Source organism: Camponotus vicinus, unplaced genomic scaffold (genome assembly GCF_025532165.1).
Source record: "Camponotus vicinus isolate PSW18456_S1 unplaced genomic scaffold, iyCamVici1.0 SCAF_12, whole genome shotgun sequence".
NCBI classification, from domain to species: Eukaryota; Metazoa; Arthropoda; class Insecta; order Hymenoptera; family Formicidae; genus Camponotus; species Camponotus vicinus.
In genome coordinates this window covers 6832274-6904362 of record NW_028141948.1, presented here as the reverse complement: position 1 = coordinate 6904362, position 72089 = coordinate 6832274, and the positions used below count along the sequence as shown (strand labels likewise).

General features: G+C 38.9%; 3 protein-coding genes and 3 pseudogenes across 3 annotated transcripts; 2 read left to right on the top strand and 4 right to left on the bottom strand.

Moving 5' to 3' along the window:
• Window positions 1-20778: 20778 nt before the first annotated feature.
• Window positions 20779-21535, bottom strand: LOC145963413 (uncharacterized; annotated as a pseudogene).
• Window positions 21536-38708: 17173 nt separating this feature from the next.
• On the top strand, window positions 38709-44327 carry LOC145963166 (uncharacterized; annotated as a pseudogene).
• A 2095-nt stretch (window positions 44328-46422) lies between these two features.
• On the top strand, window positions 46423-46956 carry LOC145963414 (uncharacterized). Its single transcript, XM_083085331.1, has one exon. The coding sequence runs from the start codon at window positions 46435-46437 to the stop codon at window positions 46954-46956; it is 522 nt and encodes a 173-aa protein (XP_082941457.1). The 5' UTR covers window positions 46423-46434.
• Window positions 46957-51300: 4344 nt separating this feature from the next.
• Window positions 51301-51950, bottom strand: LOC145963464 (uncharacterized). The gene has a single exon (XM_083085437.1). The coding sequence runs from the start codon at window positions 51874-51876 to the stop codon at window positions 51301-51303; it is 576 nt and encodes a 191-aa protein (XP_082941563.1). The 5' UTR covers window positions 51877-51950.
• Window positions 51951-53943: 1993 nt separating this feature from the next.
• Window positions 53944-56106, bottom strand: LOC145963165 (uncharacterized; annotated as a pseudogene).
• A 3065-nt stretch (window positions 56107-59171) lies between these two features.
• Window positions 59172-59849, bottom strand: LOC145963163 (uncharacterized). The gene has a single exon (XM_083084854.1). The coding sequence runs from the start codon at window positions 59847-59849 to the stop codon at window positions 59172-59174; it is 678 nt and encodes a 225-aa protein (XP_082940980.1).
• Between the last annotated feature and the right edge of the window lie 12240 nt (window positions 59850-72089).

The following is a 72089-nucleotide window of genomic DNA, read 5'->3' as shown; positions in this document are numbered from 1 at the left end:
TATACGCCATATTATTTATAGAATACTCGATAATTTTGAATACGCGATAATTTTGTTAATTATAAAAAAATGGATACGGTAAAAAATAACACGACAACGAGAACGTACAAAAAGAAGACCAGTGTTGCTGTAAAAAATGTAAGTAGACTTTTATTAATATAATATTCCCTTAATACTAATTAGAATAAGGCCCTACGCACAATAGGAAAAATATTAAATATTAAATTTATAGAACGAGAGAAAGAGAAAAGAACTCTTCTCTTCTTTTTTTCTCTTTCTATAAATTTAATATTAAATATTTTTCCTATTGTGCGCAAGGGCCTTATATTCCCAGCAAACTAAGTAATAATAGTAACAATATTAATGTTATAATTTGTCACTTCACAATATAACACTGGAAAGTAATATGCCTTCTATATATAACAGTTACATTGTTGATTGGGAAAAAACATTGATGTTACTATTATTACTTTATGTTTGCTGGACTTCTACTTATGAACTTTACATTTATGTACACACGATAACAAAAATGGCTTAACATTTGCATTTTTCATATGCGCATAAATTCATTAAGACATTCCTGTTATTTTGTGTACATATGTATCGCACTTGTGGATATATATTGCACATACATATCCACAAGTACAGAAAGAAAAATTATTAATTTGTATTTTTTAAAATAGGATGCCACCAATATGATGCCAGAAGAAAACCTAACATTGGCCATGGAGAACAACTTACTTAAGGCTGAGCTGGCAGAGTTACAAAATCAACTAAAAACTAACAACGAAGAAGAAAATAATTTACTAAAGGCTGAGCTGGCAGAGTTACAACGCAAACTTCAATTAGCAACTAATAATGAAAAGGAAAAGCAAAAAGAAAAAGAAAAGGAGGAAGAAAAAGAAAAGGAGACCGAAAAAGGAAAGCAGAAAGAAAAAGAAAAGGAGAAAAAAAAAGAGGAAGAAAATAATAATTTTCAATGTAAGTATAAAAGAAACAATAAAATATAATAAATATAAAAATAAATGAAAATAAATATAAATGTAAATATATATATATTTTTATAATTTTTGTTACAGCAAAATATAAACCTCGCTGGCACCGAGCGGGAAGGAAACGCGGAGGTGGCCGCGGAGGTAGCCGTGGAGGTAGCCGTGGAGGCCGTACAATTTATATAAAAATGTAACAGTAAGTAAATAAAATATTAAAAATATTTATAAGCAAATATTAATTAGAAAGATCAATTATTACAATTTTAATTATTTTTTTATTTTACAGTTATCAAGAAAAGAGGGACGAAGAGGAAAGAAAGAAGACTTAATTACATTACATATATATACAGTGGTTTATTTTACAGCAGCCAATATATTCATTCCGAATAGCACATTCTCCCAATCAGCAAATAAATTTTTTGTCTGTTTTTCAATTTTCTCGTTATCTGTTTTCAACATTAATTTCAATTCTTGTTCTTCTGTTGCATACTCACGATCCAAAGTAGTCCAATATTCTGTTAATTTTGCTGTAACATTCATACATAACATAATATAAGTATCATTAAAAATGAAATAACATTTATAATATATATTTTCAATAAAAATTATTTCTTGTTATTGTATTCTATTACTACATTTCTATTCTATCATCTTATGAATATAAGTAACGTAGATGAATAGAAGAAGACCTTACTTAGCTATGGAAAATGATTTACTAAGGGCTGAGCTGGCAGATGTACAACGTCAACGTCAATAGCAATGAAACCACCTACGAATAAAGAAACTAACAATATCAATATATACATATATACATATATACATATATATATATATATATATATACATATATACATATATACATATATATATATATATATATACATATATATATATATATATATATATAATCTGAAATAATAATATAGATACAATCTAATCTATATATATAAATATATAAATGTTATATGTATATTATTATTTTATTTATAATTACCTGAAGTGACACACTTAACCTTTTACAGCATATTTATAAGCACCGTTAACGCCATCTTATGGCGAATGCGTCAAACGTACATTATAAGAATTGTGCGCTTGCGCATTGGGGATTTGAGCGTTGACCAGGGAGACGTTTCTTAAATGAAAATTTTCATATTTCGACTTTGCGTCGTAATAGCTCCGTTTCTAGAGCACGTAGCGCAAAAACAAAAACACTTTTATTATATAATTTAGACCCAAGCTATCGATTGAATCTAGTAAAAACTCGATCCGTTCAGCGGACATATGAGAAATGAAAATATCAAGTACGCTCAACTATCCGACTCGCGTAAAGAAACACGGAGCGCGTCTTGTTGCTGCGCGGACTTAGCACAAGACACTACCGTGTCTCTTGATACTTTTTTTAAGGTTTTGTTTCTTTTTTTTTCTTAGTAGGATATGAATATTTAAAAAATATAAATATATATTCTGATTTATTAATCTCATATATATAATATATATATAATATATGTATATATAGTATATATAATATATATGTATATACAGGGCGATCCTGAAAAACGTTATGTCTGTAAAATGACGTATTCCTGACACCATTCTAAGACAATTTTTCCTTTACCAAAATTTGATTTGAAGCGTAGTTTTTGAATTATGAGCAAAAATAGTTAGTAAATCACGCGTCGGGTACAGAAGGCAGGCAGGAGCGGCGCGGCGTGCCGCGAGCGCGGGCGCAGCTGACCGCCCGACGGGTGATTACCACCGCATGAGTCGCTAACTATTTTATCTTATAACATAAAATTATGCTTTAAATAAAATTTTGGTAAAGAAGAAAATGTTTTAGAATTACGTCAGAAATACGTGTTCCTTAAAATAACGTTATTTTAATAATGAAAAGTTGTTCCGGATCGCCGGCCGTCCGACGTTGCAATCAGGTGATTGCTACACGTGATGTGTATATGGCGGAGTGTGTGCGTAAGAGAGAGAGAGAGAGAGAGAGAGAGAGAGAGAGAGAGAGAGAGAGGGAGGGTAGGAGGGACAGATATTCATACACACGCACGCACTTTTTTTCTCGCTCTCTTTCTCTCTTTTACGCAACACTCATACACTTTCTCATTCAGTCTCTCACTCACACTCTCTCGGTCACTCACTCACTCACTCACCTGCTTACTCACTTGCTCACTCACCTTGTAGCAGCGTAGCGAATCTTCATGCTATGTATTGTTGTTATCTGCTGCACGGTTATGATTGCTAGAGATGCGCGACACATCGAAATTTTTTCGATTATTAGTCTCACACTCGATTGACACAATACAGATTACACGATAACGAGTTTACTGTTTATTCACTCACTATTGATTTATCGATACCAAAAATTACTTTCAAAGAAACGCGAATGCAAACAGCACATGACTCGACGCGAAGCGACGGACCGCGGAGACTGCGCGACCACAAGAGTTATGTTGCCAGAAACGCGACACGCGACATCTAACAAACGACTTGCGCGTGGCGCGTGATTGACGCGAGATAAGACGAACGATCGGCTAAAACCTTCGCATTGCGAATGCGGTAGAAAACATGAAACGTATAATGACATACTTAAAAAATTAATTATTTATTATAAATAATAACTATTTCTAATTATAATAAATAATTATTATTTTAAAAAGCATGTGTTGTACGTTATTACGTTTTCGAAATTATTGCATTCACGATGCGAAGATTTAAGTCAATCGCAAGAATAATGTAATTAAAATTACATTTGGAAAAATTTATTTTTATTCTGCTCACAATGAAATGTTCCAACGTGAAAATGTATTGGTCGCTCTGAAAAGAGCGGATTGACTAAAAAAAATTTTAAAGCAGATGCTCAAAATGTCCGCCATCCATCCTAATGCAAGCTCTCATGCGTTTTAATAAGTTTCTTTCGACGTTTTCCATTATTTCTTCGTCAATATTCCAAATAGCGAATCGTAATCTTGTCTCCAGATCTTCAATATCTTCGGGAAGCGTTTTATAAATTAGATAGAACCAGATATTTTAACTGGAAGAACCTACGTCGATTTATTAACAGAAAATCTACCACATTTCTTAGAAGATGTGCCATTATTTGAAAGAAACGATATTATCTTCCAACAAGACGGTGCTGGGCCACACAACGCCAGGATCGTTACGAATTACTTAAACGAGAATTTTCCCGGACGCTGGATGGATCGGTACGGCCCGATACGTTGGCCCGCAAGATCTCCGGATCTCAATCCTCTAGATTTTTTCTTATGGGGATACTGCAAGGAAGTAATTTATAAAACGCTTCCCGAAGATATTGAAGATCTGGAGACAAGATTACGATTCGCTATTTGGAATATTGACGAAGAAATAATGGAAAACGTCGAAAGAAACTTATTAAAACGCATGAGAGCTTGCATTAGGATGGATGGCGGGCATTTTGAGCATCTGCTTTAAAATTTTTTTTAGTCAATCCGCTCTTTTCAGAGCGACCAATACATTTTCACGTTGGAACATTTCATTGTGAGCAGAATAAAAATAAATTTTTCCAAATGTAATTTTAATTACATTATTCTTGCGATTGACTTAAATCTTCGCATCGTGAATGCAATAATTTCGAAAACGTAATAACGTACAACACATGCTTTTTAAAATAATAATTATTTATTATAATTAGAAATAGTTATTATTTATAATAAATAATTAATTTTTTAAGTATGTCATTATACGTTTCATGTTTTCTACCGCATTCGCAATGCGAAGGTTTTAGCCGATCGTTCGTCTTATCTCGCGTCAATTACGCGCCACGCGCAAGTCGTTTGTTAGATGTCGCGTGTCGCGTTTCTGGCAACATAACTCTTGTGGTCGCGCAGTCTCCGCGGTCCGTCGCTTCGCGTCGAGTCATGTGCTGTTTGCATTCGCGTTTCTTTGAAAGTAATTTTTGGTATCGATAAATCAATAGTGAGTGAATAAACAGTAAACTCGTTATCGTGTAATCTGTATTGTGTCAATCGAGTGTGAGACTAATAATCGAAAAAATTTCGATGTGTCGCGCATCTCTAGCAATCATAACCGTGCAGCAGATAACAACAATACATAGCATGAAGATTCGCTACGCTGCTACAAGGTGAGTGAGCAAGTGAGTAAGCAGGTGAGTGAGTGAGTGAGTGACCGAGAGAGTGTGAGTGAGAGACTGAATGAGAGAGTGTATGAGTGTTGCGTAAAAGAGAGAAAGAGAGCGAGAAAAAAAGTGCGTGCGTGTGTATGAATATCTGTCCCTCCTACCCTCCCTATCTCTCTCTCTCTCTCTCTCTCTCTCTCTCTCTCTCTCTCTCTCTCTCTCTCTTACGCACACACTCCGCCATATACACATCACGTGTAGCAATCAGCTGATTGCAACGTCGGACGGCCGGCGATCCGGAACAACTTTTCATTATTAAAATAACGTTATTTTAAGGAACACGTATTTCTGACGTAATTCTAAAACATTTTCTTCTTTACCAAAATTTTATTTAAAGCATAATTTTATGTTATAAGATAAAATAGTTAGCGACTCATGCGGTGGTAATCACCCGTCGGGCGGTCAGCTGCGCCCGCGCTCGCGGCACGCCGCGCCGCTCCTGCCTGCCTTCTGTACCCGACGCGTGATTTACTAACTATTTTTGCTCATAATTCAAAAACTACGCTTCAAATCAAATTTTGGTAAAGGAAAAATTGTCTTAGAATGGTGTCAGGAATACGTCATTTTACAGACATAACGTTTTTCAGGATCGCCCTGTATATTATATATACATATATATTTGAAAGATTAAAAATTAAAAAAAAAATTAATTTATTATACTTATTTATTTGATCATTAATTTATTATATTTATAAAAATTTATATTTTATATTAAAAATATATCTTATATTAAAAATAATGAATTTAAAAATTTTTGAAATTACTAATAATAAATATTTATTACCTGTTTGTATAACTCCTATTATTTCAATTTTGTCTCCTTTGTTTATATTTAATTGTACATAATTATCTTTTGAAAAATTAATAATATGTACTTCTAATTTAAAAATGCCATCTGTTATAGATCCGCAACCAATTTTATTAAATTTATTATTATGCGATTCAGAAAAATTTGTTTTAATATATCCTTCCAATACTATAAAAATATATTTTTATTAAACATATTTATTAATAATAATATTATTAAAATATTAATAAACATAAAATATTAAATATATAACTTAATTATAACTTAACATTAATTATATACATTAAATTATACATCAAAAATTGTTTTTAAAATAAATTACTGAACGATTTTTAAATTGTAAAATAAACAATATTTTAAATTAAAAAAATGTCTATTAGTAGGAAAAAATTTTTTAAATTAAAATATTAAAACATTAAATTATTATGTGTTCTATATAATAAATAAAATTGTTTTAAATAACAAAAATATATTGATGAAATAAAGAATAAGTTTAAAAAAGTAATTATATATTTTCTGAAAAAAATTAGTATGTTAATAATTTTATTTGATGTATATAAGAAGATAGTATATATTAAATTTTTTTTAGCAAAGGAAAATATTCATATTTTTAAAAAAATAATATGATAGATTTTTTTTATTAATTATGGATACAGCAGTCGTAAATTATGACAGTTCAATATATTCATTAAAATTAATATTTTGCTAATATATTTGTATATGTTGTAATTATTTATTTTTAAAGAAATATGTTTTGAAATATATAAAATTATTTATATTTTGTTTTAAATACTCTTTTTATATTTTATTACTAAAAAAGATCTTTTATTATTTTGTTTAAAAGTAACTTAAATTAGAAGATAATCATAGAAGAGAATATATATATACAGGGTGAGCCATTTTAATTAACGTACGCAATTATTTCGGAAACAAAGCATTTTAGAGAAAAATGTTTCAGACAAAAGTTTTATGGTTTCGAGGGGGCCATAAGATGGTATCATTGGTTTGACCTTGAAGAGTTATTTGAAGATCACATGAAGGTCACTTTCAATTTCTTAAATGGAACCTATTATTTGTCATTGCATATTCTTGTAGCTTATCTCGAGTGCTTTCCAAAACACTATAATTAAGTACTTTTTTGTTAAGTACTTTTTGAGTTATGAGGCTTGAAATAATTTCTTAATTTTACATAAACCGTAAAATATCTTGTAAAATATTCATTTTTCGATTATCTTACCTTAATACTTTTATGTACAAAATAATGAGAGGAATCAATTGGTGTAAAGAAAACACATAGTTGTTTTTAAGAAAAAATATGGAATTGTTAATTGCAAATTACATATTTTTTCTTCAAAAAATTTCGATGTGTCGCGCATCTCTAGCAATCATAACCGTGCAGCAGATAACAACAATACATAGCATGAAGATTCGCTACGCTGCTACAAGGTGAGTGAGCAAGTGAGTAAGCAGGTGAGTGAGTGAGTGAGTGACCGAGAGAGTGTGAGTGAGAGACTGAATGAGAGAGTGTATGAGTGTTGCGTAAAAGAGAGAAAGAGAGTGAGAAAAAAAGTGCGTGCGTGTGTATGAATGTCTGTCCCTCCTACCCTTCCTCTCTCTCTCTTTCTCTCTCTCTCTCTCTCTCTCTCTCTCTCTCTCTCTCTCTCTCTTACGCACACACTCCGCCATACACACATCGCGTGTAGCAATCAGCTGATTGCAACGTCGGACGGCCGGCGATCCGGAACAACTTTTCATTATTAAAATAACGTTATTTTAAGGAACACGTATTTCTGACGTAATTCTAAGACATTTTCTTCTTTACCAAAATTTTATTTAAAGCATAATTTTATGTTATAAGATAAAATAGTTAGCGACTCATGCGGTGATAATCACCCGTCGGGCGGTCAGCTGCGCCCGCGCTCGCGGCACGCCGCGCCGCTCCTGCCTGCCTTCTGTACCCGACGCGTGATTTACTAATTATTTTTGCTCATAATTCAAAAACTACGCTTCAAATTAAATTTTGGTAAAGGAAAAATTGTCTTAGAATGGTGTCAGGAATACGTCATTTTAAAGACATAACGTTTTTCAGGATCGCCCTGTATAAGAATATCAAAAAATATTAATTATCAAAAAACATCTACTTACACTGCTGAATTAGAACTTTGTGTATCTACTTCTACACTCTTTAATAAATTTTCCACTTCTTTTTGTAAATCATCATATTCTTTGTTTGACATTTTTATTTATTTTTTATTTATGCACCCTTTTTGCACTTTTCAAAACCTCTTTAATCAATTTTCAATTTAACATTAAAACATTAAACATTTGTTATTTCGTTAATTTTTTGTTTAAATTGCAAAATTCAAGAGATCATAAATATAATCAATATCCCTCTTCTAAAAAAGGCATGTTAAATCGATTCTCGAAAATCTCGAAGTTATATCAAGTCTTGTTGCCTCTTTTCCGCGATGCTGATTGGTTATCTTGTTTGCATATTTGACAGCTTTTGGTTTAAGATTAAATCTTAAATCTTCTAAATACTATTTTAAATTTATTATTTAAGAACTGTCAAAGTCTATTTGTACTTCCTTTTAACCAAAAGCTGTCAAATATGCAATCGAGATAACCAATCAGCGTCGCGGAAAAGAGGCAGCAAGATTTTTGATATAATTTCGAGACTTTCGAGAATCGATTTCACATGCCTTTTTTAGAAGAGGGAATTTTTAAATAATAAATTTAAAATAGTATTTAGAAGATTAAATTTTAAATCTTCTAAATACTATTTTAAATTTATTATTTAAGAACTGTCAAAGTCTATTTGTACTTCCTTTTAACCAAAAGCTGTCAAATATGCAATCGAGATAACCAATCAGCGTCGCGGAAAACAGGCAACAAGACTTTTGATATAACTTCGAGATTTGCGAGAATCGATTTAACATGCCTTTTTTAGAAGAGGGAATTTTTAAATAATAAATTTAAAATAGTATTTAGAAGATTAAATCTTAAATCTTCTAAATACTATTTTAAATTTATTATTTAAGAACTGTCAAAGTCTATTTGTACTTCCTTTTAACCAAAAGCTGTCAAATATGCAATCGAGATAACCAATCAGCGTCGCGGAAAAGAGGCAGCAAGATTTTTGATATAATTTCGAGACTTTCGAGAATCGATTTCACATGCCTTTTTTAGAAGAGGGAATTTTTAAATAATAAATTTAAAATAGTATTTAGAAGATTAAATTTTAAATCTTCTAAATACTATTTTAAATTTATTATTTAAGAACTGTCAAAGTCTATTTGTACTTCCTTTTAACCAAAAGCTGTCAAATATGCAATCGAGATAACCAATCAGCGTCGCGGAAAAGAGGCAGCAAGACTTTTGATATAATTTCGAGACTTTCGAGAATCGATTTCACATGCTTTTTTTAGAAGAGGGAATTTTTAAATAATAAATTTAAAATAGTATTTAGAAGATTAAATCTTAAATCTTCTAAATACTATTTTAAATTTATTATTTAAGAACTGTCAAAGTCTATTTGTACTTCCTTTTAACCAAAAGCTGTCAAATATGCAATCGAGATAACCAATCAGCGTCGCGGAAAAGAGGCAACAAGACTTTTGATATAACTTCAAGACTTTCGAGAATCGATTTAATATGCCTTTTTTAGAAGACTTTCTAAAAAGACTTTTATACACGTAAGTATAAAAAATATATATGCATTAGTTTTGAAAAAAAAAATATATATATATAATATATATACAGGGTGAGCCATTTTAATTAACGCACGCAATTATTTCGGAAACAAAGCATTTTAGAGAAAAATGTTTCAGACAAAAGTTTTATGGTTTCGAGGGGGCCATAAGATGGTATCATTGGTTTGACACTGAAGAGTCATTTGAAGGTCACGTGAAGGTCACTTCAATTTTTTTAAATGGAACACCCTATATATTTTTGCACACTCTTGTAGCTTATCTCGAGAGCTTTCCAAAACACTATAATTAAGTACCTTTTCGTTAAGTACTTTTTGAGTTATGAGGCTTGAAATAATTTCTTAATTTTACATAAACCGTAAAATATCTTGTAAAATATTCATTTTTCGATTATCTTACCTTAATATTTTTACGTACAAAATAATGAGAGGAATCAATTGGTCTAAAGAAAACACATAGTTGTTTTGAAGAAAAAATATGTAATTTGCAATTAACAATTCCATATTTTTTCTTAAAAACAACTATGTGTTTTCTTTACACCAATTGATTCCTCTCATTATTTTGTACGTAAAAGTATTAAGGTAAGATATTCGAAAAATGAATATTTTACAAGATATTTTACGGTGTATGTAAAATTAAGAAATTATTTCAAGCCTCATAACTCAAAAAGTACTTAACGAAAAGGTACTTAATTATAGTGTGTTGGAAAGCTCTCGACATAAGCTACAAGAGTGTGCAAAAATATATAGGGTGTTCCATTTAAAAAAATTGAAGTGACCTTCACGTGACCTTCAAATGACTCTTCAGTGTCAAACCAATGATACCATCTTATGGCCCCCCCGAAACCATAAAACTTTTGTCTGAAACATTTTTCTCTAAAATGCTTTGTTTCCGAAATAATTGCGTGCGTTAATTAAAATGGCTCACCCTGTATAATAATAATATTATTATATAATATTAATATTATATATATTAAATATATTGAAAGTTTATCTTGGTAGTCAGCGAGATAATAAAAAAGTTAAAAACTATGTATATAAAGAAATATATATATATATGATTTTTCTCCTTTCAAATTTTTATACGAGGATAGTTTATTACATATTAGATGCGTATGGATTTGTATTGCGATATTGCATGTGTATAAAGCTAATGTACTTGATCTTGATATAGATGCATACAAATTTTTTGCAGTGATTGCAATTATATTGCAATCGTTTATTTTGTGACATATATGATTTTGTGTATATATTATTAAAATGTAATGAAAAAGGAAAGAAATGGCGCGCGCGAAGCGCGCGCTTGTGTTGTTTTAGTATGATAAAACAGTAAAATCAAAATCAACATTTTCTAATATACTTGAAAAAAATAGAAAAATAAAATGGATTGAAAGAACTCGAGCTTTAGAAAAAGGATACACAAATATTAATACATCTCATATTAATCAATTAGAAAATATTATAGAATATTATATAGGAGAAATGAATTTATATTGTGAACATTGTGGTGTTAAACATTTTAATTCTGAAAAAGTAGCTAATAAAGGTAACTCGTTTAACGTTGTAGTCATGGGACTGTAGAGTTAAATCCTTTACCTCAATTTCCGCATGAACTTTATGAATTGTTTACTGAAAATCATCCAAAATCAAAACATTTTTACAATCGTATTCGTGTATATAATAATACATTTTCATTTGTGTCGTTTAATGCGAACATATCAAATTTTAGTGCGCAAAGACCTGGACCTTATTGTTTTAAAATTCAAGGACAAATCTATTATGAAATTAATACTGCGTTTCATCCCGCATTTAACGAAATGCCTAGTTATGGTCAACTCTTTATCATAGATAATAATGAAGCGACAGAGTGTTGGTTACATCAAAATTCAAATCTAGATGAAGAAATTTTAAATTCAATAGATAATGTGATGTGTACGAATAATATTTTCGCAAAATCTTATCGAATGATGCATGAAGAAATCCAAATGCAACAACAAACTAAAAATAACAGTATATGTGAATTACAATTGGGATTTTTGACAAAAAAAGGCATCGATCATAGCCGATATAATGTACAAAAAGTAAATGAAGTAGCAGCTATTTTTTCTACTACGGCAGATGGTGAAATTCCGGAAACTTACATGACAATTTATAATAAATGTAATAAAACGTTACAACAAGTCAGTACGATGGATCCAAATGTAGAATCATGGATTTATCCATTATATTACCCATATGGTAATCAAGGTTGGCATAATAATTTACAACGTAAAAATAGTAATAAATGAATAAGTAGAGCTGCATACGTAAAATATCGAATAGCTATATACGTGATAATTTTAATATTTTTATTATAGGAAGACGATTGTTTCAGCAATGGCTTGTAAATAGTTATGTAAAAATTGAAAAAGATCGAATTAATTACACAGGACCACAAAATAAAATCGATGGAAGGTTCCATGGACCAGACCTAGTGCATAATATGTTTTTGGGGTCGCTGAAACCGAATCTGCAACCTATTTTTCTCTATCACGTCAGCATTTTTCCTAACCTCAAAAAATAGCTAAAAATGGTAAAATCCAACCTTATCAACCATGAAACCTCACTTAACTTTATAACTTTATACCTTTGTAACCCTTTAACTGTAAAAACGATAACTAATAACCCTAAATCTCATAACCTAAAAGTCCATAACCTCAAAACCCTAATTCTCAAACCCCAATAACCCAATAAACGCATGAAACAGCAGACATGTGAGATTCCAACCTAAATCTTGGATAATATTAACCTTAAAACCCCACAACCCTATAACCCCATAACCCTACGAGCCTGAAACGCAACTTCGGAAAAATTTATACGTAAGATTTTGATTCTGAATGTTACAGAGTTCAAACTCCATAAACTAACATCTTTATAAGTCCATCAACTTTAAATCTATAACCTTAAAACCTCATAACTCTATAACCTCACAATGCAGCATCAAAAGAACCCGATAAGAATACCCGATAAGGTCACTTGTGTTACTTTTAACGAGAATTTCGTCCAGGGCATTGATTTGTAGTTGCATTTGAGAGTTTCAAGATTGTAAAGAAGATGTAGTTTTTTTTATCTTTTAGATCGAAGATTAAAGTTTTATCTGTAAGTCCTTTTGATGCTGCATTGTGAGGTTATAGGGTTATGAGGTTTTAAGGGGTTATAGGGTTGTGGGGTTTTAAGGTTAATATTATCCAAGATTTAGGTTGGAATCTCACATATCTGCTGTTTCATGCGTTTATTGGGTTATTGGGGTTTGAGAATTAGGGTTTTGAGGTTATGGACTTTTAGGTTATGAGATTTAGGGTTATTAGTTATCGTTTTTACAGTTAAAGGGTTACAAGGGTATAAAGTTATAAGGTTAAATGAGGTTTCATGGTTGATAAGATTGGATTTTACCATTTTTAGCTATTTTTTGAGGTTAGGAAAAATGCTGACGTGATAGAGAAAAATAGGTTGCAGATTCGGTTTCAGCGACCCCAAAAACATATTATGCACTAGGTCTGGTCCATGGAACCTTCCATCGATTTTATTTTGTGGTCCTGTGTTATTGTAAACAAAATCAAAAACAATTACGAGCTGAAACTTATCAAGGATTAATTGATTATTTAACAAACGTAGCCAATAATACCGATGCTCATATTGGAAAAATGATTATACTTCCATCAACATTTATAGGTTCACCACGTAATATGTTACAACATTATCAAGATGCGATGGCTATTGTTCGGAAATATGAAAAACCAGATATCTTTGTTACTATACTTGTAATCCAAATTGGCGCGAAATCAAAGAGAACTTACTTCCGAATCAACAACCTGCAGATAGACCAGATATATGTGCTCGCGTATTTAATATAAAAAAGGATTATTTAATCGATGTTATTGTTAGACAAAAATTTTTTGCTGAAGTCTTGGCATACGTTTTTGTAATAGAATTTCAAAAACGTGGATTACCACATATACATTTGTTAATTACATTAAAACAAAATTATAAAATATCAAATTCTGAAATAGTTGATAAATTTATTTCTGCAGAAATTCCTAATCCTAATGAAAATGAAAGTTTACACAATATTGTAATGAAACATATGATTCATGGACCATGTGGAGATTGGTGTTTGATAGACAATAAATGTTCGAAACATTTTCCAAAACCATTTCGACCTGAGACAACTATGGATGAAGATGGTTATCCACAATATCGTCAAAGAAATAATGGATTGCTGTACGAAAGACCTAGACGATATGTTGTTGATAATAGATATGTTGTTCCATATAATTCAACACTCTTATTTTTATTTAATAGTCATATTAATGTTGAAATAGTTTCGAGTATAAAATCTGTAAAATATTTATATAAATATATTTATAAGAGTCACGATGCTGCGTCTATAATCATTGGAGAAAATATAGATAAAACAATAATACATGATGAAATTCAAGATTTTATCGAAGCTCGATATGTTGGACCCGTAGAAGCGTGTTGGCGCATTTTAAGTAAACCTTTACAAGAAAAAAGTCACGCTATATTTCGTTTACCAGTTCATTTACCAAACGAACATAATGTGATAATCGATGACAATGTTAATAATAATGCAATAAGATCTGCTATAGAACGTGTAACAATGTTATTAGATTATTTTGAATTAAATGCACCACATTCCCACATACCAACAATTCGGCCACGATTTACTGCGCTTATCGTATGCTGTGCTTCCATTCTGCTGCACCAAGCTTCGCGAGAGATATGCGATAAACAATAGCATTGTGCGATAGGATTTTGTTTCACGGACTGACAAATGACAAACGCCTCTAGCCGCTACTCATATTATGCGAGGTCTACAATGCGAGTTTCAGAGTCGCATTGTAGATCCCGCATCAAAACAAGGAACATCTCTTCGGGCTCACATATTAAGAAGTTTATTATATAAAAATATAAGAAGAAATTAGTCAAATTTTTCTTTTCCCCATTCTTTTCGTTCCACCCTTCCCGCTCTCGTATTTCCTTATATACTTTCTGCCGTTTCTAACGCGCTTTTCTTCCTTCTCTCTCCTCCTCATCATTTCTTACTATTTTTTTAACACTTCCTTGATGGAAATAATTTGCTAAAAGTACTATATGAAATCGATGAAAAGTGAAATAAAAGTTATTGAAAAATTACTGAATGTATTTCAAAAAAAATAATAATTTTTCTTATGAAATATAACGATATACTGTGAAATCTAAGAAAAGATTAAATTATACTATTAAAAAATAATAAGAAAACATTTTTATGTTAGGTATCATAAAATGTACTAAATTTAACTAAAAACTGAGATTTTACTTAAATATTGATGAAATAATAATAAAATGGGGTCAATTGACAGTAAAATTTTATTACATTCGATTAAAGACGCTGTCAATATGATGTATAGGAAGCGTTCTTTTATTATATTAAGATCATCATTACATTTTTTCTTCGACACTTAATGAATAATAAAAATGTAGGATAAAATCTTTTGCGTGAGAACGAATTAAACGTGCTAAAGCAGTCATTGAATGCGTCTTTTGCATTATTTTTATTTTATTTTATGCTATGCATCATTTAATATATGCATTATATTCAAAATATAAACATAATCGCGTGTGCGAATAATATATGATTTAATGAACGGTGCGACCGCCCATTTTTACGCGTCGTTTGTAGCCAGCAATTATACAAGAATTAAGATATGCTCGGTCTCTGGATTCAAGCCCCGCGAAAAGGTTCGCGTAAGAGACCTAGAGATGGCGCGCTCATCTACACCGTTCTACACCGAAAAAGAAACGAATTATTGAGACGCAGTGTACTACTGGCGCTATCGAACGCGATCATGTGTTCGATTGAAGAATGCGGTAAACATAATAAACATTTAACATATTGATATTATTATTATCATGAATGTGTGTGATATCCATACATCGCATGATATCTATTTAAAAATTAATTAGATTAAATAAGTGTTTCTAAAATATTTATTACTTTTACTATTATCTTAAATAAATATTTAATATTAATATTTTATATGATAATAGTAAAAGTAATAAATATTTTAAAAACACTATTTAATCTAATTAATTTTTAAATAGATATCACACGATGTATGGATATCACACACATTCATGATAATAATAATATCAATATGTTAAATGTTTATTATGTTTACCGCATTCTTCAAACGAACACATGATCGCGTTCGATAGCGCCAGTAATACATTAACCTACCGCAACCTACCATGACAAAAAACTGCTTGCAGTCGCCGAATAATTATCGTCGCATTGTCGCGTCGTCGCGTCGTGTAGAAACGTGTCCGCGCGTGTTTCTTTCATCGAGTGATTTTTAATCGCCAACAGTTATTATTCGACAGTGATTAATAGTGTTTAGTGATAGAGTCATTAGTAAATTTCTCGTATCATCGAGTGAGTAAATAAATGTGATTACGTTAAAGTTTATAAAAGAATACAGTTCATGAAAGAAGAAAAACTTTCAGTTAATAATTTAGTGTAGATTTCTTGTCTTTTGCAACGTGATATCTACGTTAAATTTGAGAACGTACGATCTATCGGAAAATTCATTTCTCTCTCAAGCAATTACAGCAATACATCAAAAGTCATCGAATAAGGTAATAATAACTATTTTTTGACGTTATGTGAAAACAGATATCGGGAAGTCAGAGGGACAGTGTGTCAAAGGAAATTCGTGAAAAGAGAGGGGTTTTTAGTGGGTAGGAAGTACCGAGTTGGTAATTCGACTTGGTACTCGAGTCCCACATAACTCACTGGATCGACCGGTGGGTATGCATAAAATGCATTTTCTCCTCCTCGTAAAAAAGAAAAAAAAAACAGGTGAGTGAGCAAATGAGCGAGAGAGGGGGGGGGGAGGGAGAGAGAGAGAGAAAGAGACAGACAGACAGACAGACAGACAGAGAGAGAATGTATGTGTTCGCATGTGTGTATGTATGTGTATAGCGACCAGCTAATCGCAGCAGGCGCCCCGCGTAAGCACCCGCGTCTGACGGTGAATCGCGCCACCCTTGCCTGCCTCTTGTATTCGACCCGTCATACGTTAACTACTTCCTTTAATAATTCAAAAACTAAGCTTCGGACAAAATTTTGCCAAAGGAAAAATCGTCTTAGAATTGATTCAAGAATGTGTCATTTCAGGGACAAGGGGGTTATTTTGAATCACCCTGTATATATATATATATATATATATATGTGTATATATATACATATATATATATATATATATATACATATAAGTATACGCAAGAGTTAAGCGAGTGAGCAAGCGAGAAGGTAAGAAGAGCGAGCGAGATAGGAACGAGCGACGAGGACTCGAGAATCGAGGATTCCTTGCACACTATTCCTCTCACTCGTTTCCATTACTGTCTCGCTCGCTTCTATTATTGTCTCGCTCACTCCTATCGTTGTCTCGCTCGTTCCTGTTATTGTTTTGCTCGCTCTTACGTAGTCGTCTTGTATATTCTCATCTCGCTTGCTATCAAATCTATCGCTGGCAAGCGTGACAAACTGTAACAAATAAATAAATAAATAAATATATATATATATATATATATATATATATATAAATACACGTATATAGAGCTTTTATACATCGTATTCAATTATGACTTTTATTTTAAAAAAATTAAAATAATTTATTTCACTGCACAATATAGACCATTTGATATTGATTATATTGACCATATTTAGATTAGGAGACGCCACGTAAACACTACATTTGATAACATTAAAAATGCATTAGAAATTAAAATTTTTACGTTTCTTAATTTATTTTATTAATTTATTCTTAATTTATTTTATTAAACGTAATTTTAGAATTAATGTGATTTTCGCGACTAAAATTATATGAAACCCGACATTTTATTCGAATAATTTTCAATTTGATATAATTTTTTTACTTATGTAACATTAAGTAAAAGTTCAATATATAATTAAAATTTTTATTATCTGACTAATTAAAAATTATCCGATTTACGTCGTGTTTGATGTCATTTTAATCGCAAAAATCTCATTAATTTATTAAAATTACTTTCAAATCGATGAAATAAGAAATAAAAGTTTTAATTTTTATTTTATAAGATGTTTAAATCCCCGTGAATTGCGAATGGATAGAGAAAGCGAGGAAGCCGATTGCGAGAGTCTTCGGAACTCTTTGATGATAGGTCATCTCGCTCGCTCTTCACTCGCGATCTCGCTTTCTTTGTCAGACTTGACCGTCATGCTAGACAGCTCATAAAGATAAGCGGACTCGAGAATGAAATCGGGGATTTAAACATCGAGAATGAAATCGGGGAAGTAATTTTAATGAATTAATGAGATTTTTGCGATTAAAATGACATCAAACACGACGTAAATCGGATAATTTTTAATTAGTCTGATAATAAAAATTTTAATTATATATTGAACTTTTACTTAATGTTACATAACTAAAAAAATTATATCAAATTGAAAATTATTCGAATAAAATGTCGGGTTTCATATAACTTTAGTCGCGAAAATCACATTAATTCTAAAATTACGTTTAATAAAATAAATTAAGAATGAATTAATAAAATAAATTAAGAAACACACACACACACACACACATAAAAATTTTAATTTCTAATGCATGTTATCAAATGTAGTGTTTACGTGGTGAATATAATCAATATCAGATGGTTTATATGTTGTGCAGTGAAACAAATTATTTTAATTTCTTTTTTAAATAAAAGTTATAATAATAGAATACAATGTATAAAAGTTCTCTCTCTCTCTCTATACACACACACACACACACACACATACATACATATATGTTTATTTATTTTATTATTTATTTATTTATTTGTTACAGTTTGTCACGCTTGCCAGCGACAGATTTGATCTAATTTCCGTGCCTAATGTACTATGCCGATAGAAGAGAACCTCAAGTAGTGTTCGTAGTCGAGCGATTAAGGCGACGACCTAGCATCATGGACTTCTCAAGTTCGAGTCTCTCTTCTCTTCACAACTTTTTTTCGCTTTTTTTTTTAAAGTGTATTGAAGTAATTTATTATGTGTAATACAATAAATTAACAAATTATTATTTTATTATTATTTTATAATTATTTTGTAATTATTAAATTATTATTTTATAATTATAAAAATTATATGCATATTTTATTACAATTTACAATTAGGAAAAATAACAATTTTCTTTTGTAATGAAAAAAATAAAAAATTATTTTTTAATTCTGCAAAGAACTTAATTATTATTACTTACTTTCCAACAACTTTATAAGTTCGTATCTTATAATGTTATATAATAATTGTTTTCTGCAGAATTTCAAAATAATTTGTTATTTTTTTCATTAAATAAGAAAATTATCTTTCCTAATTGTAAAATTGTTCAAAAAATAATGCGAATAATTTTAATAATTACAAAATAATATTTTATCAGTTTATATTGTATTTATATCCAATAACTTATCTGAATACCTTTAAAAGAAGAAGCAGAAAACTTGAAATGAGCAGGATTCAAATTTAAGACGTTTAATATCGTAGCCTACTGCCTTACTTGGCTACTACTTATATGTTAGCACTTATTTCTACCTACACGGTACATTAAGCGCATAGAATCTTTAACAATTATATCTTATAAATTGCGCATTGACATGAATTACAGTACCTTGTATTAGTGGAAGATATGTCTAACAATATATTAAAAGTTAAGCAATATTTAGGGAATTCGGGATTGATTATTCCGTTGTGAGATTAAATATAATAAATGTTGTTAAATATAATAAATTTTTTCCTTTATATTGCAGGAAAATGTTGAAGTGCTATCATTTCCCCACCACCTTGCGGTAGATAGCATGGTGCGCTTTTTTTATAGTGGTTTCCCCAATAGGCCTAATCCACTATTTTTATGTCATGCATGAAGCAAAAGCTTTATTATACACTAGCTTATTGCACATATTTTAATTTATAAACTTTTGATTATCAAAAAATATATTTATATTAAGTAACGATTTATATGTAATATAAATATTAAATACTTAACAATTTATTTAATAAAACAATTGCATAAAAATTATACATATAATCAGTGGAAAAATAGATAAAAGAAATATATAAAAGACTTGATAATCATATTAAGTACATTTGTAAGCATGTATTAAAAAAAGTTAAAAATCGCAACCGAGCAAATTAATGAAGAAAGAAATAAGAGATGCTGATAAACATGTAAAAGATAAAATAAGATTATATTATATATATACATATATCACAGTATTCGTTAATTTTTCCTTGCTCTTTATTTATAGAATATTATATGCCAATGATTTTTACATCTTTAATGTTAAAATATATTCTTTAAATCTTACTGCTATTACTTGTATCACATCATTGCTAATAACAAAAATGTTTATGATTTTACAATTTCTTAGATTTCATGATCGCATTAAACTATCTGTTTAATCCGTGATAGAACCTGCTAGTCTGTGATTTATGCTAATGTTTCAACTGTGATTGCGATCTTCTACGAAATTGAAAAATTCATATTTATTTTTGTTATTATTCGAAAGTAATATTTATTGCAAAGTAACATGATATATGCAAATATTTAATATTCGAATACGAAATTGAACGACGAATTTGAAATTGTTGACATTATTGATGCAATATCAATATGATACAAGTAAACATAACGAGCTAAAGAATTAATGTATTCTACGTAATGTCTTCTAATTTTTCTTACCTTTATCTTACCTTTTAGTTCTTATTATTACTTTTTCCATCTTCTTTCCTTTTTCTATCTTTTGTCTTCTTTTAGTTTCTTAAATTGTGCTAACTTTTTGTATATCTTATTTTATCTTTTACATGTTTATCAGCATCTCTTATTTCTTTCTTCATTAATTTGCTCGGTTGCGATTTTTATCTTTTTTTAATACATGCTTACAAATGTACTTAATATGATTATCAAGTCTTTTATATATTTCTTTTATCTATTTTTCCACTGATTATATGTATAATTTTTATGCAATTGTTTTATTTGTTTGAAAAATTTTTAACTTTTCTGCGAGGTGCACTAATCTTTTTTTGAGCACGATTATTGTATCTCGTGCGAGAATATATTTTTACAGCAATCATATATCTTAATGCCTGTACTCGATGATTATAACATTTGTCATTAATATCAAACCATGTAGCATGTGTTTTGTTGGTTTCTTGTATACATCTGTCAACAATATTATTAAGAATGTGTGTAGATGTCCAATAATGCTTCCATGTTTTATTAAACACCAATAACTGTATTTTCATAATGTTTATAAAAAAACTTGTCGGGCGTACTAATTTTGTAACTGTTGGAGCGTCTTCATCTGCATTCGGATATTCTCTAAATTCTATATATTTCTCATTTACTGTTGACTTGTCCATTGGTGTTTTCATCATAACATTGCGACATTTATCACAATTATTTCTTTCTAAACTTCGTCGTGCCACAAATCTAGTATGCGAAGTATGTTACAGCATTGTCATCATAAGTACTATGTTGTTCATTTTCGATATCTTCGTAATGAAAATATTCTTCGATTATATTTGCATCTTCTGCAAGTAAATTATCGTTTTGATCAACGTCATATTCTAGAGCTATATTACTTGTTTCCATAACATTTTCTATAGCCTTAGTAAGTTTACTCGGATGATTAATAAGAGTTTCTGTTTCTGGGCATTGTACATTGCCTTTGTCACTCGTTTGAATATATCCCGTGGAAAGTATGTGCCTGATGGAAAGTCGTATCATTCTTGCGGTCGGATTAGGATTAAATCCTCCGCGTTGTCGAAGTTTGGAAAATAAATGTTCCACTGAGTCTTGATTGCATAATCCTGTTGCTAATTCAAATGCTTCATTTTTATTTAAAAGTGCTTTATAAGTTGCAAGTATAGCTTTTATAGTTATAACAAAGCCTTTGAAACAAGGTACTTGAATTATCATTTCTGCTGATTTTGACCATCTTGAACACCATTCCACAAATTCTGTTAATAAAATCTCAATATCTGAATTTTTAGAGGATAATGGTCGTTTTCCGCCAAATTTCATATTCAAACTATAAGAATTGCAAGCATCGATAATATTCATGCGTTCTGCAAAATCTGCTGTAACTTGCCACGTATTTGTATTTAATTCTTGTTCATGGCCAGCTGTTTTTATCGCGGCTACAAAAGTATGACTGAATAATTGGAATGCTCTTTTCACATTCATAGCTTCGAAACTATTCGGATGAATGTGCGCTTCTGTTATGTGTGATAATAAATTAGAGCCTCCTTTTGTAGAATTATCGATGGACCATGTCATTTCAAAATCGGAGTAGGAAGCAATTACATTCCCATCGCAATAAATGTTTTTATGCGTTCTAAGGAAACTTGCTAATCTTTTTACTAGATGCGGGAAATCAAAAGAAGCATAATATTTCTTTTCTTTATGTATGAAAAATGATTTTGTTGAATCAACACCAAGTTGAGCATAAGCACTTTGGTTACATGTGCCTTGGTCACATGTTACAAGTTGCACATCAGCACCTGTTTCATTCAACCTATCTAGACATTCTTTTAATAAAATAATTATATCATCTGCTTTCATACATTTTCCTGAAAGAAAATATGCTATAGGTTGACGCCATTTGTGTCGTGCATTCAAACTATCTAGACAAAACACAAACACACATTTAGCTCTCTCTGATTTTCTACCTAGAGGTCCGAGATCAACAAGGCCTTCTATTTCGTCCAATTTGGATGAATATTCCTCATATGATTTGATATACATTTCATCCCATTTTAAACCGCACACTCTTTCCTCCATTGGTAATTGAGTAATTTTTTCTTTTAATTTTTGAAATATAAAGTTGCAAAATCCCGGTCTTATGTCATATTCTTCTAACCATCTTCGTATTGTTCGCTGCCCAGGAAAATTGCAACCTGCTTTCTGTAAGCGACAAAATGCTGAATAATAATAAAGTTGCCTCGATAAATTTTTCTCTTCTTCTGTATATTTTGCATTTGGTGTATGCAACTGTAAATTTATCATAGCTTTGGCCACAGGATGTAATTCTTGTTCATTTATCAATTTTTTTTAATAATTGTTTCTTTTGTTTTTTTCCCTTTGGCTTTTTAGGTATATGTCTAATACGTAGTCGATGTCTTAAACTTCTTATATGTTTTCGCAACCGAGCATTTTCACGTTTTAAATTATCAATTATAACATTTAATTTATTCGTATTTTTCATTTTATTGACTTCTTCTTCCTTAAGCAAATCAAGTTTATCAATTCTTTCATATTTAGGAGGCTCTATATGTATCCATTCCATGATATCTTCCTCTTCCGCTGGAGTATCAAAACATAAATTTGATGGTCCATATGTTTTAATTGGTAATCGTTCTGCCGGTTGCTCATCATCACAACATCATCATTTATTATACCTGCAATAATAACTGGTATGGCGTTTTCTTCAATGGCGTTTTCTTCGACTTGTATGTTTATTTCTTGAGTTGCTCCATCTATTTCCATTTGTTTGCTTTCCTTTCTCTGTGTATAATTGTTATTATTGTACTCACTTTTAAAATGGATTGGCACAGCATCCCGCTTTAATCTTTTATTGGAACTTTTTGTGAATGAGTCCTCATTAAAATGATCCTCACACAATCCCGCACATCTAAGGAACTCAGAAGACCATTTTTCCAATCTGGTATTTCCTACAACAAAAATAGAACAAAAATTTAGTGTATGTGTGTGTGTGTAGATGGATGCATGACTGAAAAAACAAAACGTGTACAGTTGTAAATTCTAAGATGGAATGGAATTCATACTATACATGTACATGTTTGTTACTAAAGCCCCTATTTTATAACTTTTATGATGTCGTTATGAATCATTGCGCAGGATTTTTGTATCATGTTATAACTGTGCAATGATACATAACAACATCGTTAAAAGTTACAGAATAAGGGCCTAAAAATAATATTCATTATATTTCTAAATTATCATGATGAAAAAAAGAAAGAATAAAGGAAATATTAAACAAAAATAAAGATACCATGAAACTAGAAACAATTAAGTTGTAGATTGTAAATAAAGTAAGTAAATTAAGCAATTGTAAGTAAATAATTGTAATTTTTTTATAAAATTTTTTTTATTGATTTACTGCCACACTTGAATTTAAAAAAATTTCTGAAATTAGAAAATACGATTTTCACACAGTTTTATAGAAATAACGCCTTAAAAAATTCTGGAATATTTCTCTCAAAAAATGATAATTTATGCAATTTATTCAGAATTTTCTTATAGACGCAACATATCAAAAAAAAATTAAATACCATATTTAATTTTAATACAAAAAAAAATTAAAAATCATATTTTTAAAAACGCTATTTTTCACATAAAATATATATAAATCTAAACTTATTCATTAAATCTAATTATAAATATTTATTTTATATTTGTCCATTTGAATGTTTATTTTACAAACTCTTCATATTGTTTATATTTATTATAATATATTTCAATTATATGAATATTTATTACATATTCATATAATATACATATTCATATACAAATATTAGGCTATCAAACTCCAGCTGATACCAAAAATGACATATTTATATGATTGTTATTATTGATATGTTATTGTTGATATTTTTTATAAGTAAAACTTTTTAATAATGATGAATTTGATGTTATGACACGAGATATATATGATTATAGACACATCAAGAATTCATATAGGAAGAAATAAGTTATTGAATATAGCTTACTAAATATGCCATTTTTGGTCTGAACTGGAGCTTGATAGCCTAATATTTGTATGTGAATATGTACATTCCTTTCAGTAAACTGTGCGCCGATTTTTTATCGGTCTTGAAAACACAGCTTTGCACTGGAAAAATAAAATATTTTTTTTGGAATTAAGTCAAATACTTTTTTGCATATATTATATTTATAAAAAAATTAATATCGAAGAGTTTTATTATTATGCAATTCTATTAAATACAATACATTCTTTTATTTGTAGAACAATTATTCTGTTCTATAAATTGAAATAATCACATGAGTATAAGAGTAAATAAAACAAGGTAAATAAAAGACAAAAAGTTTTCATTTTATATATGTATCATTAGAATAAAATAGATAATTGAAAAAATAAGATGAATATTCACGAGAGAGTCCAGAATAAACAAGTAACTTGATCTCTTTCTTGATAGTTTGAAGATAGACAAGTTTTATTGTATGTTTTCTTTTTTTACCAAGAAAGATAAATACAAAAATGCAAATGAAATAATAAATTGAATAATAAATCTGAAATCAACAAATGTCGGGAAATTTATAAAAAATACAACATTGTCGAGTGAGATTGTGATACGATGATGAGTATGACGATACATATGATAGCTATAACATTAGTAGTAATATATTGGATGATTCTACAGAAATAGATGACATTCACTGATCATTTAGTATTCCAAGGGTTAGTTTAAATATTTTATTTTTATCTTTAACCTGCACTTTTATCTATATGTAAATTTTACTTTTTATTCAAGTTGTTTTTTTATTTAGATACTTTATACATACCATAAAATAATGATAATTTTGAGGATGAAAGCGAAGTTGAGAAGACAGTACAGTATGGTCATTTTGTACAAAATTCTGCGGAATTACGTCCAAAAGTCAAACAGCAGAGACAATTAACAAGAGAAGGCAAAAATGTACATGATGTAATTGGTATGTATGTTGCAAATTTATTTATATAATTTTTTTAAACCATGTACATAATCTCATTAAGCTATTAAAATATATTATACTAAATATAAAATTAAAAAAATTTTAATTTTTTGTTAAAAGCAAATCCAAATGTCAAAGGCAAAACAAAGATGTCCTGATGAATAAACATAAGAAAAATGTGCATAAAAGTACGCAAGACAATCACAATCATTGCATAGACTCTCGAGTAAAAAAAAAACAAGAAATGATTGCATCTTAGATAGCGACACATTTTCAAACGACAAACGTGAAAAGTCTATAATGTATATACTGAATACAAGAAAGAAGTACAATGTTTATATAGTTTATATAGTTATTTAATGTTATTCCAAAAAAAATACTCTTTTAACAATGCTTAGTATCCTCATTTATTTATTTGGTATTGCTATTCTTAAAAAACTTTAAAAGGATTACATTACTTTAAAAGAATATAAGGGACTTTAAAAGGAATACATTTTGATTTGAAAATAATCTTGTCTTAAGTATATGTTTATTATTATTTGTTACATATGTTTGTTATTATTTATTATTTGTTATAATATTATGTATTTGTGTATTTGTTATAATAATATGTGTTATGTTTATTGTTATTATTATTATTATGATTATTTATTGTAATAGTATGTAATGTTAATTACTCCCCCATTTTCTCCACTTCCTCCACTTCCCGCACCTCTTCCGCCTCTGCCGCCTCTGCCGCCTATGCCACCTTTATTCCCTCTTCCTCGCCCTCTCCACGAACCTCGCCATGCTCCTCTTCCTCTTCCTCTACCGCGACCTCGTTGCATCAAGGTTAAGAAGTTTAATAATTGTTCTGGCTGAAACATACAAAATGAAAAGTATATTACTATATACATATTGATACACATATATGTACATAGAAAAATAATACAATTAATTAAAAAGTGTTGATAAATTATGAAATACACGTTAAAATTATGTGTTTAACTGTAATATAATTTTTACAAAATTGTTTGTATAGTTATACGTGTACAAATATTCAATTGTTCTATATTCCTATTTCAATTTATATATTTTTCAGTTGCATTGCTTACAATGTTTTACTTTTCTATTACTTTTTTTCTAGAAAACAACGATGGTATCTATTACGCTGGCAATAACACCGACGTAGAACCGGCGGCAGCGGCGGTGACAATGACGTTGACCACGATGTGATGAATGAATGTAAAATCGATGTCATGATCACCGTCGTTGCCGCTGTCATTGCAATTTCTCATCGTTAATATTTAAAATGTAAAGTTTTACACTTACTGTAAAAGAAATAACAGATGGCATTGAAATTGTCGCCGCCGTTGTCGTCCCTGTTGTCGACGTCACAGTTGTCACCGCCGTCGTCGAGGTTGTCGACGTCATAGTCGGCAGTATCGTCGTCGGTATCGGCATCGATACCGCCGATGTTGACGTCGCGATCGACGTCGTCTCCACCGCCGTCGTCGAGGTTGTCGACGTCATAGTCGGCGGTATCGTCGTCGATATCGGTATCGATATCGCCGATGTTGACGTCGTCTCCACCGTCGTCGTCGGCACTGTGGACAATGTTTCCATTATCTGGAAAAAAATAATGAAAAAAGTAAAAGCGTGCATTATAAATAACATTACAATTGAAAAATACACAGAGTTAAACAGGAATATAAAACAATCGGATATTTTATACATATAACTATTAATTTCACGGACACTCATCACTCATAAAAGAAACATAAATATTTTCTTACGATTAATATAATAAAACCATTTGTAAATAATTATCCGAATGTTCTACGGTTAAAGATAAAAGCTTTCATAAACTATACTTACATTTGTAGCTCTCGAGCTCTTCTACCGCTGAGCAAGACTAACTGATCGCCAGTGCCAGAAAGAAGACGCGGCACACACATATACAAGTAGAGAACTATGTATATGTACAGCACAGAGCGCTCTTTGCAACACATACGTGAGCCACGTGATCAGCGAGCCGCTGATTGTGTGCGTGTGAGCCGTGTCTTATCTCGAAACAATCACCAACAAGCACGCAACGTATTATCTGACACTGGATCACGCAGTCGTTCGGCGAAATAAAAAGGAAGATTATGTTAAAAAGTCATAAACGTTTTCACGTTGTAAACATGAATAGCAGGACACATTCTATTCACATTTTTCACAAATTATGTTTCAAAATATTATATGCGAGAGATTTCAAATATAATATTATTACATATTACATTATTTCATTAAATAAATTTACAGGAAAAAGCATACAAGAAAATTTATAGTATAAATTTATAGTATATGGCATTTCTTTTTATATAGTAAATATCAATATATATAAATGAATATGTAAATCAATATATAAACATACCACTATTGCGTATCCATAAATCACGTCTCGCATCCGTTTGTAATGGAAACCTAAATAAGCGTTTCCCGTCTTTAGTTCTAACATTCATGCAATTAATGTAAACACATTTATCATAAAATCGGTGCTTATTTGACATTATAAAATAATAATAATTAGCACCAACACAAAAAAAAAGAAAACTAAAGCTAAAGAAACACGAAACTAAAGAAACACGAAGCTAAAGAAACACGAAGCTAAAAAACTAAGAAACACGAAACTAAAAAAAAAGGAACATTAACTACAAATTTAAAATAAAAAGCACAAAACAGTTTAAAAGAAGCAAATATACACTTAACTCGCGTACACAACGCGCAAATATTTATTTTGTAAAAACTGCGTAAAGTGATCTACGTACAAAATAACCGCTCCGAGCGTAATGTGTATGCGATGCTAGCATGCGTTTTTTCGGAAAGATTCTCACTATTTCATCGTTTTATATGTTAGTTTCTATTATTATTTAACAAAATCAGTTCATTGACGTAATTATGTATTTGAAAACTAACAATTTCAGTGAAAAATGTACTACGCTCCTGATTTCGTCATAAATTATGTTTTGAAAACCTCTTGTCTTATATCACTAAAAATAATAAAAAAATGTTATATAAATGTACGTTAAATGTCATTATATTCTAATCTGGATGTTAATCAGGACGTGAATATGTATTATATCAACAGTCCCGCCATAATGACAAAAATTTGTCGGCATGAAAATTGCTTGCTCTATTTAAGAGAAATTCGTACTATTCTGCATATTATTAGAACATTATTGTTTTATTATTTAACAGAATCAGTTTGTTGACGTTAACTATGAATTTAAAATATATTACACAAGCACTAAAATATATTACAGCAATTCCGGTGAGAAATGTTCTACGCTGTTGATTCTGTTAAAAATTATGTTTTAATAATTTTCTGTGTTACGTTGAATATTAAGTAAAAATCTTATTATAACGTACGTTAAATGTAATCTTTTTTTAAATTTAGACTTTAACTTATAACGTGAATATGTACCAAGATTCCCGCCAATAACAATAATTTAGCGTCATGATAATTTCTTGTACTATTTTGGAAAGATTCTTGCTCTTTCATTGTTTTAACATACAATTTCGGAACCATCAAAAAGTATAGATTCTTGCATATTTAATGTACTTTATACATTCTGAATCGATATATTTAGTAATCGAAAAGCATTAAATATTAAATATGAAAAAATCTATACTTTTTGACGGTTCCGAAATTGTATAATATATTCTTAAATGGTGAAATCAAGGACCAATTCAAAAATGCAATTTATTTCAGTTAATATAATTATTTTCCATAATATAAATATCTATTATTGTTAGAATAGTTGTGGCACTCACTAAGAAATTATTAATTCTTTTAAATTTCTTAAATTATAAAGAAAATTAAGAATGGATCTGAAAAAAATCATTTTATATATTTTATGTAATATTTTACAAATTAATGAAGCATTTTTAAAAATTCGAACGAGAAACGATGTAATATATTATCCCTTACCGTGTTTAATAAAAAACGATATGATTTAAAAAAGATCCCTGCAACATCCTTTAGATATACAGGGTGTTGAAAAAAAGGGTCACATATTTTGATAGCAGGTAGTATTGATCAAAACAAGAAGAAAAGGTCTAATAACATGGGTCCTAAGACTAATATCTTCAAAGATACAAGCTATTTTGTTATTTGAGCTCTTTGTCATTTTCTTATTAGTCGTGTCATCTTTAGAATGTAATGAACAAAGGAGTAGGGGAGAGTGGGGTACAATGGGGATATCTTTTTTCTAGGTGCCTTAAAAAATAAAAAATAAACAAAGAGAGATAAAGAAACAATTTTTATTTTAATATGAAATGTAATCATTTATCTTCCATAAAAAAACTGAAGTAAAGAAACTTAATGTATAATAACAAAATAAAAACTAAAATAAAAATTGTTTCTTTATCTCTCTTTGTTTATTTTTTATCTTTTAAGGCACCTAGAAAAAAGATATCCCCATTGTACCCCACTCTCCCCTACTCCTTTGTTCATTACATTCTAGCCTCCCTCTCACTCCCACCTATCCGCCAAGCCTGCAGTGAAGGGGGGAGTGGGTCTCAACAAGGTCCCTCCCCCCATTCAGTCCCTGTCCAGCGGTGGGGCCGGAGGCCCAATCAGCCTTCTCCTCCCCCGCCGGGTCCTCCTGGCCGCTGCTCTTCCTCGTGCTGCCATTGGGGCGGGCATCATCCGCCGATCCCTCTCCGCCTCCTACTTGTTCCGCATGACCTCCTCGCAAAAGGAGGCCACTGCCCGCCACTCCTCCTCCCCCCTCAGCATCGCCTCAATGACGGCGCCGAGGGAGAGGTCAGTTCCCACCACTGCGATCAGGGCACGGCGCTGCACCTCCCAAGCCGAGCAGGCTTCGAGAGTGTGCTGCGCCGTGTCCCGGTTTTCCTCGCAGTGGTGGCACCTGGGGGTTGGTTCCCTCCCGATGCGGCACAGGTAGTGACCGAAACACCCGTGCCCGGTCGCCACCTGCGCCACCCGGAAGGTGATCCGCCCCCAGGCCCTCCTCATCCACCTCCCGAAGACCGGGAGGACGACTCTCACAACTCTTTGGTTCTCGCGGGCTGGCCCGGCCAATTGCCGCTGCCAATCCACGAGGACCGAGTCTGCCGCCTTCAGCCTGATGGCCTTCTTGGCCCCCGGCCCCACCACAATTCCACTCCCCTGGAGCCCCCTAATCCCCCAGTACATCTCGGCCCGGGCCTGGGCCAGGAGCTCCAGGGGAGGCGACCCCGCCAGCACCGCCACCGCCGCATATGCGACCGTGCGGTATGCACGCGCGGCCCTTAAAATTATGGGGCGGTGCGCCCCCCGTAGTACTCCCCTGATCTTGTTGGACCCCGAGGCAGCACCCGCCCAGATCGATGCCCCGTAGAGGGCCACCGATCCGACCGCGTCCACATAAAGCTTGCGGACACGGCCGTCCGGCCCCCCCCAGGTTGGGCAGCAGCCCCGCCAGCGAGGCCGCTACCCCCCCATCCTGGGGGCTAGCTGGGCAAAGTGCTCCTCGAAGGTCCACCTTCCGTCCAGGTGGAGACCCAGATACTTCATCCGAGTCCCCACCTGGACGTCGTGTCCGTCCACCTTAAATATGAGCCTGGGGGGGGCCCCCGGGAGCCGTCATGGAAAAAGACGGCCTCCGTCTTCCGGGGGGCCACTCTCAGGCCCAACGCCTTTATACCGCGGACCACCCCGGCCACCGCGATGTTCCCCAACGCGGTGGCATCCCTCCAGTCCTTCCCCCCAGCTACCACCAGCGTGTCATCCGCGTAACAGATGACATGGCAGCCAGGGGGGAGGACCCTCCCCAATACCTCATCGTACGCGATGTTCCACAGCAACGGGCCCAGAACGGACCCATGCGGAACACCGCACACGACGGGCCACCGCCTACGCACCCCATCGGCATCGCGACAGGAGATACTCCTTCCCATGAAATAGTCCCGGATTACCCTGGACAGGTAATCCGGGACTCCGTGCGCTCGTAGTCCCGCCCCTATCATGTCCCACGGGAGAGTATTAAACGCGTTGGATATGTCCAGGGACACAGCCAACGCCACTCCACCGTGCTGGACTATCTGTTCCGAGCGGGCCCGCAGACCATCAATCGCGTCGATGGTCGACCGGCCCGCCCGGAACCCGAACTGGGACTCGTTGAGCCCCGCAACCTGTTGCAGGTGCTCATTGAGCCGCCCCACCAATATCCTCTCCATCAGCTTACCGACCTCATCCAAAAGACAGAGAGGTCGGTAAGCCGACGGATCGTACCAGATCATACCAGATACGGTTTGCATGTGCGCTCTGGTTATTAAAATATTTATTTCAGAGGCGATCTATTCGTGAGCTGATTATTAAAAAAAATTCCAGAGGCGATCTAATTCGTGTGCTTGTTATTAAAAAAAAAATACAGAGGCGATTTAATTCGTGTGCTGGTTGTTTTTAGAAATGTTTCATACCAGATGCGGTTTGCATGTGCGCTCTGGTTATTAAAATATTTATTTCAGAGGCGATCTATTCGTGAGCTGATTATTAAAAAAAATTCCAGAGGCGATCTAATTCGTGTGCTGGTTATTCAAAAAAAATCCAGAGGCGATTTAATTCGTGTGCTGATTGTTTTTAGAAATGTTTCATACCAGATGCGGTTTGCATGTGCGCTCTGGTTATTAAAATATTTATTTCAGAGGCGATTTATTCGTGAGCTGATTATTAAAAAAAAATCCAGAAGTGATCTAATTCGTGTGCTGGTTTAAAAAAACCCAGAGGCGATTTAATTCGTGTGCTGGTTATTGAAAAAAAATCCAGAGGCGATCTAATTTGTGTGCTGGTTTAAAAAAAATCCAGAGGCGATTTAATTCGTGTGCTGATTATTCAAAAAAATCCAGAGGCAATTTATTCGTAGGCTGGTTGTTTTTAGAAATATTTCATATCAGATGCGGTTTGCATGTGCGCTTCGGTTATTTAAAAGATTTATTTCAGAGGCGATCTATTCGTGAGCGTGATTATTAAAAAAAAATCCAGAGGCGATCTAATTCGTATGCTGGTTTAAGAAAAACCCAGAGGTGATTTAATTCTGATGCTGGCTATTCGAAAAGTATTCCAGAGGCGATTTAATTCGTGTGCTAGTTATTCAAAAAAATCTAGAGTCGATCTAATTTGTATGTTGATTATTCAAAAAAAATTCGAGAAGCGATCTTAATTTGTGTGCTGGTTACTTTCAAAAATGTTTTACATCAGATACGATTTACATGTGCATTCTGGAAGCGAAATTTAAACGAAATTTAATTCAGAGATCATAAAGACACTGCCTCAACTAAAAGGCATATTTGATAAGAATAAAAATCCAGATAAAATGAATCATTGAACCGATTTTTACACGTTATAAGAGGATTCTTATTTTGAAAGTGTGCTATATATTGCGATAATTCTTATATAATTGTAGCATGTCATATAGCGACAAAAGTTGTAACGATGCACCCCCGAATGCATCGTTTCCCGGCGAACACCGGCCGGAAGCTGCCGCCCGACGAACATCGGTCAGGCAATGGCAGAGGCGCAGTGCGCCCATTTTTTAACGTTTAGAGAACAACCGGCCAGGGACTCTCAACTATTGAGAGACTACCGTCGGGAGCCGTTACCGGCGGCTGAGAACCCGCGTTCGGCACCCCGAACTCCCCCGGGCGGACCCGAACCGCTCCGATTTTTACCGCCGCTCGGTGGGGGTAATTACCGAATACGCCGGCGCGGGTAATTAGCCGAGTATAAAACGGGCTCTCGACGGCATAACAGGACAGATCCTTGCGATCCTCTCAAGCGCCTAGCTAGTCCGAAGGCAAGCAAAGCAGCTCAAAGAAATCCTTGCGAGAATAACAAGGCCAGAAGGTAGTGAGAACGCTGCCTCCGCCGATCGATATCGGCGCCTGTGAAATCGCCTCCGAACCAAGATCCTTATCAGGCATCGCGCCTTCACGAGGTGGAACGAGAGCCGCCTCCGACGCTCACTAGCGTCGCGACGCCTTCCAAAAACCCGCAACCCCCATCCGGGAATTATCAAGAGACGAGCCGAATAATAAATAAGATTAAAGCCGGCCGAATTAAAGCCGAACAGCTGAGCGCTACGAGCCGTGCATAAAAACCGCGACAAAAACACGCCCGACGAGTCGCAAGAAGCGATAACGCGCCGATACCGGGAAACGGGCGAGTGCATCGCGCCCGGAAATAATCGGTACATTTATACACACACACCCACTCGACACATCTGTACATATACATTTATACACGCGCATATACACGCGCATACACAGCACATTTGTACATTTACATTGGCAACAATAAAGACTCATTGCACACACATTTCCGCGTTACCGAGTTATTGATTCCGCCACCTGGATCCGACGGCTATCCATATAATTACGTTTCCGCGGTACACGAAAAACCGCCCGTTACATTGGCGCCCGAACAGGGACCGTTTGAATAGAAAACCGTGCAGATGTGTGTGTGCGTAGGGAGGCGCGTGAGAATGAAGGGGTGGATTTACGCCCTGCCGAAGGCCCAGCTGGCGGCCATGCTGCGGTCATACGACCTCGATGACTCCGGACTGCTGGACGAGCTCCGTCGCCGAATGAGTACGTTTGTCGATGATAATCCGGACGAGTTCGAACCACCGATGGGGGAGGCAAGCGCGGGGCCGGCTCCGTGCATTACGGTGACCACTCCCAACCAACATGAGCATGCCGTGGAAGCTCCGGCCACGGACGCGAAGATAATTAATCAGATCCGGAAGTGGGGTTGCCATTTCGATGGTCGAGACCCTGCCGCGTTCCTAGAGCGACTCCGCGAACTCAGGGACGGATATGGGATCTCGGGGCCCCAGATGCTAAAGGGGTTGCCCGAGGTGTTAAAAGGTGATACGTTGTTGTGGTACCGGAACCACCGCGAGGATTGGCGGACGTGGAACGACTTTGAGCGCGCATTTCATCTGCAATTTTTTCCACGGCGATACGCGGCCTCGTTGCGCCGGGAAATTATGGGTCGCCATCAGACGAGCGGCGAGGAATTTACACGCTACTCCACGGTGATGATGACACTGATGCGTCGGGCCGGAGGGTTTTCGCGTGAAGAACAGCTCGAATTAATATACGAGAATATGCATCCCGATTATAAGACGTATGTTCGCGTGGACGATATCCGGAGTATCGCCGAGTTGCAGGCCCGGGCAAAAGAATTTGAAGACATAGAGCGGGAGAAACGAGAGATGAAGAAGCGCGAGAAACCGACCCCGACCGTCGCCGCCGCGTATAACAAGCGCGAATGCTGCTGGCGCTGCAAGCAGCGGGGGCACACGCGGGCCCAGTGCCGGCGCCCGGCTTTAAAGTTCTGCTCCCAGTGCGGCAAGGACGGCGTGTTGACTTCCGAATGCCATCCGCGTTCGGGAAACGAATCAGGGGCGGGGGATCTTACGGTCGCGACTCCCGCCCGAAATTCCGCGTAAGGTTTCTTCCCCGACCGCATATATACGTGACCATCAAGGGACGGCGGTTCGATGCCCTGATCGACTCTGGGTCGGAAGTCTCCCTCATAAACCGCCACACCGTGGACGTACTCCGACGGGAAGGAGTAACCGAACAAACAGGGGAAGGGGGACAGATCCTGCTGGTGGACGGGACGCCGGCGGACGCCCCCGGGACCGTGGTCATTCCCCTTTGCGTACAAGGCAAGAAGGTCACGCACACCTTCACGATTCTGCCCGAGATGGAGAGTGATCTCCTCCTCGGGATCGACGCTCAGGCCAAATTAAGGCTGAAGATTCCAACACCGCCCCTGTCCATTATCGGGGAGGGAGGTCAGTGCTGGGCCGCCAAGGGGCTGGCCAGCCAGACACCGGAGGAGCACCGAGCGCTCCAGAAATTTTTAGAGGGGGAACTCCGGAAGTTCGGGGAGATCGGCGGACCCACCGGAAGAATCCAGCATAGAATCCGCTTGAAAGACGCGACGCCCATCAAGCAGCGGTACCGGCCGCGGAACCCGGCCATGCAGGCCATAATCGACCGCGAAGTGGAAGAAATGCTGGAGCAAGGCGTTATTGAACCCTCCGATAGTCCGTGGAGTTCACCGATAGTGGTGGTCCGGGAGAAAGACGGCAAATCCCGTTTTTGTATCGACTTCCGCCGCGTAAACGAGGTGACCCACCGCGACGCGTACCCGCTACCCCAGGTGACCGCCATCCTAGATAAGTTAAGGGGGGCCCGCTATCTGTCGACTCTCGACCTTAAGAACGGGTATTGGCAGGTACCACTCACGCAGGAGAGCCGACCAATTACCGCCTTTACGGTGCCCGGAAAAGGGCTTTTCCACTTCCGGGTCATGCCGTTCGGGCTGCACTCGGCGCCCGCCACTTTTCAACGGCTATTAGATACCGTCCTCGGACCTGACCTCGAATCGCACGTCTTCGTGTACTTGGACGACATAATCGTCGTTAGCTGCACGTTCTCGGAACATCTCGAGCTGCTCGCCGAAACCTTTCGTCGACTCCGGGAAGCGCGTCTTCGACTGAACCCGGAAAAGTGTAAATTCTGCGTCGAACAATTAAAATACCTGGGGCACGTAGTGGGACAAGACGGGATCAGGACGGACCTGGAGAAAGTTAGTGCCGTGGCTGGTTGGCCAGAGACAACGACGATAAAACAAATCCGCCAATTTCTCGGGATGGCGTCATGGTACCGACGGTTTATCGAGAACTTCTCAACCATAGCCGCTCCGCTGACACAACTAACGCGTAAAAACGCCCGATGGAAATGGGGGGACGAGGAGGCAAACGCGTTCCGCGCTCTCAAGGAGCGATTAATTTCCGCGCCCGTTCTCGCTTGCCCGGAATTCACGCGACGTTTTTGTTTGCAAACGGATGCCAGCAATACCGGACTCGGGGCCGTATTAACGCAACGCTACGAAGAAGGCGACCGAGTTATCGCCTACGCGAGTCGCACACTCAACGCGGCCGAGAGAAACTATAGCGCAACGGAACTGGAGTGTCTCGCCGTCGTATGGGGCATCCGCCGGATGCGCAACTATCTGGAAGGATACGACTTCACGGTCGTAACAGACCACCAGGCCCTGAAGTGGCTGCGAAAAATCGACTCGCCCACGGACGTCTCGGGCGATGGGCACTGGAACTGCAGCAGTATAACATGGAGATCCAATACCGCCGCGGGAGTCTGAATCGCGTCGCGGACGCACTATCGCGCCAACCCGAGAGCTGTGCCGCCCGCACTACACGCTGTCGCTGGTACCAGCGTATCCTCCAGGAGGTAAAAGACGATCCCACCGCAAGACCGGAATACAGAATCGAGCAAGGGAGGCTCTACAAACATGTGCTGCATAGCCTCGATTTCAAGGAGACACCGGAGGCGCAGCAATGGAAGGTCTGCGTTCCACAACCGCTCCGGAAAAGGGTGCTCGAAAAGGCCCATGATGCCCCGACCGCCGGACACTTGGGAATCGCCAAGACCATAGCTAGAATGGCCGAACATTATTACTGGCCGGGAATGTTCCGCGAGGTGGCAAATTATGTCAAGGCTTGCCAAAATTGCCAGAAACACAAGGCGAACCATCACCGACCAGCGGGGAAAATGCACGCGACCAACATCACGCGACCCTGGGAACAAGTGACAGTCGACCTGGTGGGACCATTATCACGGTCCCGCAGAGGGCATACGTGACTATTGTCCATGCAGGACAGATTTTCGAAGTGGGCTGAGTTCGTGCCTCTTCGTCGGGCCACCGCCGATGCCGTAACACAGGCGATCACCAACCACGTCATCCTGAAACACGGCCGTCCAGGATCGATTCTCACGGATAATGGCACGCAACTCCGCTCAAAACAACTGGAGGAACGCTTGGCGGAGAGCGGGATCAAGCACGTAACCACCCCGGCGTACGCACCGCATTGCAACCCGGTGGAACGTACGAATCGCACGATCAAGACGATGATCAGCCAATACGTAGACAAGGACCACCGTACCTGGGACGAGCACCTGCCGGAGTTGCAATTCGCGTACAATACGGCCGTACATGACGCAACCGGATACACGCCAGCCTACTTAAATCATGGAAGAGAGCTCACCGCGCCGGCCGAAACCGAGGAGCGGAACTCGACGCCAGAAACACCAGACGCGATGCACCAGAAGTTGCAAGAAGCATACGAGCTCGTGCGCATCAATCTGGCCCAGGCGTTTCAACGCCAGCGAAAATATTACGATTTAAGACGCCGGCCATGGAAACCGCTACCAGGAGAATGGGTGCTAAAAAAGGAGCATCCACTATCAAAAAAAGCGGACTCCTTCAACGCAAAACTCGCGCCAAAATTCAGCGGGCCGTACGAAGTCAGACGGTTAATATCGCCCGTGATCGTGGACCTGAGGAGCAAGAGGGGGAGGTGGATACGTCACGTACATGTTCAAGATCTAAAAGCAATCGAGCAAAATCAAAACATCAATAACCCGGGAGAAGACGACCTCATCCCCACCGACAGCGATGACGATGCCGAATGATCCACAAACAAAGAGTGACAAGCCTGAGCACGGTCACAAAGACGCAACATGTCGAGCGAAACGGACGACATTTTAGCCGCGATAGACGAATACTTGGCCGAGGAGGCCGACACGGGGACCGTACCAGCGGAACCACCGGGGCCACCAGAGGAGAAGTCCCGGCCACCACGGGTCGGAACCGTGATCCAGCGGTCCGACCGGGAGAACGCCAGGAAGGCCGCTATCCTGGCGACACCGCCTCCGCCGCCGCCGAGACGCCGTCAACTGAGGCCCTACGAGCGCCGACCGCCGCCACCGGCCCGAGAGAATCGGCCAGCAGCAACACCAGCAGAATCAGAGCCGGAGCTGCTGATGCCGATGGGCCCGATTCCCGCACCGCCGATTCGCGTCCAGGTCGAACCGGGCCTGGTGTTCGAGGTCCCGCACTTCGCGGTCCACGTATCGCGTAGATACCGCCCACGCACCGCAGACGGGCAGTGGATCCTGCGCTTTAGCCGCGACGGCAAGCTGCGCTACCACCGGCGCATTAGATAGGCCCGAAGATCCGGCTACGCCTAAAATTCAGGCGTTATTTAGCGGGGGGGTGATGTAACGATGCACCCCCGAATGCATCGTTTCCCGGCGAACACCGGCCGGAAGCTGCCGCCCGACGAACATCGGTCGGGCAATGGCAGAGGCGCAGTGCGCCCATTTTTTAACGTTTAGAGAACAACCGGGCAGGGACTCTCAACTATTGAGAGACTACCGTCGGGAGCCGTTACCGGCGGCTGAGAACCCGCGTTCGGCACCCCGAACTCCCCCGGGCGGACCCGAACCGCTCCGATTTTTACCGCCGCTCGGTGGGGGTAATTACCGAATACGCCGGCGCGGGTAATTAGCCGAGTATAAAACGGGCTCTCGACGGCATAACAGGACAGATCCTTGCGATCCTCTCAAGCGCCTAGCTAGTCCGAAGGCAAGCAAAGCAGCTCAGAGAAATCCTTGCGAGAATAACAAGGCCAGAAGGTAGTGAGAACGCTGCCTCCGCCGATCGATATCGGCGCCTGTGAAATCGCGTCCGAACCAAGATCCTTATCAGGCATCGCGCCTTCACGAGGTGGAACGAGAGCCGCCTCCGACGCTCGCTAGCGTCGCGACGCCTTCCAAAAACCCGCAATCCATCCGGGAATTATCAAGAGACGAGCCGAATAATAAATAAGATTAAAGCCGAACAGCTGAGCGCTACGAGCCGTGCATAAAAACCGCGACAAAAACACGCCCGACGAGTCGCAAGAAGCGATAACGCGCCGATACCGGGAAACGGGCGAGTGCATCGCGCCCGGAAATAATCGGTACATTTATACACACACACCCACTCGACACATCTGTACATATACATTTATACACGCGCATACACATTCACATCCACACAACGCATCTGTACATATACAATTATACACGCACATATACACGCGCATACACAGCACATTTGTACATTTACATTGGCAACAATAAAGACTCATTGCACACACATTTCCGCGTTACCGAGTTATTGATTCCGCCACCTGGATCCGACGGCTATCCATATAATTACGTTTTCGCGGTACACGAAAAACCGCCCGTTACAAAGTTAACAAATTATTGGAGCAAATTATACTGATCGCTGGTGATTTTTTTTTTATGACACCAAGCTTCGAATGTACGATAGCCTACCCGGCTATGTGGTGTCTATTGGTGCCTAAAAAAAATTTACTTTCATTGCCGTTGCCTACAAATAATATAATATTTGAAAAGCTTCGACTTGATAGCATATGCTGTGAAATTTATGCTGCGGCTTTCACTATACTACTATAAACTATAGCCTTAGAAGGAAATCCTTCTAAGGAAAAATATTTCAATAATGTGAAATGTACAACATTTTTTTAAAATTATAGCAGAAAGTAAATTGCCTTTTCCAAAGTGATAAATTATTCATATATCTTACATTTATCATATCTGATCACGATATTCCAATGAATATCGTTAGAAAAAGACGCCTCAGTACAAATATCTCATTTGCATATATCGGAGAGACGAAAAAAATATATATTATGGTTGCGTCTAAAAATGGACGATGAAACCTATTATATCATCGATATAAATCTATCATTTCGATGCTTTTGATGCAAAGAATGTATTATGAAAATATTTATATTATTTATAAATTTGATGACATTACATCAATTTGCATAAAACATTTTATATTGTTAGCTTTTGATTATATCGATTTAACAAATGTCGTGCATAAATGTAATTTGTAGATAGTTATATGCAAATATCTTTTTTATTGTATATACGGAATGTCGTAGAGTACTATACATATATAAGCGCTTGAGAGGAGCGCAGTAAATTGAAGAAACAAGTCCCACAGCATTTTACGATTTTCGCAATAATAGAAATTATAAAATAAATAAATTATATAATAGTATTAAATAAAATCGAACGAATGTGTATCTACGTGTGTGTTTGTGTATTTGTGTGAGAGAGAGAGAGAGAGAAGCGCTCGGCCGTTCGAGCTATCGCATGATCCAGTGTGTTTGGTATTTTGTCGGCGCGCGGCAAGGGGAGGGACAGCAGGGCACGCCGCTACTATCGGTTACACCGTCATCGTTGCGCCGCGCTGTCTTTCCCCTTACCGCGCGCCGACAAAATGTCTATCATGCTAGACCGTGCAATAGCTCGAATGGCTGAGCGTTTCTCTCTCTCTCTCTCTCTCTCTCTCTCTCTCCCTTTTTCAGACACACACGCAGAGATACACATTCGTCCGATTTTATTTAATATTTCTATTATTGCGAAAATCGTAAAATGCTATGGGATTTTTTTCAATTTACTGCGCTTTCTTCACAAGTGCTTATACATATATAGTACTTTGCGATACTCTGTATGTACAATAAAAAAGATATTTGCATATAACTTTCTACAAATTACAATTTATGCACGACGTTTGTTAAATCGATATAATCAAAAGCTAACAATATAAAATTATACTAATTGTTTGAGATGTAATATTGTATATTTATAAAACTTATAAGTAATATTTATTATATTTTCATAAAATTTATAAGGAACATTTACTATTTTTTTATTTATTTTTATTATATATATAAAAAGAAAGACATAGCTAATGAGAGCAATAATAGAATTGTTTATATATATACGCAATAAAGATCTATGCTCTAAAATCGTTGCTTGTACGAGACGATAGAGCAGTAAAAATGCAATATATTTTTTGCTTCAATAAACAATTAAATACAATACAAAGGAAAGCTTTCACATTGCTCTTCCTAAATAAAATATGTATGTCTTTTTATTCTAGACAATACTGTCGGTAACATAACTATAAGTGTTGGTAATGTACCGACACTTTTAGTTATGTTAAAATGAGGGCGCCTACCCATCGGAGTTCGGCTGCGACTCCGGCATCCTCTTAAGGGAGAGATATAGAAATGGGAGAATGGGATGAATATTTTAAAATAAAAATAATCAAAATTAGATCCGTGGAAGGCGCGCGCGTTAGCGCGCGCTGCGAGCTAGTCCCTTTCTAAAAAGTGCATGTTATGTCGATTCTCGAAAGTCTCGAAGCATTGTTGCCTCTTTTCTGCAATGCTGATTGGTTGTTTCGATTGGTCTCGATGAGCGTAGTGCGTTATATTCGTAATGGCTGTCATCGTGAGGTCACAGTATGAGGTGTTAAAATATATATATTCCTTTAGAAGAGGAAGAGATTTGGGAGCTATACGCGGTGCTGTAGTAGATTTTGTTTCCAAGTAAGTATAACCTCAGAAATCTTCCATTAACGGATGAAATGGGAATTACTGGATATTCTGTATACGTGTGCAAATTATTAGATTCAAACATCAGTAAATAAATCTTAAATTATTGTCCACAGTGTACACACTAAGGAGAATATATTATCTTATTTTAATTGTATTATTATACAATTGTTTCATTTGGGTTTCCTTAAAGAATGGATGGGACTCGGCGTAACCCTACTGCTGCTACGTTATTTTTTACCTTCGTTGAATATTTGCCTCTCCGAAGAAAGGGTTGATAAACGAATCGTGTCCCGGAAGGGTGGCAGTCGCTTATTAAAATTTTCTGGTCTTAGACGCAGCGTGATTTTGATTAATTATTAATTAAGATTTTGATTAATAATTACATGATTAATAATTATTATAATTTCTAAGAATTAATAAAAATTTTAATGTAATTCTTATTTAATAAATATTCTTTCACATTCTAATAATAACAATTGTAAATAAAGCGTTATATGAAAATTATATAATATTTGAAAGATTGATTGATTTATTTATTTTATTTATTTATGTGTATTTATTTTAAAGAAGTACAGAATTAGAAAATTAAATATCTGAAGAATTTAATTATAATTGTTATTAAATTTATTATAATAAAGCGTTCAATACGGCTAAATACCTGGGCATGACTCTAGTAGGTGATACTAGGAGAGTTCTAACCCAGGGATCTCAGGGGGGTGAGGGACGGAGGGAGGTTCTCCGGGGCGGGGGGTAATGACGTCACGCGGGACGGAGGGGATTTCGGAGGCGCGGGGGCTGCGGGGCGGGTGTTGAATGTTTTATCGCAAATATAAGTAATATTATATTACATACCCGGTTGATAAACAATATAAACAGCGGTATTTTATCAAGCAATATTCTATTACATACCCTAACGCGTCGGGACATGTTTTCGCAAACAAAATAGCTCTCCCCGGTACACCACCCTCACCCCTCACCCCCCTCACCACCAATATAAGTAACAGCTCTCGCGGTACCCACTCACCCCTTACCTCCCTCATCCCCCTCACCCCAAATATAAGTAATTCTAGATTTTTTCCGTTGGACGTATTCTTATCTCTCACATTGAATTACGCGTCGCGCGAATTTATAAACAATATAAACAAATGGCGCCCCCCAGAATCATCTTCCACGACTTTTTCTCGGAAGGAATGCAACGCATCAGCGCCGATGCTCGGCTGCATTGCGCCTTTGTTTTAAAGATAAGAAAGGATGAAATATATATAAGGAGGATTGAAGCGCATCAAATCATAGTACGTGATTTGAACGCCCATCGACACGTGCAAGTGCTCCATAGAAAACTGTGACGTAGTGTTTTAAAAGTGTGAAAAAGACAGGAAAAAATGGAAAACATCGAGCAGACTGAACGCGACCTGGTGGAGCAGTCCCGCCAAATTGCCACCTTGGGCGAGTATTTTGCATGGCTGCAGCGTTGCGAGGAATTTATCAAACAGCTCGAAGAACGCAGCCGTGTCAAGCGTCCGCGACTCTCGATCGGAAGTAGACAGTCTCTGGTGGCTAAAATCGCGCGACTCGAAGGTGCAAAGACATGATTGCAGAGGCGGTTTATACCCAGCGGTGGTGATTACAGCGGCGACAATAACGCGGAAAGACTCGTTTGGCGAGAGATCGATACCGCGTTCGATAGCCGTATTCTGACCGGTGCTGTGATTAACGCAAACTATATCGAACCTCGTCAATTTCTCGAGGATGCCAAAGACATCGTGCTCGAGCAAGTGCAAGACGTTATAAAAAGACACAACAGTGTATAAGTGAACACTATATTCAACGGTGAATTTGTGTCGGGTGATAAACGCGCGAATAAAAGTATCAATACGAGAAACTGTGAACTCTTTCGCACGTCCGATTTACATGAGTGGTACGAGCGTCGCGTTATCGAGCCCACCCTAGCATTGCTAGAAGAATTTTAGGAACGCGATAGTGGTTGGGCATTGTCGCGAATACAGAATTTGACTGTTAATGTAAATAAATATAATTCTATGCGCGCGGGATGTTATATTAAATTGCCGCGAGAAATTACGGCGAAGAAAGCGGTGGTTAACGTGCAATCCAGAGACAATGCGTGTTTCGCGTGGGCAGTGGTGGCCGCTCTATATCCCGCCGAAAATCATACGGAACGGGAATCTTCATATCCCCACTATACGACGGTGTTAAATGTACAAAATATTGAGTTTCCGATGACGTTGAACCAACTAAAAAAGTTTGAACATATAAACAATATCTCCATCAACGTGTACAGCATCGAGAAAGAGAACAGCATCGTCCCGATACGTCTTTCGGAACACAAGAAAGACAAACATGTGAACTTGCTGTACGTGCAAGACGGCAACAGCGTTGGACATTTCGCATGCGTCAAGAATCTCTCCCGACTTGTCAGTTCACAGTTGAGCAAACACAACGGTCAAAGATATATCTGCGATCGGTACGTATAATTTAAATAGTTTATGTAATTATAAAATATAATGCATTGCATAAATCTATAATTTAAATATTTTTTTTACAGATGCTTGCACTATTTCGGATCGGAAGACAAGTTGCAGTCACATACGGTAGACTGCGGAAAAATAAACGACTGCGCTATCCGATTGCCGAGCGATAAGGACAAGTGGCTCGAGTTCAACAACTACACGAGGAAAGAGCGGCTTCCATTTGTGATCTATGCCGACTTGGAATGCGTTTTGGCCAAGATGGAGGAGGAAGAACAGCAAAATTTGTACCAGCACCATCGGGTATTTAGTATAGCGTATTATATGCATTGTTCGTACGACAACTCGTTATCCGTTTATAATTCTCGCCGTAGCGCCGATTGCGTTTCGTGGTTCACCGAAGAACTTAGAAATTTAGCAATTCGCGTTAAGACTATTTTAATGACTACAAATGTCCCCATGGTAAATTTAACATCGTACGAGTGGGAAAAATTTCACAGCCGCATATATTGTCATATATGCGAAAAACCGTTTACGCAAGAAGACGATACACGCGTACGCGATCATTGTCATTTGACCGGGCGATATAGGGGTCCCGCGCACTCAAATTGCAATCTAAATTACAAAGAATCAATATATATTCCGATAGTCTTTCATAATTTATCCGGTTACGACGCGCATTTCATTATCGAGGATATAGCCACAGCGTTCGAAGGGGAAATCGAATTACTTCCGATAACCAAGGAAAAATATATATCGTTTACAAAAACTGTTAAAGTCGCACAAGACAATTGGAAAAATTATATAAAATTACGCTTCATCGATTCGTACAAATTTCTCGCGACAAGTCTCGACAAATTGGCATCTTTTTAAGAGAAAGATAAACTCAAAATTTTAAAATCGAAATTTCAAAATTTATCTGCAGAAAATTTCAATTTATTAACACGGAAAGGCGTCTTTCCGTACGAATACGTCGACTCTGTGGACAGGTTTACCACCGCGCGAATCGTTTTACAGTTCTTTGACCGGTGAAACTATATCCGAGAGCGATTACGCGCACGCCAAGAATATCTGGACGCGATTCTTCATTCGAACGCTGGGCGAATATAGCGATTTGTACCTCAATATCGACGTCTTGTTATTAGCCAATATTTTTGAAAACTTTCGCGATAGTTGTATCAAAAGTTACGGACTCGACCCCGCGTATTATTATACTCTCCCCGGATACACGTGGGATGCTATGTTGAAGCATACCAAGATTACGTTCGAATTGCTTACCGACATCGATATGGTCATGTTTATCGAACGCGGTATACGCGGTGGTCTGAGCCAATGTTCCAACAGATACGCTCGCGCTAATAACAAGTACATGCAACAATCGTACGATCCATCGAAACCATCGTCGTACTTAACGTATTTCGATGTAAATAATTTATACGGATGGGCAATGTGTCAACCGTTGCCTTACGCCGATTTTCGATGGGTCGACGACGTGTCGAATTTTGACGTAGCATCGATCGCGTTAGATTCGCCTACTGGTTATATCCTCGAAGTCGATCTCGAGTACCCGCAACATCTTCACGATACGCACACTGACCTACCGTTTTGCCCGACACGTGACAAGCCGCCCGGCAAGCGGCAAGACAAACTCCGCGCAACGCTATACGATAAGAAGCGTTACGTGATACACTACCGTAACCTACAGCAATGTACGCAACACGGCCTTCGCGTTACAAAAATACATCGCGTATTACAATTTACACAATCTCCGTGGCTTCGCAGTTATATCGAATTAAATACACAGTTTAGAACACTCGCGAAAAATGATTTTGAAAAAAATTTATATAAACTGATGAATAACGCGGTATTTGGCAAGACGATGGAAAATGTGCGTAATCGTGTCGATGTAAAATTATTAACAAAGTGGGACGGACGATACGGCACAGAAGCAATGATAGCGAAACCAAATTTTCATAGTAGAAGCGTCTTTTCGGAAAATTTGGTTGCCATAGAATTACGCAAACTTGAAGTGAAATTTTATAAACCAATCTATGTCGGCATGTGCAAACTCGACATTTCTAAAACGTGCTTGTACGAATTTCATCATGAGTACATGTCACCGCTATATCGTGATAAATGCCGGGTAATGTACACCGACACAGACAGTCTTATATACCACATTGAGTGCGAAGATGTCTATGAAAATATGAAGCGCGATATCAACCGATTCGATACGAGCGATTATGCCGCGGACAATGCGTACGGTATACCGCTCGCGAACAAAAAAGTGCCGGGTTTAATGAAAGATGAAAATAACGGCGCGATAATGACCGAATTCGTCGGGCTTGGAGCAAAAATGTACGCGGTGAGAATGGACGGGAAAAAGGATACGAAGAAGGTTAAAGGTGTCAAAAGTAACGTTGTCGCGAGAACGATAACATTCGACGATTACACGCGGTGTTTGAATGACGAAATAGAAATGACACGACAGCAATCTTGCATAAGATCGAAATTGCACGAAGTGTATACCATTCGCGAAACGAAAATTGCTCTGAGTCCGTACGATGACAAGCGATATATCGTACCTGATTCAACCGACACGTTACCATGGGGACATTACCAGATACCCTTATAATATTATATATATATATATATATATATATATACAATGTAATGTAATATAATGTAATATAGTGTGTGATATAATGTAAGATATTATACTATAAAGAAATATTATTTTTGTATATGTATCTCATATGTATATGTATTTCATATATTGTATTATATACGATTATTGGAAAGGATGTATTAATAAAGATTTTTGTATTATATATATTTCATGTATATTTTTATATGTTGTACATATTTTTTCTTAAAAATAAATACAATTTGTATGAATTAAATCACATTGTCCTTATGTATCCAAGAATTGTGCGAATTGTCAAATCCCAGCCATTTCACGTAAACCTCGTCACCCCTCCTGCGCAGTACTTTCTCCACGAGATACACGTCCGGATAATTCGCGCGATGCAACTCGTGCTCGTAGAACGCTCCGGCGATAGATTTTTTACGATAATCCTCGAGTAGATAGCTTACGGGATTAGTATGCTGCACTTTAACGATCTTAAACACCTCGGTTGTCCAATTTGGCGTGTAACCTTTCTCGAAAACTGTCTTGTACTTGCTAACGCGTACCGAGTCACCTACTTTGAATTTCGCCGGACCCGCGATATTTACACGGTTGTATACAGTAGCCAAGAGTCTTTCAGCGATCGCGGGGGTAACGTCGACGGGTCGCATACCGATCGTTCGATGCTTGCGCGCGTTGTAATCCGATACGAGTCGCGGCAACGCGTGGATCCACTTGTAAGATCCGTTCAGCATAAACATCTTCCACATGTCGTTTTTCAGCGTGCGATTGAATCGCTCAACGATCGATGCCTTCAATATCGAATACGTAGAATAGTGATTGATGTTATGTTTTCGCACGAGTCGTTGCACGTCGGCGTTATAAAATTCCTTCCCCTTATCGGTCTGTATGTTTTTCGGGCACCTCTTGCTATCTCGAATTATCTCGGCGATAGCGTCAGCTGTCTCGCTTCCGCCTTTACTCTTGAGTGGTACAGCCCACGCGTGCTTGCTCAACGCATCGATGACTGTGAGTAGACGGTGTAGAGGTTATCGACGCCGCGTACATCAGATCTATCGCATGCTTTACTGGATGAACCGCCGATAACCTCTACACCGTCAGCGACAACGAGAATCGTACAACCCGCGATCAACCCTGAATCACTCGCAATCGAAAATGTTTTCGAAACCACGGGCAACCCGCTCGAAACATCCGTTCGAAACATGTTACAAACGTCGGAAGGTCAAGAAGTGTTACGAGAGCACTTGGGACCACTGGGACAAAAGTACATGAGCGCTCTCCTTAGTGGCGACGAAAAAAACAAGATCGATCACGTGTACGGTGTCTATTTCGACGAGAATGAAATGCGTCTCGGTAACAAACGATTCGACATTGATAGAGATGACTCTATAATCATTGACAAAGTGAGGTATATCGGTACACCTGGATTATACGAGTTGATCTTCAAGAGAATTCCCGATGACATCATATACACTGAGGACGATATGCAAAAATATAAGAGCATATTAATGGCGACGAGTGCGCATAAACGCAAATATAATGCGCAAGGTCGATTAAATAGCAACAAGGGATACAAGTATAAACAAATAATCGCACCGTTGATGTCGATCGAATCGAAAAAAAATAAATCCGGAACGGGAGTATTCATGCCTCGCACGATGATGCTAACCGACAATAAGATCGATTACGTGCACTGAGAGGACCCCAACGAGCTAGTGGATCGACTACGATTGCTCGACGCTTCGCGCCGAGCTGGCCACAACGCTCACGATAACGAGATCCTGTCGATCCTAGAGGAACTTCGCGAAGCCGACCTTATTATAAATTAAACGGTGTCTCGACGAAACTAATCAGTCGATCGACGTCATCGAGAAAAAAAAAAGAAGAAAAAATGCCCATCAACAAATTTGGATTATTCGAACAGAGAAATGAAGCAATTAGAACAAGCGATCATTGGGGTAAATCGGTGACAAGTTACTTGCGTCAAAACGCTCTGTGTCGCGTCGCTACGTACTATGACGCGAGGTCGCGCAAGATTCGCCGTGTAGCGCAACCTGAGGCCGATACCGATGCAGTCAACAAACTATACGTGGAACAATGCGTTAAAACGTTGAAGAATCAACAGAAAGAATCAGACGAGAAGCTGACTGCGTTCGAGAAGGACGTGCGAGCTTTGCAGACTGCGATAAACGAGCTTCGGCGTGCGATTAACGCTAATTCAGAAACGGATGTCAATCTGTAATGAGCTGTAGTGAACGGCTTAGGAGCGGCTATTGTACAATTATTGAGCATCTACAAAGGCTTATCGAACGGCTAAGAACAGTTATCGAACAGCTACAAACAATTATTGAACGACTATAAACGGTTATCGAACGGTTATCAAGCTACAATAAGTGGCAGTGATCGAAGAGGAAACGGTCTCGAACGAGGCTACGAACAATTCAAGAACAGCTGCGAACGAGGTTACGAGCATCTCAAGGACGGCTGCGAACAAGGCTATGAACACGTCAGAAACGGCTACATACGAGGCGGTATACAACTCAGGAACGGCTACGAACGGGTCAGAAACGATTGTCAACGAGGCTACGAACGGATCAGAAACGACTGTGAACGAGGCTACGGACTACTTAGAAGCGATTACCAACAGGGCCAAGGACGGCAACAAACGGGTCAAGAACGGCAGTGAACGACTATCAAACGTGTAAGGAACGTCTATCGAATGTCTATCGAACGCCAATGAACGAACCAGGAACGTCTATCGAACGCCAAAAACGCCAACGAACGGGCCAGGAACGTCTATCGAACGCCAAAAACGCCAACGAACGGGCCAGGAACGTCTATCGAACGTCTATCGAACGCCAACGAACGAACCAGGAACGTCTATCGAACGCCAAAAACGCCAACGAACGGGCCAGGAACGTCTATCGAACGTCTATCGAACGCCAAAAACGCCAACGAATGGGCCAGGAACGTCTATCGAACGACTATCGAACGCCAACGAACGGCAACAAATGATAAAACGCACGGTGATACTCGGGACACATATCATTTGGTCGATGAATCGAAACAACGATGGATCGACGATCGGGAATAACCGAGGAAGCGAAGAAACAACATAGTTTAGAGAAACGGCAGTTGGTGAACGAACTGCACGCACCGGCGAGAAAAAATTTTCCCCGAAGACACGTCATAGTGCGGGGATACGATGACCTGTGGCAAGCCGACATCGTCGAGATGCGTCCGTACTCTCGTTTCAACAGAGGTTACCACTACATACTCACAGTCATCGATGCGTTGAGCAAGCACGCGTGGGCTGTACCACTCAAGAGTAAAGGCGGAAGCGAGACAGCTGACCCTATCGCCGAGATAATTCGAGATAGCAAGAGGTGCCCGAAAAACATACAGACCGATAAGGGGAAGGAATTTTATAACACCGACGTGCAACGACTCGTGCGAAAACAACATCAATCACTATTCTACGTATTCGATATTGAAGGCATCGATCGTTGAGCGATTCAATCGCACGCTGAAAAACGACATGTGGAAGATGTTTACGCTGAACGGATCTTACAAGTGGATCCACGCGTTGCCGCGACTCGTATCGGATTACAACGCGCGCAAGCATCGAACGATCGGTATGCGACCCGTCGACGTTACCCCCGCGATTGCTGAAAGACTCTTGGCTACTGTATACAACCGTATAAATATCGCGGGTCCGGCGAAATTCAAAGTAGGTGACTCGGTACGCGTTAGCAAGTACAAGACAGTTTTCGAGAAAGGTTACACGCCAAATTGGACAACCGAGGTGTTTAAGATCGTTAAAGTGCAGCATACTAATCCCGTAAGCTATCTACTCGAGGATTATCGTAAAAAATCTATCGCTGGAGCGTTCTACGAGCACGAGTTGCATCGCGCGAATTATCCGGACGTGTATCTCGTGGAGAAAGTACTGCGCAGGAGGGGTGACGAGGTTTACGTGAAATGGCTGGGATTTGACAATTCGCACAATTCTTACATACATAAGGATACATAAGGACAATGTGATTTAATTCATACAAATTGTATTTATTTTTAAGAAAAAATATGTACAACATATAAAAATATACATGAAATATATATAATACAAAAATCTTTATTAATACATCCTTTCCAATAATCGTATATAATACAATATATGAAATACATATACATATGAGATACATATACAAAAATAATATTTCTTTATAGTATAATATCTTACATTATATCACACACTATATTACATTATATTACATTACATTGTATATATATATATATATATATATATATATATATAATATATATATTATATTATAAGGGTATCTGGTAATGTCCCCATGGTAACGTGTCGGTTGAATCAGGTACGATATATCGCTTGTCGTCGTACGGACTCAGAGCAATTTTCGTTTCGCGAATGGTATACACTTCGTGCAATTTCGATCTTATGCAAGATTGCTGTCGTGTCATTTCTATTTCGTCATTCAAACACTGCGTGTAATCGTCGAATATTATCGTTCTCGTGACAACGTTACTTTTGACACCTTTAACCTTCTTCGTATCCTTTTTCCCGTCCACTCTCACCGCGTACATTTTTGCTCCAAGCCCGACGAATTCGGTCATTATCGCGCCGTTATTTTCATCTTTCATTAAACCCGGCACTTTTTTGTTCGCGGGCGGTATACCGTACGCATTGTCCGCGGCATAATCGCTCGTATCGAATCGGTTGATATCGCGCTTCATATTTTCATAGACATCTTCGCACTCAATGTGGTATATAAGACTGTCTGTGTCGGTGTACATTACCCGGCATTTATCACGATATAGCGGTGACATGTACTCATGATGAAATTCGTACAAGCACGTTTTAGAAATGTCGAGTATGCACATGCCGACATAGATTGGTTTATAAAATTTCACTTCAAGTTTGCGTAATTCTATGGCAACCAAATTTTCCGAAAAGACGCTTCTACTATGAAAATTTAGTTTCGCTATCATTGCTTCTGCGCCGTATCGTCCGTCCCACTTTGTTAATAATTTTACATCGACACGATTACGCACATTTTTCATCGTCTTGCCAAATACCGCGTTATTCATCAGTTTATATAAATTTTTTTCAAAATCATTTTTCGCGAGTGTTCTAAACTGTGTATTTAATTCGATATAACTGCGAAGCCACGGAGATTGTGTAAATTGTAATACGCGATGTATTTTTGTAACGCGAAGGCCGTGTTGCGTACATTGCTGTAGGTTACGGTAGTGTATCACGTAACGCTTCTTATCGTATAGCGTTGCGAGGAGTTTGTCTTGCCGCTTGCCGGGCGGCTTGTCGCGTGTCGGGCAAAACGGTAGGTCAGTGTGCGTATCGTGAAGATGTTGCGGGTACTCGAGATCGACTTCGAGGATATAACCAGTAGGCGAATCTAACGCGATCGATGCTACGTCAAAATTCGACACGTCGTCGACCCATCGAAAATCGGCGTAAGGCAACGGTTGACACATTGCCCATCCGTATAAATTATTTACATCGAAATACGTTAAGTACGACGATGGTTTCGATGGATCGTACGATTGTTGCATGTACTTGTTATTAGCGCGAGCGTATCTGTTGGAACATTGGCTCAGACCACCGCGTATACCGCGTTCGATAAACATGACCATATCGATGTCGGTAAGCAATTCGAACGTAATCTTGGTATGCTTCAACATAGCATCCCACGTGTATCCGGGGAGAGTATAATAATACGCGGGGTCGAGTCCGTAACTTTTGATACAACTATCGCGAAAGTTTTCAAAAATATCGGCTAATAACAAGACGTCGATATTGAGGTACAAATCGCTATATTCGCCCAGCGTTCGAATGAAGAATCGCGTCCAGATATTCTTGGCGTGCGCGTAATCGCTCTCGGATATAGTTTCACCGGTCAAAGAACTGTAAAACGATTCGCGCGGTGGTAAACACGTATCTTGCAACCTGTCCACAGAGTCGACGTATTCGTACGGAAAGACGCCTTTCCGTGTTAATAAATTAAAATTTTCTGCAGATAAATTTTGAAATTTCGATTTTAAAATTTTGAGTTTATCTTTCTCTTAAAATGATGCCAATTTGTCGAGACTTGTCGCGAGAAATTTGTACGAATCGATGAAGCGTAATTTTATATAATTTTTCCAATTGTCTTGTGCGACTTTAACAGTTTTTGTAAACGATATATATTTTTCCTTGGTTATCGGAAATAATTCGATTTCCCCTTCGAACGCTGTGGCTATATCCTCGATAATGAAATGCGCGTCGTAACCGGATAAATTATGAAAGACTATCGGAATATATAATGATTCTTTGTAATTTAGATTGCAATTTGAGTGCGTGGGACCCCTATATCGTCCGGTCAAATGACAATGATCGCGTACGCGTGTATCGTCTTCTTGCGTAAACGGTTTTTCGCATATATGACAATGCGTTGCGCTGTGAAATTTTTCCCACTCGTACGATGTTAAATTTACCATGGGGACATTTGTAGTCATTAAAATAGTCTTAACGCGAATTGCTAAATTTCTAAGTTCTTCGGTGAACCACGAAACGCAATCGGCGCTACGGCGAGAATTATAAACGGATAACGAGTTGTCGTACGAACAATGCATATAATACGCTATACTAAATACCCGATGGTGCTGGTACAAATTTTGCTGTTCTTCCTCCTCCATCTTGGCCAAAACGCATTCCAAGTCGGCATAGATCACAAATGGAAGCCGCTCTTTCCTCGTGTAGTTGTTGAACTCGAGCCACTTGTCCTTATCGCTCGGCAATCGGATAGCGCAGTCGTTTATTTTTCCGCAGTCTACCGTATGTGACTGCAACTTGTCCTCCGATCCGAAATAGTGCAAGCATCTGTAAAAAAAATATTTAAATTATAGATTTATGCAATGCATTATATTTTATAATTACATAAACTATTTAAATTATACGTACCGATCGCAGATATATCTTTGACCGTTGTGTTTGCTCAACTGTGAACTGACAAGTCGGGAGAGATTCTTGACGCATGCGAAATGTCCAACGCTGTTGCCGTCTTGCACGTACAGCAAGTTCACATGTTTGTCTTTCTTGTGTTCCGAAAGACGTATCGGGACGATGCTGTTCTCTTTCTCGATGCTGTACACGTTGATGGAGATATTGTTTATATGTTCAAACTTTTTTAGTTGGTTCAACGTCATCGGAAACTCAATATTTTGTACATTTAACACCGTCGTATAGTGGGGATATGAAGATTCCCGTTCCGTATGATTTTCGGCGGGATATAGAGCGGCCACCACTGCCCACGCGAAACACGCATTGTCTCTGGATTGCACGTTAACCACCGCTTTCTTCGCCGTAATTTCTCGCGGCAATTTAATATAACATCCCGCGCGCATAGAATTATATTTATTTACATTAACAGTCAAATTCTGTATTCGCGACAATGCCCAACCACTATCGCGTTCCTGAAATTCTTCTAGCAATGCTAGGGTGGGCTCGATAACGCGACGCTCGTACCACTCATGTAAATCGGACGTGCGAAAGAGTTCACAGTTTCTCGTATTGATACTTTTATTCGCGCGTTTATCACCCGACACAAATTCACCGTTGAATATAGTGTTCACTTTTACACTGTTGTGTCTTTTTATAACGTCTTGCACTTGCTCGAGCACGATGTCTTTGGCATCCTCGAGAAATTGACGAGGTTCGATATAGTTTGCGTTAATCACAGCACCGGTCAGAATACGGCTATCGAACGCGGTATCGATCTCTCGCCAAACGAGTCTTTCCGCGTTATTGTCGCCGCTGTAATCACCACCGCTGGGTATAAACCGCCTCTGCAATCATGTCTTTGCACCTTCGAGTCGCGCGATTTTAGCCACCAGAGACTGTCTACTTCCGATCGAGAGTCGCGGACGCTTGACACGGCTGCGTTCTTCGAGCTGTTTGATAAATTCCTCGCAACGCTGCAGCCATGCAAAATACTCGCCCAAGGTGGCAATTTGGCGGGACTGCTCCACCAGGTCGCGTTCAGTCTGCTCGATGTTTTCCATTTTTTCCTGTCTTTTTCACACTTTTAAAACACTACGTCACAGTTTTCTATGGAGCACTTGCACGTGTCGATGGGCGTTCAAATCACGTACTATGATTTGATGCGCTTCAATCCTCCTTATATATATTTCATCCTTTCTTATCTTTAAAACAAAGGCGCAATGCAGCCGAGCATCGGCGCTGATGCGTTGCATTCCTTCCGAGAAAAAGTCGTGGAAGATGATTCTGGGGGGCGCCATTTGTTTATATTGTTTATAAATTCGCGCGACGCGTAATTCAATGTGAGAGATAAGAATACGTCCAACGGAAAAAATCTAGAATTACTTATATTTGGGGTGAGGGGGATGAGGGAGGTAAGGGGTGAGTGGGTACCGCGAGAGCTGTTACTTATATTGGTGGTGAGGGGGGTGAGGGGTGAGGGTGGTGTACCGGGGAGAGCTATTTTGTTTGCGAAAACATGTCCCGACGCGTTAGGGTATGTAATAGAATATTGCTTGATAAAATACCGCTGTTTATATTGTTTATCAACCGGGTATGTAATATAATATTACTTATATTTGCGATAAAACATTCAACACCCGCCCCGCAGCCCCCGCGCCTCCGAAATCCCCTCCGTCCCGCGTGACGTCATTACCCCCCGCCCCGGAGAACCCCCCTCCGCCCCTCACCCCCCTGAGATCCCTGGGTTAGAACTCTCCTAATATCACCTACTGACTCTGGATGCAAAACTGCGCTGGAAAGAACATATAAAGAAAAAACGCGAAGAGCTTGGACTAAAATACAAAAAAATGTACTGGTTGCTGGGAAGAAGATTACAGTTATCCACTCATAACAAACTGCTGCTATACCGGCAGATACTAAAGCCAATCTGGACTTATGGTATACAGCTCTGAGGTTGTGCCAAACCAAGCAATGTACAATGTATTCAAATATATCAAAACAGAGTGCTAAGGAACATTGTTGGTGCACCTTGGTACTCTCGAAATTGTGACATCCATAGAGACTTACAAGTTTATATGATCGCTGACGAGATCAAAAAATTTGCCAGGAAACATGACAGTAGACTCAGCCAACACGTAAACGCGGAAGCAGCGCAACTCCTTTACAACAGCGGGTTGATGAGAAGGCTTAAAAGGACTAAGTCGTTTGAATTAGAAAAGTAAAGAGTAGTCAAGCAGGATATGCTACTGTTCCTACGGAAGATCTACCGCTAACTTATTAGACACTAAGGTCACCCATTGGGTGTGACCTTAGCCTCCTTTAAACCGAAACCACTTAAGCTACATCAAAATGTTCGTTAGTGTAAGACTAGTTACATGAATGAGTCGTCCAAAGGGCGGATCACTAAGGGAAAAAAATAATAAAACGTTAAATATAAGAATTTTATTTTTTATTTATGAAAAATATATAAAAATATAAATTTTTAAAGACAACGAGATATTTAAATTATAATAACAATTTAAAGCGAGAGAGAGAAAGGGAAAAAACGAGAGAGAGAGATTGAGAACGAATGCGAGAGTAAAAGAAAGAGGGAGAGAGAGAGAGAGAGAATATATATATATATAGATTTATATATTAATATATAATTAATATATATATTGCGACGTTTTATAATTTTTATATAAGCTTCCTCCTCGGAGAGGAAGATGTTAAAGGGGGAGCGAAAACGCCGTCAAAAACACAAGGCGGATAGAGGATACTCGCGCTCGGAGGAACTAAGATGGAGGGTGTTCTCGCGCGAGTCGCGGCGAAGCGAAGGCCGTCTCGAGATCTCGAAGTTGGGCGCCAGATACGGTCTTTCGCGTATCAGTTCGCTAAAACGCCAGAATGACACGAAAAGAAAACGTTAGCCTATTTCGCCACGGGCCGACTAGCTCACCTAACAGTAGAGGGGCAGGGTCTGTTGAAAAGGATATTGAATTATTTTATGCGAGGTTGTCGGTAATTACCAAAATTGACAAACACAACGGAATCTAACACTCACGAAAAACGAACACTCAAATAAATTACGCGAATTTAATAGAAAAGATAATCTAACAAATTTATTCAAGAAAAGAAATATAAAGAAAGAATATAAAGTAAAAGAAATAACGAGTTCCAGAAAGAAATAATAATAATAACATAAATTAGCAAATCTGAATTAACGGAATATAACTGCGGTTAACATAATTTCGAAAATTTGAAACAACGTACACGGAACGTATAACAGATAATTCTTCGACAGCGGTGATAACAATAACAATACGAAATCGAGACTATAAGAAAGCTTTGATATTTGTAGTTTTTCTGGCCCGTTCTTCAATCTCATCGATGACTCATTTTACAGATCTATTCCCTTTATTCTTTCCCTCGCCCTTTAAATCGACAGCACTATGTTCGGAAAGAGGCTTAATAATTCAGCGAGAGTAATCAAGCAATCTGCGAAGACGGAAAATCTCGCTTGCGACGAACAAGATCGATTCGCTCGAAATTCGATAGCCGTCGGACGCCGCTTCACTTCTGTTCGGCGTAACGCTTCTTACCCACGCGAAACCCTCGAATTTCAGCACTTTCTTAATTCGCTGTAATCTATTATACACCGCGACACACTCATGCACACGACAAATATCTCATAATATGCGCAATTTACACAAGTAACAAGCGCGACAAAGACAGCGCGATATTTGCCACGCCACGACACGCACACGGTCACACTCTCACATACACGCTAATTACTAACGAAAATTGCCCGAAGATCGATTACGGGGATGTCTTACGCGGCTTCGACAACTCTTCTCGACAGCACGGATAGCGAACGTATTCCCCGCGATTTACCGCGCACGTGATCGATATACGAGAGTCGGTCGCTACGCGTTTCACGACACCCCAAATCCCAGAGAGAGACGAACGGCGAGCCGAGGCTCGTCTTCTCGACTTGATCTGCGACGGCGACACACAAGACGACAACGAATAGATATGCTCGACAAACGTCTACAAGTTGAGAACGCCCGCACCAGAATGATTCCCTGGATCTCGTGATCCAGGGTCGATAGCGGCGTCAATCCTGCGCGCAGGGGTGCGCGGATTCGCGGCCAATAGCGCCGCGACACGCGAGAAATCAATGCGCCCTGTGACAACGCCGTATCAGGGGCCGTAACGGCCCTGATAATTCGAAATTTAGAATCTCGGCGACCCTGTTATCGATGATCTCCTGGAGGCAGATCTTTCGTCCTCCTTCCTCGGAGGGTCCGGTTATCTCGGTTCAAGACAGCTGGTTCTTTGCTGCTTTTCCGCCTTTAATTGCAGGGGGCGAAATCCACCCGCGACTCTGCGCTGTCCTGTTCCTCCGGCGCCTTCTCCGTTCTCGAATCGGAGGTAGGAAATGTCGTGTCGGCTGTCGTAACAAGGATTCTTCTTGGGCCTCTTCCGGTTTCCTTCCGGCGGGTTGCCCGACGTAAAGAAAATGATACAAAAAAAAAATAAATTAATAATAGCGCGAAATATGATAATGGCTCGTCTCTCCGGAGATTTCGATACGGCTCTCGCAATCTTTTTCTGGCGCGGCCGCTCGGCTCGCGCCCCTTCAAGATTTCCGGGGCGGATGGACGCGCGTCGGGACGGCAACGTCACAATATATATTATAATGTATAACATATAGAAGATATATACATATATATATATATATATATATATATATATATATATATAGGTTAACTGTAATTTAAAACTGTAATTTAAATTTTCGTTTTAAATGTTTAAATGATTATTTAAGTAATTTTATAGTAATTTTATGCCGAGGCAGATTAGAACACAAATCAACAACGGAAAGAAACAAACAAAACAATAAACTATTCGAAACGAGAAGCCATAGGTTGTCGTCTCTCACTAACTTTTGCTCGCGCTGTCGTCTCTCACGGGGGCCCGCGGTCCCGTTTTGCTGCTGGACCCTCCCGTTCGACATTCGCGAGCTGTTTCACCAAAGGGTGGACTTAAGGAGATCGAGCTTAAAGGTGACAAACTCAAAAGAACAAGAAAAGAAGTTCGTCGCAACCTATTTATTTATTTCGGGCAGGATACAGCGGGGTTCCGAACCGGACGACAACACCACCAGCCAAACCCGAGTCCGCGTCTCAGCCCGTGGTCAAGTAGGGGCCGCGAACGACAGTATGACTAAATAGGGCCCCGGGCGGGGGCCGTCCCTTGCCCGACGGTCTCGCATTGGATCCGGTCCTTGGTGTCCTCGACCTTGGATATAGGGGCCTTGGGCCAGCCAACCGGGCCGGCAGTAGGGGCATGTCCGCACGGTGCAGCCCCGGGTGCCACACCGGAAGCAAAAATCACCCGTGCGCCCGCGCGGGCACTCCCGGGCGAAATGGGTCTTGGAACCACAGTTCCAGCAACCCTCTAGATCTGGATCGCTGGGCGAGGGCGGTCCGACGAGAGGCACCGGCCACTGCAGTGCAGCCGGCGAGGATTGTGGTTCCCTCGGGCTGTCCCAAGGTGATTCGATTATTGGGGACTCCCCGTCGTCCGCGGACGTGGAGTCCGGCTCGGGTTCCGAATCCGACTGTCCGGTCTGCACCGCCGCCTCGCGCCTCGTCTCGACAGCCGTCTCGGTGGACGCATCCCGGGCCGTCACGACAGCTTGGATGCCGGCCTCCTCCTGGGCCGGGAATTCGCGCACCACGGCGCCGCGAGTCGTGATGCGCTCCTCGCGCATCCTCTGGACTTCGTCCGCCAGGGTCGTCCAAAATCCGGGACGTAACTCGTCGACAGCCTCGATGACGTCGCGGTATCTATCGCGGAATTCGCGCGACATTCTTTGCAGGTTAGCTCTTTTTAACTGCCTGGAGAGTTAGGTGGGACATTATATGGCTTCAAATCTTTAATATGAATTTTGCCTACCGATCTATTAGAGCTATTCTTTAACTCGTATACTACCGGCGACAACATTTTCGCGATAGTAAACGGACCGTGATATTTAGTTGCTAACTTTGCTGAAATATTCTGAGCGGCTGACGACAACACGTGCTGCCGCTTTAGAACTTGCTCGCCAATCGCAAAACGATGATCTCGTCTTCGCAAATTATAATAATGCGCCTGTTTATTATGCGCTGCCTCTAAGTTTTCTACCACCCAATCTCGCAAAGCCTGAATTCTTTCCATACGCTCTTTCCAATATTCGGGGTTCGCTTCCGCTACTTCGACAGCTGACTCGTGTCTCCCACGCACGGTGTTAACCGGCTGGGGTTCCCTACCAAAATTTAAGAACGCAGGAGTAGCCTGTAAGGAGGTATGGTACGCCGTGTTGTAGGCGAATCTGAACTCAGCCAAGTGAATATCCCATTCGCGATGATCGTTTTCGAGAAACGCTGTAATCATAGTTTTCAGTACCCTATTGACACGTTCTACCGGATTTGCCTGAGGATGATACGGAGGTACGGTAGTGTGAACGATGTCATGCTCTTCCGCAAACGCCTGTAATTCGCGATTGATGAACTCAGTGTCGTTGTCCGTCAAGAGTATCCGCGGCGCGCCCCAACGGTTTACGATTAATTCATTTAAAAGCTCGCGAATCTTTTTTTGCCCGTTGCTTTCCGGAGCGGGCTACATTCAATCCATTTGGTAAACAGGTCTTGGATTACCAGAATATACGCGTTACCATTTTTGCTCGGTGGAAAAAGACCCATAATATCCGCCGCTACTACCGTCCACGGAGTTTCGACAGCTCGGCGTCCCATTAAACCCATCGGCACATTCTGTTCCACTTTCGTCCTCTGACAAACGTTGCAATGTTTGATATAATTGGTGATCTCACGAAACATACGCGGCCAGAAATAACGAGTCGCTACTCGCTGATACGTTTTCTCGACTCCTAAGTGACCTGATTGTGGAACATCGTGAGCCTCCCTAATAACGTTCGCGCGCGCTTCTTTAGGAAGTACTAGTTTCCATTGCTCCAGATCGTCGACAACTTGAGACACGACAGCGTTCGGCTTTCGAAAATACAGCTGATCGTTTTCGATTTTCCAACCCTAATTCTTACGCGGATTAGTTTCCACGTCTCGAACGCGTGCATCATACCAAGTGTCTCCGGTAATCGCAACAGCACATAATTCGTCGGTAGTCTCATACATGCGCGACAACGCGTCCGGAACATGATGTAACGCTCCTTTCCGGTGCTCGATCGTATAGTCATATTCCAACAATTCGAGAGCCCATCGTGCTAATCGGCCTATGGGATTCTTTAAATTATGTAACCAGCGTAAGCTGCTATGGTCCGTGATGACTTTAAAAGTATACCCCTCGAGATACGGTCTAAACTTTTTAATCGACCAAACGACAGCCAAACATTCCTGCTCAGTTGTAGAGTATTTCTTTTCGGCCTCCGACAGCGCTCTACTCGCGAACGCGATTACGTGTTCTACACCTTCCGATTTTTGTGTCAATACCGCTCCTAAACCGACCGAACTCGCATCCGTTTGTAAAATAAACGGTAATTCAAAATTTGGCCACGACAGTGTAGGCGGTGACGTGATGCACGATTTAATAGAATCAAACGCAGCTTTTTGTTCATCCCCCCACTCCCAAGAGAAACCCTTCCGGAGGAGACGAGTTAGCGGTTCTAAGCGCGTGGCACACTGCGGTATAAATCGGTGATACCAAGACACCATTCCTATAAATCGTCGCAATTGCTTTATGTTTTTCGGTGGCGGATATTCGACAATCGGCGCGGTTTTATCAGGGTCAATCTTGAGCCCCTCCTGTTGTATCAGGAACCCAAGATATTTCACCTGCGACCGACAGAATTTACTCTTTTCAGGATTTATTGTAAGGCCTGCCTCTCTTATTCGATCTAGTACGCGTTTCAACCAACTCAAATGTTCTTCATAAGTACGCGTTACGACAACGATATCATCCAAGTAAGCGAAAGCATGCGGTTCCATTTCAGGACCTATAAGCCGATCAAGTAAACGCTGAAATGTCGCGGGGGCACCGGTGAGGCCATACGGCATTCGGACGAAATAAAACAGCTCTTTTCCCGGTACCGTAAACGCCGTTAATTCGCGACTATTTCTTTCAAGCGGGATTTGGAAATATGCTTGACTTAGATCGATCGTCGAGATGTAACTAGCCGATCGTAATTTGTCGAGAATCGCATTCATGTACGGTAATGGATACGCATCCTTTTTCGAAACGCTGTTTAGTTTTCGAAAATCCAAACAGAACCGATAGCTTCCATTAGGTTTCTTAATCATTACGATCGGACTAGACCATTCGCTCTGAGATGGTTCTATAATTCCTGCCGCTAACATTTTATCTACTTCCGCGTAAATTGCTTCCTGAATTTTTGGCGAAACGGGATAATACCTCTGTTTAATCGGAGCATGTCCGCCGACATCAATTTTGTGCTCCGTCAAACTAGTCACTCCCGGTTTATTCGGATCGCCTACGATATGACCCTCTAAGAATTTTTCTAATCGCTGGCTTTCGCGCGACGACAACTCATTCAAACCGCAGCAAATAAGCGGATCCGATTTCGACAGCCGAGCCCGTTTGGTTTTGTGAACACGGGTCGTTTCCGCGGGAAGACTAATTTCTCGCGGGCCGTCATTCAACTTTCGGTCTGCTAATTTCGCGATTTCGGACACGAAGGAATTACCTGATTCGCAACTAGCCGAATTCTCGATTAAATTTAAATGAAAAATGGGGTCCACTGGCTGGTTCTCGAAACGATATACAACGGCTGGTTCATTCTCAAAGTACCATTCTTGGCGTGGAAAATTGACCACCATACCAAATAACCCCAAAAAATCAAGCCCAAGTATGCATGATATTGCTAATGACGGTAAGGCATACGCTCTCAAAGAAAGCGTCCTATTACACAATGTAAAAGGAATATCCACCTCCCCCCTAACGCGTGTCGTTTGGCCGGTCGCCGTAACCACTCGTCGGCCATCTGACTTTCGAAACTTGAATTTCAATCTGTTCACTAATTCGACAACGCTAGAACCTAAGAAAGTTCGAGTCGAACCACAATCCACTAGAGCGCTAATCTCGTTTCCTAATAATTTAACACGAATAAATAACATCGATGAAATGTCATGACAACCAAAGGCACTGAACGAAAATTCACGAGAACAATTAACGACACGAAAAGGGGGTTGGAGTTGAACAGGAGTTGGGTCCCCCCTATTATTCGACTCCTTTATTCTTTTCCCGAACAGTCGGGACATGTTCGTAAAGTTACCTCCGCTCGACCGCAACGATAGCAATGCAGTCGCAGAGCGGCTGAACAATTTCGCGAAAGATGACCGACACCATCATAATTCCAACATTTTAGTGTGGAATTTCGCGGAGCTTTTGATTCTACGGCCGTCGCCCCTGAAGACGACAAACTTGTCTGAGCGGCCTCCGCTCCGGTCGCGGCTCGAGTTGCGCGATTTTTGTTTTTCTTCTCCCTGCGAGAACCGGACCTCGATTCTGATTCCGCATCAGACGTACTCAAGGCGGCAAAAGTTTCCCGGCCTCGGGTAGACTGTTTCGTATTACGCGGTGCGTGGTACGCGAGATCCGGAAACAGAGATTTCTCCGGAGTCGGGGGAGCCCGATGACGTTGCGACAGCTGATAACTAGCCTCCCCGCGAGTAGCCAAATCTTCTAAAGCGTCTAAATCTTCTAAATCCTTATTTCGACGGATGGACTGCTGTATGCGCGGTAATAAATTTCGAAACGCGCTGCTTACTTGCTCTGATTCAGTCCACGGTGGCGACAACCGATCGAATATAGCTCGAAGACACGTCAAAAAATCAGCGACAGACTCATGTTCCCCTTGAGTCCTTCTCATAATTTCTTCGCGAAGAGCAAATTGAAAATCCGGGTCCCCGAATCGCGTTCTCCACGCATTTTTAAAAACGGTCCAATTCGATAGCCGAACGCGTTTGCTACGGAACCAATGAAGTGCTATGCCAGTTAGAAAGAACGGCAAGCAACGCAAAATGTCTTCGTCGAGTACGGGAATTAACTCGCGACCTTCCTCAATTCTGAGTAAAAATCTTTCCGCGTCTTCCCCTCTCGCACCCGAGAATTTCAAATTCCATTTCCGCATGACGTTGTACGCCGTCATCGCGGAATTTCCCGTGTTTTCGCGCGAGAAATCTCGTCCTATCGAGCGCGGAGTATCGCGGGAGCCGGAAGGCGCGCGAGATCTCGCCTGATCCATCGGGCTATCAGGTCGAGCCATCGCATCCGTAGGAACTTCTAAAAACTCCTCGTCCGACATCTTGCCCGTATTAAATTTTCGATCTTTGCGTACGCGACGCAGCAAACGCGCAGTCTGAATCGAATAACTTCCTTCCGTTGAAAGTCTACGCCGCTGTAATTCCTCAAGCAACTGTTCGCGATTTAACACGAAAATCCAGTCGTCCTCTGGGTCGACTTGACTCATGCGATAAAGAAAGAAAAACTCGAAACAAAATAAATAAGTTCGAACTCAGCAAGACGTGGCAAGATCACCGCGATCGTAAACGTCGATAGCTCAATAACACAAGACAAAGCCGTTATTGTCCAAACGATCGAAGGTCGACAACAAACACGTAAAGGTCGGCGAAAGAAAAGAATTTCAAACGAAAGCGTTAACGACAAACGAAACGAATATACGACAAAAGCAATCACTCGACCAAATAATTTAATTCGCATTAGCTCCCCGAACTTTTTCCTTCTCAACGTGGAGCCCCACGTTGGGCGCCAAATTTTTGCGACGTTTTATAATTTTTATATAAGCTTCCTCCTCGGAGAGGAAGACGTTAAAGGGGGAGCGAAAACGCCGTCAAAAACACAAGGCGGATAGAGGATACTCGCGCTCGGAGGAATTAAGATGGAGGGTGTTCTCGCGCGAGCAGCGGCGAAGCGAAGGCCGTCTCGAGATCTCGAAGTTAGGCGCCAGATACGGTCTATCGCGTATCAGTTCGCTAAAACGCCAGAATGACACGAAAAGAAAACGTTAGCCTATTTCGCCACGGGCCGACTAGCTCACCTAACAGTAGAGGGACAGGGTCTGTTGAAAAAGATATTGAATTATTTTATGCGAGGTTGTCGGTAATTACCAAAATTGACAAACACAACGGAATCTAACACTCACGAAAAACGAACACTCAAATAAATTACGCGAATTTAATAGAAAAGATAATCTAACAAATTTATTCAAGAAAAGAAATATAAAGAAAGAATATAAAGTAAAAGAAATAACGAGTTCCAGAAAGAAATAATAATAATAACATAAATTAGCAAATCTGAATTAACGGAATATAACTGCGGTTAACATAATTTCGAAAATTTGAAACAACGTACACGGAACGTATACCAGATAATTCTTCGACAGCGGTGATAACAATAACAATACGAAATCGAGACTATAAGAAAGCTTTGATATTTGTAGTTTTTCTGGCTCGTTCTTATGGCCGGACTTTGCGAGGCCGAACGGCGTTTCGAAAACGTAACGACAATTTCGACAATCTCATCGATGACTCATTTTACAGATCTATTCCCTTTATTCTTTCCCTCGCCCTTTAAATCGACAGCACTATGTTCGGAAAGAGGCTTAATAATTCAGCGAGAGTAATCAAGCAATCTGCGAAGACGGAAAATCTCGCTTGCGACGAACAAGATCGATTCGCTCGAAATTCAATAGCCGTCGGACGCCGCTTCACTTCTGTTCGGCGTAACGCTTTTTACCCACGCGAAACCCTCGAATTTCAGCACTTTCTTAATTCGCTGTAATCTATTATACACCGCGACACACTTATACACACGACAAATATCTCACAATATGCGCAATTTACACAAGTGACAAGCGCGACAAAGACAGCGCGATATTTGCCACGCCACGACACGCACACGGTCACACTCTTACATACACGCTAATTACTAACGAAAATTACCCGAAGATCGATTACGGGGATGTCTTATGCGGCTTCGACAACTCTTCTCGACAGCACGGATAGCGAACGCATTCCCCGCGATTTACCGCGCACGTGATCGATATACGAGAGCCGGTCGCTACGCGTTTCACGACACCCCGAATCCCAGAGAAAGACGAACGGTTCCTTATCAGCTACGGCCGACGTTACGATCGTCCTGGATGCCTCGGTCGCTTGTCTCCGGTCGCCCGAAATACACGAAAATCGCGAGCTCGGTACAATGCCCGAGCGACAACGAGACACGAAAATGGCGACGGCGACAGTGGCTCACAATTCAGCGATGGGCAACCTCACCGATACTTTCTCCCGTGGCCAGGGGATGGTCCTCGGCTCGTCCTCTCGACTTGATCTGCGACGGTGACACACAAGACGACAACGAATAGATATGCTCGACAAACGTCTACAAGTTGAGAGCGCCCGCACCAGAATGATTATGGATCTCGCGATCCAGGGTCGATAGCGGCGTCAATCCTGCGCGCAGGGGTGTGCGGATTCGCGGCCAATAGCGCTGCGACATGCGAGATATCAATGCGCCCTGTGACAACGCCGTATCAGGGGCCGTAACGGCCCTGATAATTCGAAATTTAGAATCTCGGCGATCCTGTTATCGATGGTCTCCTGGAGGCAGATCTTTCGTCCTCCGTCCTCGGAGGGTCCGGTTATCTCAGTTCAAGACAGCTGGTTCTTTGCTGCTTTTCCGCCTTTAATTGCAGGGGGCGAAATCCACCCGCGACTCTGCGCTGTCCTGTTCCTCCGGCGCCTTCTCCGTTCTCGAATCGGAGGTAGGAAATGTCGGGTCGGCTGTCGTAACAAGGATTCTTCTTGGGCCTCTTCCGGTTTCCTTCCGGCGGGTTGCCCGACGTAAAGAAAATGATACAAAAAAAAATAAATTAATAATAGCGCGAAATATGATAATGGCTCGTCTCTCCGGAGATTTCGATACGGCTCTCGCAATCTTTTTCTGGCGCGGCCGCTCGGCTCGCGCCCCTTCAAGATTTCCGGGGCGGATGGACGCGCGTCGGGACGGCAACGTCACAATATATATTATAATCTATAACATATAGAAAATATATACATATATATATATATATATATATATATATATATATAACATGTATTGTTTTCTTTTTAGATTATTTTCTTTTTTTTGTTAGAGTATTCTTTAAATTAAAGTCCTGTAAATAAAACATTTAATAAACGACATGATTGAATTAGGAGATTGGAAAAAGAGCATGGAAGAAAAGATGAAAGAAGAAAGGACGAGGAAGAAAATGAGATGAGTGTAGAAGAAGAGACGACTAATGAAGACGAAGATAAAGAAAATGAAAGAAAAGAGAAGGAAAAGAAGAAGAAAAGAGGAGGAACAAAATTAAAGGAAAGAAATAAAAAGTATGTTAAATTTTAAATATATACAAAAAGTTTTAAAATTATTTCTATTTTGTAAATTTAATTTAATTTTTTAATTGCTACGTTTTCTGTGTACATATAGTTATTAGTCAACAAGAGTGAAAAGAGGTGGATGGAGAGGAGAATGGAGAGGAAACTGGAGAGGAGACAGTAGAGGAGACTGGAGAGGAGGATGGAGAGGAAACTGGAGAGGAGGATGGAGAGGAGGAAGAGGAGGATGGAGAGGACGAGGACGCGTTGGGAGGATGGGTCACTCAGACTCTCGTCCTGGATCTGGGCCTGTCTTTATTTTTAATTACACATATTAAAATTATTAAAATATTTAAAAAATATTAAAAAATATATATACATGTAAAAAAAAGTTTTATTATAATAATATATACAATAATAATATTAATAAAATATCTTATGTCTCAGATTTATGAAGTCATAGATTTTAATATTAATTATTTTCATTATAATAAATAATATCTTTCCTCTCTCTCTTTCCTATATTCTTCCCTACTCCTATTTCTCTTGCTTGGCATTGTGCAAGGGCCTCATTATGTATAAATATTTCTACGTTACCTACATGGTATCGACATATTACCCACACGTTACCCACATGTCAAAATTCTCATGCAGCGCCTCACTGCTATAAATCGGTGAACTATAAGGCGTGAAAAATGGCCTCGTAAGCGAGAAATGACAGCCCAATTTACGTTGCGTCCCATTTCATAATTATTTGCTTTGTGCTAGTGTTGTGGTGTGCAATGTATTAAGGAAACTTATAAAAATGGACGGATACTAAGCTGTATAAGGAATAAACTTTAGAAAGTAACATTTTCCTCTCCTTTCGATAGCTGTCAAATCGCGTGTTTTTTCGCATTTTCAAGGCTTCATTTCGGACTCAATTTACGGCTATTTATAAATTGTGAAAGGAAAGGATTAGTATCCGTCCATTTTTACAGGTGTGCTGAAGAGATTGGTAGTCTTATTTCATTCAAATATATTTTTATTTAGATGTCAGTCGCAATATAAATCTGGGTGTCCTTTCTCGCTTATGACGTCACGATTTCAAGATGGCCGCGGTGACTACTCCGGAGCCTTAAAAAGAGTTAATCATAAATAGTAATAACTTTTTTATTTATATTATAATTATATTTATATTATAATTATTAATTGCATATTTTACAAGAGCAGTCGGGAGGCGCCACGCTAAAAGCTATGAGCATGCATATGTTGTATATACATGTGTATGTATGTGTATGTGGTATATGCATACGTCGGTCATCAGTGTGTGCGAGCGTGTGTACATGTTATGTACATGTGTTATATGTAAACTAGGTGCATGCATGCATGTGGACACACATAAGCACACATACGTACACACACACACACACACACACACACACACGCAGGCATGCACGCACGCACACGCACGTACGCACGCACGCACGCACGCACGCTGCATGTACGCACACACACATACTCATGCATGCTAACACACGCATACTTAGCGTGGCGCCTCCCGACTGCTCTTGTAAAATATGCAATTAATAATTATAATATAAATAAAAAAGTTATTACTATTTATTATTAACTCTTTAAATCAAATAGCGCTAATTAGAATGTAATGAGAAAAAAAATTAAGAAACTAAATAATCTGTTATACTTTATACTTTACACTTGATATTTAACAATAATAATTATTATTACTGCACATATTTCGTTTTATTTAAAATAATCTGTAGATCAGGGATGTCGAACTAGTTTTTTCAAGAGGCCAAATTTCAAATTTGATTATTGTCCGCGGGCCAAATTAATATCAAATTATTGCCCTCTTTGCATTATCCAGGGATTACCACGTGGAGGTGGGGCAATAATAATCCCCATTTTTGTTTGTTTTTTTTGTTTCTTTTTAATTTTTTTTGTTTTTTTTTAGTTTTTTTAGTTTAGTTTTTTTTGTTATGTTTTTAAGTTGTTTTTTTAGTTTTTTTGTTATATTATCATTATATTATCAATTTAGTTATGTTATATATATGTATTTCTAAATACGAATTAATGTGAGAATTGCGATTTGCTATCTTTGATTATCTTGGTAAACTCAGGGTTGTAACTAGTAGTAGTAGCAATCAAACAATCTTCAAGATGACGGTCAGTTAGACGACTTCGAAACTTATTTTTCACATAATTCATTTTTGAGAATGTAGCTTCGCAAACATAAGTTGATCCAAACATTGTTAATACAAATAAACCTATCTTTCGCAAATTAGGATAAGTTTCATCGGGCAAATCCAAAATTTGGTTATCTGTGTTGCTTGATAGCTTTCCTTCAATACACTGCTTTCCTGTAATTCGATAGTTTCCAGTTGAAGTCTTGCTTTATCAATATAACTATCGAAAAGATGCATAGCTTGTGTAACCCAGTTACCATTAGGTTTCATAGAAAACGGATTTTTCAAAGTAGTAAGCAAATCAGAAATTTGGTTCAATTCTGAAAACCGCGAAGAAAATTCGATCTATACATCTTGTAAAAACTTAACAAAAATGTCCATGTCAATGTCTTCATCAGGATTTCTTTCAATATGAGTTTTCAATGAAGGAAAGTGAAGCAGTTCCTTCGAATTTAGATCGTTTTCGAACAATTGCAATTTCCGCTGAAATGATTTTATTATTTAGTATACATCACAAAGAACCGTATTTTTGCCTTGCAAATGTTTGTTCAGTTCATTAAAATGGAAGAATACATCGCCCATAAAACAAATTTTGCTAATGTTCTCTATGTTACTCAAAAACTGGAAGTATTCATTAGCAATTTTAGTATTTCTGGACTCAAGAAAATTTCGAATTTCTGGTAGTAAGCATATCAATCTATTCAATACATTGCCTTTACTTAGCCAGCGAACATCATTGTGAATAAGCAAATCTATGTATTCGCTATCACATTCTTGTAAAAATGATCTTAATAAACGATGTTGTAGAGCCGAATGCGAACGCAAATAATTAACTATTTTCATAACTATTGTCATGACATTCTTAAGATTGTTAGAAAGTTTTGCGCAAAGAACAGATTGATGAATTATGCAGTGAAAAGGTATAATTTTGGAATTTAGATTTCTCATGAATGCAATGAAGCCATTAACTTTGCCAGTCATAGCCGGTGCACCATCAGTTGTTATCGAAAGAATATTGTCAAATAAAAGATTGTTAGACTCCATGAACTTTTGTAAATTTTTAAATAGTATTTCACCGGTTGTGTGATCGTGAAGCGGCAATAATGTTAAAAGTTCTTCTTTGAATTCACTCTTCCAAAGATATCGAACATAAACTGCCATTTGTGAAATATCAGAAATATCAGTTGACTCATCAAGTGCAAGTGAAAAGAATTTTGCTTTCAGCAGATCATGCAAAATATTTTCTTGGACTGATCTCGAGCAAGACTCGATTTGTGCAGCTACCGTGTTGCGTGACAAAGGAATTTTCTTGAAAGTTTCGGAAACTTCTTTTTTATTTTCGAAAAGCGTATTCGCGGCTTCAAGTAAGCATAACTTAATTACTTCAGAGTGAGAAAAAGGAATCATATTTTTTGCTATAATCCAAGAGATTCGTAAAAAGGTTTCGGCGCATTTTTCCTGCTCAGTCAGAGCACGTTTCATTATTAAATTTGATTGTTCACGTGAGTTTTGAAGCGATACTATTTTTTCATTACGCAGAGGTCCTTTTGGATATTCTCTGTCATATTTAGCGGCATGTTTTGAATTGTAATGTCGCTTCAAGTTTGCGGCCTTGTTAACCGCCACGGTTTCATTGCAAATTAAGCACGTTGGCTTGGCATCTTTGCTATCAGGGAGAATGAAGAAATACTCTTCAGTCCAATATAATTGAAAAGCTCGATTCTCCGAATCAACTTTTCGACGCTTAGGCCCGAACATTTCGATTATCAGAGAAGCAAGAAACGCAGATAGTTTTGAGCGAAATTGAGTAAAAACAAGTGATAAGCGGCAAGTTTGCAAGTTTATACGAGCAAGCAAAGAAATGTGAAAAATCGTATTCCTATTTGATTAGAATCTCGCACGGGACTCTGAATATAACTGAGATTGCCTCAACTTTACTCCCGAACAAAGAAATTCAGGATCGTCGCATGAGAGCTGCACGAAGCAATCGACGAAACACGTCCTTATTGTATCGATATCACTCACGCTACTCACGTGCGTTTAGCCGCGCTCAGGGCCTAGGCACGTCCACAAGCCGACTCGCGAACCAAAGCGCTCCAGCGATAGTGCGAAACAGAATAAACAAAAAAGGAGAGTTTATTCTTTTTTGTTTAATCTCCGCTTCACTCCACCGAGGTGACGGAGAGATCGAAGGCAGAGCTGCCAGATCCGAGACGCAAGCAACCGGCAACCGTGAGTGGAGGGGGTAACGGGCATGTGAGCGTGAGCGTACGTGTGAGCTCGGCGCTTCGGCGAGCTCACACGTACGCTCACGCTCACATGCCCGTTACCCCCTCCACTCACGGTTGCCGGTTGCTTGCGTCTCGGATCTGGCAGCTCTGATCGAAGGACTCCAGCTCGCGAGCCGGGGCTTGGACGGGTCTGATTTAATACTTATAAAAAAAATTGTATCATTATAAGGTTTTCTAATAATATTTCTAAATTTTAATATTTTGGAATACGCTTGCGGGCCGGATC

What these genes read in the sequence shown, in the direction of transcription:
- LOC145963414 (XM_083085331.1), top strand. Translation starts at nt 46,435, where the DNA reads ATGTCACCGCTATATCGTGATAAATGCCGGGTAATGTACACCGACACA.
- LOC145963464 (XM_083085437.1), bottom strand. Translation starts at nt 51,876, where the DNA reads ATGTGCATACTCGACATTTCTAAAACGTGCTTGTACGAATTTCATCAT.
- LOC145963163 (XM_083084854.1), bottom strand. Translation starts at nt 59,849, where the DNA reads ATGTCGCGCGAATTCCGCGATAGATACCGCGACGTCATCGAGGCTGTC.